This window comes from Hemitrygon akajei, chromosome 11 (genome assembly GCF_048418815.1).
Source record: "Hemitrygon akajei chromosome 11, sHemAka1.3, whole genome shotgun sequence".
Classification (NCBI taxonomy): Eukaryota; Metazoa; Chordata; class Chondrichthyes; order Myliobatiformes; family Dasyatidae; genus Hemitrygon; species Hemitrygon akajei.
Window position 1 is genome coordinate 123,708,181 of NC_133134.1, and position 72,089 is coordinate 123,780,269.

Genomic DNA, 72,089 nt, shown 5'->3' on the forward strand with positions numbered 1-72,089 from the left:
CCACGTTTGAGGTTAAATAACTGGGATTTCTGAAAATTAGTTAAAACAGAGGCAGTAGGACACAAATACAGCAATTTGATCCAAGAGATAAAACTTTGACCGAAGTCAAATTTTTCTAAAACTGCAAATGCTTTCTCTGCATCGAGAGAAATAACACGTTCAGGAATCCCAGTTGGAGGTGAATATAAAATGTTAAATAAACGCCGAATGTTAAAAAAAGGAAGACGGTTTTTAATAAAACCAGTCTGATCATCAGAAATAATAGAGGGAATAACAGTTTCTAATCTATAAGCCAAAACTTTGGCCAAGATTTTAACATCAACATTAAGCAAAGAAATCGGCCTATACGAGGAACACTCTGTTGGGTCTTTACCCTTTTTTAATAAAAGAATAATAGATGCCTCATTAAAAGAGGGTGGCAATTTGCCGTAGTTAAACGAGTCAGATAATACTGAGAGTAACTGAGGAGAAAGAAGTGAAGAGAATGATTTATAAAATTCTACGGGGAACACATCAGGTCCAGGAGATTTTCCTGAGGACAATGCAGAAATTGCAAAAGATATTTCTTCTGATGAAATAGGCGCATTAAGTTTGGCTTTAAAATCAGATGAAAGCGAAGGAATATTCAGATTATTTAAAAAATGATCAATAGAGATATTGTCATTCAAAAATTCAGAGGAATAAAGTCGAGAATAGAAATTTTTAAATGCGTCATTGATTTCTAAGTGATCCGATGTAAAGTCTCCATTCTCCTTCCGGATCTTTGTAATATGTTGTTTGGCTTTGGAACGCCTCAGCTGATTGGCTAGAAATTTACCAGATTTGTCACCATGAATATAAAAGCGACTCTTACTTTCAAGAAGTTGGCGTACGACAGGTTGAGTAGACAGAAGATTAAATTTAGTTTGAAGTTCTACACGTTTCTTGTATAGTTCAGGATTCTTAGTTTGAGCATACAGTTGATCCAATTCTTTAATCTGATTAATGAGGTCTAATCGATCTGCACAGGACTTTCTATTAAGATTTGCTGTATAGGAGATTATTTGACCCCTCAAATATGCTTTCATGGCATCCCAGACAATCTGGGATGACACTTCAGGTGATGTATTGGTGTTAAAATAAAAGGTTATCTGATCCTTGATAACTTTTAGAAAATCCTCATCCGATAATAAAGCTGAATCAAACCACCAGTGTTTATTCCTCTGAGGGAGACCAGGAAAATTTAAAGACAGAGTAATTGGGGCATGGTCAGAAATCAGTATACTCTGATAATCACAAGAATAGACAAATGGAATGAGTTGATTATCGAGTAAGAAGTAGTCAATTCTAGTAAAGATATGGTGAACATGTGAAAAAAAAGAATAATCTCTCTCAGTAGGATGAAGGAAACGCCATATATCAGAGATACCATAATTAGAGAGAAACGATTGAATAGCTAAGGCAGATTTAGTAGGTGGTCTAGTAACAGAGGACGATTGATCCAAACTAGGATCTAACCAACAATTGAAATCACCACCCAGTATAAGAGAGTATGAGTTTAAGTCTGGTAGTGAGGAGAAAAAACGTTCAAAAAAATTAACATCATCAAAATTGGGGGCATACAGGTTTGCTAGTACAACTTTAGTATTGTATAGTTTACCAGAAACAATAACAAAACGGCCATTTGTATCAGATATCTTATTATGGAGTTCAAAAGGAATATTTGAGTTAATAAGGATGGAGACCCCCCCCCCCTAGCTTTGGCGGCAAAGGATGAATGAAAATGCTGACCCGCCCACTTTGACAAAAGCCGGGAGTTATGAAAACAACAAATATGAGTTTCTTGAAGGAAGGCAATGTCCGCTTTGAGTTGTTTAATATGTGAGAAGACCTTCCTTCTTTTAACAGGGTGATTCAATCCCTTTACATTCCAGCTCACAAATTTAAGTGTATTAACCATTATCAATTGTTAGTGAGTAGAAGGCAGCAGGCATATAAAAAGTCAAGCAGTACAATAACAGTCTGGGAGCAAAAATGTAAACATAGATTCGTAGAATCAAAACAGAAACATGTCCTGAGTAACAAAGGAAAGCAAAAGAAACAGTGAGTAGTGTTGGAACTGGAGAACCCACCCCATCCTTGCAACCCAAAACTAGACGGCTACCAAAAAGCGCAGCTAGCTCTACCAAAAAAATTAACCCAAGTATGACTTCCAGTTCTGTGTTGTTAATAACAGTTCCATATAAATAGTATAGCAAATGGTAACTAGTTTATGCACTAGAAAACATAATTACAAATAGGAACAACTTCAACAGAAGTATTAAACTTAATACAAAGAAAATCAGAAGAAAACCAAAACGAACCTACCTGCGAAAGATTATAGAAGATTAAAAGAAAAAAAAGGAGGGAGAAAAGGGGGAAATTATAGATTCGAAGAGAGTACTTATCAACCATTTACAGAAAAAAAAGGCAAAACCTAAACCATGAATCAATCAACAGGGAGGCCTTCAATAAAAACTCCAAACCTCCAAAACAAGTTAGAGTCAATTGTAGATCTCTATAAATAAAGTTATACAAGAATAAAATAGATTACACAAGTACAGTCTAAACGTCCGCAGGGAAACATTAAACTCGGATTATCTATTTAGAAAAAACGCACCAAGTCCAGGGAGAGATTGTTTACAGTCCTTAGAGTTTCAATAGATAATGACTGAATTATTCAAGTAAAGTCTGAGTCCGGAAAAAATAGCTTTACTACGAGAGGTACTTATCCACCATTTTAGAAGGTCAGACCGGGTTCCGAAGGAGACGGAATGGCCAGAAGACTTCCAACAAATGCCTCAGCCTCCTTCACTGATTTAAACCACTTATATTCTCCAGTAGCAAGCGTAATTCGAAGGTTGGCTGGGTTTCGAAGGGAGGGTCTAAGTCCACGATCAAAAAGTACTTTCATTACACCTTTAAACTCAGCACGCATCTTCATAACCTGGGGGGCAAAATCCTCCACAAAACGAATGACTGTATTTTGAAAGGCAAAAGTACCTCTGCGGCGTGCCTCCATAATCAAACGGTTTTTCACCTGGTATTGATGAAAGCACAAAATTACCAGCCGTGGGCGGGAACCCAGAATTGCACAGGGAACGTAGATCCTGTGTGCCCTTTCAAGCTCAGGTGGAGTCGGAAGAAATTCTTTCCCAAAAATCTCACAGAGAAAATCGGAAAAAAAATTCTCAGGAGAGCCCTGTTCGGTGGCCTCTGGCAAACCAAGAATTCGTAGATTGCAACGTCTGCTCCGGTTTTCAAGATCCACCATTTTGGAAAAAAGTTTACAATTCTTCTCCTCTAGGCTGGAGCAGAGGGTTTCCAGATATTGGACACGGCTTTTTAAATCTTCAGAAGTTGAGTCGATGCGAGATAAATGTTCAGCATCTTCGTCCACTCTAGCGTTGATCCGATCCAATTTGACATCCAGCCAGTTGAAAGAAGTTCTAAATTCCTTTAAAATATCTTGTCGATGCTGTTCCAAAGCAGCGAGAATGTCAGCCGGCAGAGCCGTAGAAGTTTCCTTTTTCCTGGTTTTAGTACTTTTGTTAGACATTATAAGATAGATGTGTTCGCAGGCAAGTAAAAGAAACCTAATAAAATACCTAACTAAGGTTTAAGAATGGAGACATATAGTGCAAAGATAGGGAGAATGATGGAGCAAAAGTTCGGAGCAGCTAAACAGTCGCCATCTAACCAGAAGTCCGACCTACTTGTTAATGCAAATATCAAATATCAGGAACACAACACTAACTCAAATAACCATATGTTACAACAGAGGTGTGCAGGAGAATGTCTCTGAATGCACAACAAAGCTTGAAGTGGATGAGCTACAGACGTAGAAGATGACAAACATACGCTCAGTGATCACTTTATTAGATACAGACGATACCTAATAAAGTGGCCACTGAATGTATATCTATCTATTTGTTAGTGTATTTATTTATTTTTATTGTAACATAGCAATTAGTTATGCCTGCACTGTACTGCTGCCAGAAAAAAAACAAATTTCACGATTTATATCAGTGACAATAGACTTCAATCTGATTCTCTTGAAGTCTTCCATTTATGCTTTTTACATTGAATCATTACACCAGAAGTTACTTTTCTCTAACTTTGATCAGAATAGTAACTGTTCATCTGTATACCAGTCAAGCAACTCATTAGTTTTCTGTAGACATTATTCAGATTGTTATACATCCTAATTGGATAGTTACTCTGTTAGCAGATTCCAATTGCACAATATCCACATGAGGCATTCTCATGTTGCTTTTCAGCCTTATTAATGGGTGTTGCAGAATTTGATTCAGAAGATATGCCCGAAAAATAAAAATATAGAAGATTATTCTGCTGCCCCTATACTTTCACCTAAAGTGTGGTAAAGGGTTTATAATCATACAGTTAGTTACTTTATAGTTTCCTTAACACTTTCAAGAAATAATAATAAGTTGAAATGTTTCACTTCAATAGGGAGATTAATTCTGACAAGTTACTGTGAGCTATCATGAGATACTTAACTGGGATAAAAGTTGATAGAGGGTTTAAATAACTTCTTTAGCCCCTGATGAAAAAGTAATACAAAAGCAAAATATAGTGAATCCTGAATCAAAATCAGAAATTATTAGAAATACTCAGCAGGTTAAATTTCTGTAGAGAGAGAAGTGGAACTAACTTTTCAGGTCCATGCCCTTTAGTCAGAGGAGTTCTGATGAAAAATCATTAGCCGAAAATATAATAAGAATTAATAAAGTTACAAGAAATAACAGAATTTCTGCTTCTTTCTGTATAGATGCTGTTCAATTTGTCATGCATGTCCAATAATTTATAAACCCCAAGATGTTAATTCTGTTCCTCGGAAGATAGTTCTTGACTTGCTGAATGTAGGAGCAATTTCTGGTACAGTTTTTTTCCAAGCTTGACAGTGACCTGAGACCAAAAGTCAGAAAACCAAACAGTAAAGTGAGGAGGCAAGAAATTAAACTTTCAGATTCTGAACAAATATTTATATTTGGAATGGTTTAGTGACAAGACCTGGAATATCCATTCAGGCCAGTTTTCAGCTAAGACAATCACATTGGTTGATAGCAATATGGCCCATTGTGGTTAAATCCAGCTGGAACCTGCTTCAACAACACCATCAATATTTATGAAAAAAATTTTGCACTCAGCAACTCAAATTTAAAACTGGTGCCGGCCTATCAGAGCAATGCAGTGATGAATATTTATGTATATATTTTAATGCTAGCATTCCAATGCACAGTTAATACGGTCTATTGGCGCTGAAATTGGTGTTAAAATACAAGTTGGCTCTTACAAAACAGAAACAGCAATGCCTGAATTTAGAAGGAATAGCAATTTGATTACTTTTAAATGTGGAGGAACATTGCAAAGTGGACAGAAAGGCCAGAGAGAAGCAGGAAATAAATGTAAACTGTACTCGAGGTGAAGGTGAGAACATTGAAGGATAAAATCAACATGGTTTAATGGGTTGATTTTTCATATTTAGCTGGGAGATTGTGAGATTTAAAGCTGAATTGAGCTGGATTTGTTCCAGACTGATGATCACGGTCTGCATCCAGTCAGCCATGGAAGCTCAAACAAGTTGAACCCCTGCACCTAGAAGATGTCAATAATGCAAAGCAAGACCTCAAGAGCAGTTAGTCATTGGTCAGCCTATTGCTCAGGCACCATCTTCAGAATGCACTGGTGGCGTTGGACATGAAGAAATGAAGTGGGTAAAGCCTTAACTATGGACTTGATGAATATTCCCAGCACTCTTTCTTTTTATTTAATTAATTATTTCATATTAACATTTTAAATGTCTCAGATATTCAGAGCTTTAAAAACTATACATATTTTTCAAAATTAAAAAATTTTAAAAACATTAATATTAAAGAAAGTGAAATTAATAAAAATGCATTTAAATAGTAACCCATTATTAACTGTTCTAAAACCAAATAATTAAACAATATACATTTTACTGTTTTCTCCTAATCTCCATTTTGGAATTATAATATGTTTACCTGTAACAATCCTAGCATCCATTCTGCTAGACTCCTTTATGATGAATGGAATGACAAGTGCACTACCGTCTATAAGACTGCACTTCCTTGACCTGTGGCAGATCAATCAAAACTGAGTCTCACACTCAGTGGATAATTTATTAGATAGAGGAGGTGATGCACCATCAATAACTCACTCTGAGACGTAAAAGTGAGGTATCGGCTTTTATTGACTGGAAGAAGGAACGAGCAGTGAGTGACCGCCATACTACATCCTGGAGACTGAGAGGCCGGGCTCAGACCTCCATCACCTTTATACAGGGGTCTGTGGGAGGAGCCACAGGAGCAGTCATCAGGGGGCGTGTCCAGACAGGTATATGTAGTTCACCACAGGAGATACCAAATTAAGAGCCACTGAGTGTATGTTCATAGTCTTCTGCTGCTGTAGCTCATCCACTTCAAGGTTCGAGGTGTTGTGCATTCAGAGATGCTCTTTTGGGCACCACTGGTGTAATGCATGGTTATTTAAGTTACACTCACATTTCTGTCAGTTTGAACCAGTCTGGTCATTCTCTTCTGACCTTTCTCATTAACAAGGCATTCTCACCCACAGAATGGCTGCTCACGAGACTTTTTGTTTATCTTTTACTTTTCTCTGTAAACTGTTCTGCATGATAATCCCAAATCAACAGTTTCTGAACTACTCAAACCACCAATGTAGCACCAACAATCATTCTACAAAGTCATTTAGATCAATTTCTTTCTCATTCTGACATTTGATCTGAACGACAACTGAACATCTTGATCATGTCTGCAAGCTTTTATGCATTGAGTTACTCTCACTTGATTGGCTGATTAGATATTTGCATTAATGAGCAGGTGTACAGGTCTACCTAATACTGTGGCCACTGAGTGTAAATAGAAGGATGGATAAATATGGAGTGATGCAAGAATCATCACGGTCAAGACAATTTAGCAGGAAAACATTGATTGTCTATTTTACTCCACAGATGCCATCTAATCCTTGGCATCAGGTGAGGGATTGGAGTATTGGAGGATAGCTAGGGTTGTTTTGCTGTTTAAGAAAGGCTCCAAAAATAAACCAGGACATTATTGGCTGGTGAACCTGACATCAGTAGTGGACAAGTTATTGGAAAATGTTCTAAGGGACTGGATATATGAGTATTTGGATAGACAGGGACTGATTAGGGATAGTTAACATGGTAGGTCATGTCTAACCAATCTTATCGAGTTTTTTGAGAAAGTTAACAGGAAATTCACTGAAGGCAAGGTGGTGGATATTGTCTACATGGACTTCAGCAAGGTATTTGACAAAGTCCCACATGGGAGGTTGGTCAGGAAGGTTCAGTCACTTGGCATTCAAGATGAGTTAGAAAACTGGATTAGACATTTGCTTTGTGGAAGAAGCCAGAGACAAGAAGCCTGTGACTCGTGGTGTGGCTCAGGGTTTGGTGCTGGTCCATCTATATTAATTATCTAGATGATAATGTGGTTAATTGGATCAGTAAATTTCCAGATAATGCCAAGATTGGGGGTATAGTGCACAGTGCACAGGTAGATAGCATCATAAAGAAAGCTCTTCATGAAGTATTGATTATAGGAGACGGGATGTTACATTGAAGTTGTGTAAGTTACTTGTCGGACTTAATTTGGAGTATTTAGTGCCATTTTCATCATCCACCTACAGGAAAGATGTAACTAAGATTGAAAGAGTTCAAAGAAGATTTACAAGGATATTGCTGGGACTCAAGGACCTGAATTGTAAAGAACGACTGAATAGGTTAGAACTTTATTCCTGAAGGGCCTGTTTCTGGCTCTATGACTCTATGACTCTAATCTGCTGAGTTCTTCTCAGAAACAGTGTATTGCTCTCAGGAACTTTCATTTAAAATTTGGAATATTCAACAGATGCTGGGAAAGTGCAAGGAATCTACTCTGAACTCAGGTAAACTGGCGATAATTATAAGCATACCGTACATATGGAAGTTCCTTTGTCCCCATTAACAGTCAAAATAAACCATCACATTTTATTAAGATAGTTACTATTACCTAAGTGCAACATATAATGCATGTATGACTATTCCGAATGAGCAGTGTAGTATTCCAACCACCAATTATACAAGTGGGAAAGCAGAAATGAGAATCTAATGTATAGCATATACCATTTATTTGCAGATATTTGAAACATTACTGCCTGGGGAATTACACAGGACAACAATACTTTTTGGGTCTTTTATTCCTGTATTTGTTTCAGATGTTTCAATGCAGAAAGAGGCTATCAAAATAAAAACACAAAACAAATTAAAAAAAAGTTCCTGCTGTCAAAATCTGAGCTTAATTTTGGTCCACACCCTTGTTAGGTATGCAGTATGAAAATAAATAAAATAAAATATACAAAACCAATACGGTAGTGGCAATTGTAAAAAAAAATACTAACAACATTAGAATTCCACCAACTCTGTACCTTATACATAACATTGAAAATATGAATAAATACATCTCATCTTAACTGAGAGGTATACTCACTTTGGCACACACATGCTTAATGTCTAAACACATATAGGCTAGACCCTGAAATGAGTTCTTCTCGCACACACTATGTAAACAGAGATTAACACATTCACATTACTCTGTTACATTCACATTCAGTCATGAAACAATAAAGAAAGACAAAAATAAACTTTTACAAAAGCTTTTAAAATATATTGCCTTGGAGTTTAAATCACTAAAAAGACTAACTACTAGGTTGATAAGGAACTTTGCACAACCACGCTAACCAGTGCTGATACCTTACTCTCGAAAATGTAAAGAATCAACATGTAAAACATGTCAAATTACTGATATTCCAGGTTTACAAACGTGTAACCAAATTTACATGGGTAATATCAAATACTATTCACCATTCCTCACCATACAACTAGCATTCAATGTCCTTTCTAGAACTTTGCAACTCTTCTTTCTATACCACATGTGCATAATGACATAAACATGTTCTCTTAAAGGCACAGGCAGCTATTTTAGCATTACCAGAATGAATACTTAAGTGCACTTTAACGATAAAAAATTATATTCACTGGTCACCTGATTGCATATAATTTACATGTTGCTGTTTTCACTGCAAGAGGAATATAGGGAATCAATTTTGAAGCTGAAACTGGACACGGGCACAAAATTCAACACTTCAGTTTGATCACTTCAGTTATCAGTGACAGAAGGTCTTAAAGCTTACTTTTAAGAAACAGTGCAATGTGAAGGGAGGAGAACAAAAAGAAAAGGGGGGAAGACAAGGGAAAGCAAATAATCAATAGGAATAATAGCTAAAAAGTATGATAACAGGACAAGAGAAGAGAAATGCTTGGGTCAAGAGTGGCTTAAGTGGGTAGGGCAAAATGATTAGCAGAAGTTATGGGACTGGGGAATGAAACTGGAAGGCTCTTCTATTCCAAACTGAAAGATGATATTTGATTCCTTGAGGTTACAGTAAGCAACAATTCTTTTCATTATCTCATTTATTATTTAATATCTCCACTTGGGTTTCCAGCCGCATCCTAAAGATTCATGGAGATTCGTAGAGCATGGAAACATGCTAACAAAGATATCAAAATGTATAGGTTGATAGATCAATTGGCCTCTGTGAATTACCCCTAGTTTGTGAGTGAATGGTGGAATCTGAGAGCAGTAGATGGGAATATGGTGAGAATTAAAAAAATGTAGGCTTAGCATGAATGAAAGTCAGCACAGTTTTGATGGGCCAAAGGGCCTGCTACAATACTGTATCTCTCTATGATTCTGTTTTCTGCCATTCACTGCAGTACAAAATTACCTATTCATTCTTTTTTCCATTACTCCTTTCCTGGCATTTTACGACCAACCACATTTCTAATTATTCCCCATTATAATGAAAGGTTGATGACTAGAAACATCGACAAGCTTTCTCACTCCACAGAACTTGCCTGACTTGCAGCACCTTCTCAGAATTTGTTTTTTGTTTCATTTCAGATTCCTGGCATCTGTGCCATTTTACTTTGAAAATACTATACCTTTTTCTGCTTCTCACTAGTCCATGATTCTTGAAGTTTTTATACTATATCGCTATTGTTAATGTAACAAGTTATTCAAGAGAGGATGTTAACGTGTTACAAATCGTTTCAAAATTTCAAGACAAAGAGTGGATGAGAAAGCAATTTGCTATTCAATAGGAATTTGCATGTTGAATTTAATGAAGTAATTGTGCTTTTTACAATGCTTTTTAACAGAGTTGTTTAATCAGAATAAATCATCAGGAATACACTGGTTGAAATTTCTTTTGTAGACTTTTTTTACTTTAACTGATATGAATACCTATTTAATGAAATTCAAACTACTTTTCACATTAATAAATTTCTACTATTAATAATAATAGTAAAATAATATGCTAAAATAATATTTGACATAGGTAAATATGATATAGTATATATTACCTCTACTGTGAGATGTGGGAATTCAGGGTACAGAATGGTTTCCCCAATGACTGCATCTGCAGGAAGTACATTCAAGGTCAAGGAAATGGAGCTGAAGCTGGATGTACTCAAGACCATTTTGGAGGTTGAAAACCTCATAGATGAGACTTTTAAATAAGGCGGTCACACCAAAAATGTAGGCTACAGATAGTAGTTGAGTGACCACCAGGGGAAGTAAGTGGAGTACGCAGTTGATGAAGGACTCCCCATTGCCATTCCCCTCAGTAACAAATATACCCCTCTGGATACTGCTGAGGAGTATATGATCTATCAGGTCATTGAAACAGCAATCAGGCCTGTGGCACAGTGACTGGCTCTGAGGCACAGAAAGGATAGGTAAAGTTAGGCAGAACGATAGTGATAGGAAACTCAATAGTTAGAAGGATGGACAGGATATTCTGTGGCAATGAAAGCGAAACCAGGATGGTGTGTTGCTTCCCAGGTGCTGCAGTTGAGCATGTCTCAGAGTGGCTGAAGAAGATTCTCAAGATGGAGGGTGAGCAGCCAGAGGTCATGGTGAACAGACAAGCAAATGATAGGGGAAATTTTCAGTCAGTAGGATGATTTGGAAAGTATCATGGGGGAAACATCAAAAAGGGTGATGAATGAAGGTCTAAAAGGTGTTATATTGGATTTCACATAGTATATGGAATAAGGTAAATTATCATGTGTGCAGTTAGAGATGAACCAATTTGATGTTTTTTGCATCACTGAGTCATGGCTGAAAGAAAATCATAGTTGTGAGCTTAACATCCAAGGATACATCTTGTATTGAAAGGATAGGCAGGTAGGTAGAGGGAGTGGAGTGCTCTATTGATAAGAAATTAAATAAAATCCTTAGAAAGAGCTGATGTAAGATCGGAAGATATAGAATCCTTGTGGGTGGAGTTAAGAAACTGCAAGGGTGAAAAGACCCTGATGGGAGTTATATACAGGTCGCCATGATGTTGGATATAAAATTACAATGGAAGACAGAAAAGGCATGTAATAAAAAGGGTAATGTTATGATAGCCATAGGGAATTTGAATATGCAAATATATTGGGAATGTCAGGTTGGTGATGGGTTCCAAAAGAGAAAATTTGTAAAATGCCTATGAGATGGCTTTTCTGAGCAGCTTGCGGTTGAGCTCACTAAGAGAAAGGTAATTTTAGATTGGGTGTTGTGTAATGAACTAAATTTAATTAGATAGCTGAAGGTAGAGGAACCCTTAGGAGGCAGTGATCATAATATAATAAAAGTCACCCTTTGGTTTGACAGGGAGAAGATAAAGTCAGATGTATCAGTATTACAGTATAGCAAATGGAAATAAAGAGGAGTTGGGTAAAGTTGATTGGAAGGGGACACTAGCATGGATGATGTCCGAACAATATCTGGAGTTTCTGAGGGCAATTTAGAAGATGCAGGATAGATAGATCCCAATGATGAAGAAGTATTCTAAAGGGAGGGTGAGGCAAATGAGCTGACAAGGGAAGTCAATGACAGCATAAAAGCAAAAGAGAGGACATATAGCAACAATTAGTGGGAAGTTAGAGGATTGGAATGCTTTTAAAAACCAATGAGAAGGCAATTAAAAGTAACATGAAGAGAGAAGATATGAAATATTAAGGTAAGCTAGCTAATAATATAAAAGCGGATACCAAAAGTTTTTTTTCAGATATACAGTGTAAAGTGTAAAACAGAGGTGATAGTGGATATTGAATCACTGGAAGATGACATTGTAGAGGTAGTAATGGTCGACAAAGAAATGGAGGACACACTTACTGTGCACCAGTATCTAATGCAGAAGACAGAAATGCCAGAAATTTGGTCGGTCACTGGGCAGAAATGAGTGTAATTGCAATTACTAAGGAGAATGTGCTTGAGAAGCTTAATGGTTTGAAGGTAGATAAGTCACCTTGGCCAGATGGATTACACACCAGATTTCTGAAAGAGGGAGCTGAAGGAATTGTGGAGGAATTAATAGAGATATTTTAAGAGTCACAAGATTCTGGAATTGTTCCAGAGGACTGGAGATTTGAAAGTGTTACTCTACTCTTTAAGACAGGAGGGAGGTGGACGAAAGGAAATTGTGGGCCTGTTTGCCTTATTTCAGTGGTTGGGAATATGTTGTAATCTATTATTAAGGATAAGATTTTAGACTACTTGGAGTCACTTGCTAAGAAAGGCCAAACATCAGCATGGTTTCTTTAAAGGGAAATCTTGCCTGACAAATCTATTGGAATTCTCTGAGGAAATATCAAGCACAATAGACAAAGGAGAGTCTGTGAATGTTGTTTTCTTGCATTTTCAGAAGTCCTTCAGCAAAATGCCTTACATGAGACTCTTAACAAGCTAAGAGCCAATGGTATTGCAGGAAAGGTACCAGCATGGATAGAAGATTGGACAGGCAGGATGCAAAAAGAAAGAATAAAGGGGATCTTTTCTGGTTGGCTGCCAGTGACTAGTGCTGCTGTGCAGGGCCAGTACTGGGATCGCTTATTTTCACTTCACATATCAATGATTTGGATGACAGAAATGCTGGTTTTGTGGCTTGTTTTGTATACATTATAAAAGTAGCTTGAGGAAGCAGGGAGTCTGCAGAAGGACTTAGATATATTGGGAGAGCGGGTGAAGAAGTGGCAGGTGGAATATAGCGTAGGGAAGTATTTGGTCATACACTTTGAAAGAAGGAATAAAGGGAGAATTTTTTTTTAAATTAGACATGCAAAGGGACTTGGGATTCCTTATGCATGAATCCCTTCAGGTGAACTTGCAGCTTGAGTCAGTGGTAAGGAAGGCAAATGCATTGTTAGCATTTACTTCAAGAGGACTAGAATAGAAGTGCAAGTGTGTGATGTGAAGGCTTTATTATGCATATCTCAGACTGCATTTGGAGTATTGTGAGAAGTTTTAGGCACCATATCTAACAAAAGATGTGCTGTCATTGGAGAGGGTCCAGAGAACGGTCACAAGAATGAATCAGGGAAGGACAGAGTTAAAGAATGAGGGGTTTTTAATGACTCTGGGCCTATACTCACTGGAGTTTAGAAGAATGATGTGGGAGCTCATTGAATTCTATCAAAGATTAAAAAGCCTAAATAGAGTGGATGTGGAGAGGATGTTTCCTATAGAGGGTGATTCTTGCTCCATAAAACATACCCTCAGAAAAGAGATGAGAAGGAATTTATTTAACCATAGGGTGGTAAATCCATGGAATTCACTGACATGGATGGCTGTGGAAATCCAAGTTATTGAATAAATTTAATTATGTTCTTGGTTAATCAGGGTGTCAAAGATATGGGTGAAGTCAGGGGAATAGGGTTGAGAAGGATAACTTTTTTCATGACTGCATGATTGTCTGCTGTCTTCAATATGCTGTGTGTGCCTTGTGCTGTGTATATTTTTCACCTTGACCCCAGAGGAATGTTGTTTCATTCCGTTATATTCATGTATGGTTGGATGACAATTAAACCTGAATTTGGAATTTCCAGTAAGATGGCAGTACATGCGAATGCAGCGGCCTCTCAGGGGTCAACCTTTTTGACTTTGTAAAATATGATTTTTATGATCCAAAAACAATTCTACTCCAAGAACAGCAGGGCTACTTTATCAGTGAGCTGCTCTTTGATCGGAGTAGCTGGACTGGTGCTGGCTGTGATGTTGGAGAAGCAGCCACCAAGGTATTGAAGGAGCCGGTCCTGATATCAGGAAAGGAGACATTTGGGATATCAGAGGAACCCGCGGGATGCTGGAGGAGCTGGTTTGGATGTGGAGAAGCTGATCTTGCCACAGACCGGGTTGCTACCAGCGATTGTATATGGAAGTAACAAAGTTGGTGTAGTGTAACTGTGGGAGATTGTGTCAGACGTTTCACTTGCAATTAGAAGACTGTGTTGGTCAGTGATAATGTAAGTCAGCCGCAGACCTGTTACCCTTGTCTGGTGAAGGGACAGGTGACATTGGAGCTATGTAGCCTTAGGTGTAGTGAGAACTAGGCCTCAGGCCTTAGGCTTGCTTTCTGCTGCAGGCCAGGTGAGAGACATGGAAGTGTTTACCACATGGTGTCCACGTTCGGCTGGGGCATGGCCTCTCCTGTTGGTGCTGTGGAGTGACAGACCAGACTGTGAGCATCTGCACACTGTCGGGAGACTATAGCATCAATTGCTAGACACTGTCACTCCGGGTCTTGGACAATATGTATGCTTTTTTTTTGGGTGAATATGCTCCTTTGCTTGCTATTTTGAATTATATTACTCACTATTTTGAATGTCACTTGCTATTTTGAAGTTTGCTTTCTGTTTTGAATATTTGCTCATTTGTGCAAGAAGAATGCTGTCTCATTCAGTTGTATCTATATATGGTTTGAATGATAAATAAACTTGATTTGATTTGATTTTAAAACTTGAAATCATCCAAGATGGAATGATGGAACAGACTTATGGGCTGAGTAGTCTAATTATGCTCAGCCTTAAAATTCTGATAATCCAGGGATTGATAATTCCTGGTGGTTTAGCATTGGACTCATTCATGGTACCAATAAGCAGTCAAGCCCATTGTGTTCCAGTCTGCTATTTTCATCTCTGCCAATAGCAAAGCAAAATGTTGACAATTGTTTATTTTGTTCTATATCTTATGAATTCAAAGGTGAGTGGAATTATCTATATTTATTGCTTTTTGTTGCATTATTACCACATATCCATACAGTATTATGGCACTACAATTTTAATAATGTCCAAGTTAAATTAAGCACAATATATGTATTGCTGCACTTATATTATTACTGTATAATATGTAAAATAAATGAACTAATAGTGTGTTAGATTCTTAATAAGATTACTATCCAACAGACAGAAATTCTGTTCATATAGCACCATCAAATTCTGGCGCTGCAGGATTATTAGAGTTTTACGGTGCACACAAAACATAAGGAAATCAATGCATGTTTTCTTTATTCAAGAGATTATTGCAAACTCACTCTCTTTGGAACCTTCTAATGCAGAGAGCAGTAAGCTGCATATCACTGATTAAAGGAGTGACAGGCTTGAATCAGAAGTTATTGCTCACAGACAATATTCCATATATTACAATAATTTTCCACCGGATGTGTGCATGACATCATACCTCTAATATTTATGCTGTCACAAATCTCAATTGCGTTATATGACTGAAGTCACAGATGAAAGAAATTGAAAAGCCTTTTGAATGATAGCCAGCACAAAATAAACTACCAAAAATGTTTCAGTTTGTAACTAGGAACAATGAAATAAAATTTATTAAAGATATTTCCAGAAAATATTTTAATATCCAATCCAACATTAAATAATGTCAGTAATGCCACAAACTTATGCTCTAAAGCACTTATTTACGGGCACCAGTTTCTATAAAGCTTCATGCACAAATTACTGCTGTGCCTTATGCAGTACACAGAATTAGTTAAGGTGAAAATACTTCAGTTGATGGCACATGGTAAGCAACTAGGTAAGCTCAGTAGGAAGACTGTGATATCAATCCATAAGCAATGCTGTCTGTGACCCACACTGACAAATGACATTTCAATAATGTATGTGCCAGGCTTGCATGGGGAACTCATCCTCTTGCAAGAGGAAGAACCCCATCCTTGTATTAATTAGCAGGATAGTCAATGATTGGAATATATGATGAATCAGCTTTTAGCCAAAGTATAAAATGTTTCCAAAGTTTTCATGGATTGATATGGCTGAGGTATGGATACCACCTATTCCTATAATTCTTGCCCATGGCTCTTTTCCAATGGAAGTAGCAAGATGAAATTCCACAAGATTTTTATCAGTATTTACAAATGCGACAATATGTTAATAAGACCCTTAAAAATGTAACCAAGGCAAGTACGTGCTTGATAGAGCTCTTTGGAAAAGCATATAATTCAGATAATGGTAGTAGAATCATTTCAAGCATGTATAAGGGGTTGTCAAATCTTAAAACACATTCGACTTCATACATTAAAACAAAATGGGAGAAGGAAGCAGGGATAATTATATCTGAGGAAGAATGGACAACAATATGGAGATATCAATGGAAGTGTACCAGTTCACAGAAGTTGAGGGAGTTTGCATGGAAAAACTTGATAAGATATTTTACTACACCCTCTCAGAAATCCCATTATGATAGTAACCTCCCTGTTTGCTGGAGGAATTGTGGAAATCAAAATGCAAATTATTATCATATTTTTTGGGACTGCCCTGTTATCAAAAACTATTGGAGGGGGATACACAATGCCCTACAAGACACCTTTAAATGCGAAATACCCTTAGAGAGTAAGACCATATATTTTGGATATATACCTCAAGAATGGTTGAAAAGAGATAAATATTTAATGAATATACTGTTGGTGGCTGGTAAAAAGACTCTTACTAGGAAATGGTTATCACAGGAGAGCCCAACTTTAAATACATGGATGGAAATTACAATGGACATTTACAAAATGGAGAAGATAAAAGCATCTGTTAATCATAAGCTGGAACAATTTGATTTATACTGGGAAAAATGGTTTAACTACAAAATGCCTTATAGGCCTGATTTTATTCTCACAAATTAATGAATCTGTTGTAAAAAAAAAGATCACTCCCTACTTGTACATAGTTCTTTCCTTTTGCTTGTTTTTCCTTTCCACTCTTTTCTATAAGTGTATACCTCAGAGAAATACTTTGTGGAGATTTGTGATATATATGATTATATGATATATATGTGCAATGTCTGAAATACATCTTAAGGAAATGTTTGTTTGATGATGGACTTCAATAAAAAAAATAAATTACAAAAAAAGAAATTCCACAAATAATTGATAATTACAGAATGTCTTTGGTGCTTGCTGCTCCTCCCTTCACCTTTTCCCAAACATGATTCACCTCTCCCTGTACCCTTCCCAGTCTCAAACCACAATAGGGACCCATATCAGGATCAGGTTTATCATCACTCACATAAGAAAATAGTTTTTTGTAGCAGCAGCATTGTGGTGTTATACATAAAATTATTACAGTACTGTGCAAAAGTCTTGAGCTTCCTAGTTACTGTATGTTGTTGTTCGTCCTTCGGAGTCGAAGACGACCACGACTTCTGTCAGGTGGAAGGTTTGTGACTGTGGGTCCGGAGGTGACTGGTGAGGCCAATCTGGGCCCTGAAAGCTCGCCCACATGTGGGACACATGAGGGTAGGTGCTGCAGTGGAAGTGGAGGTAGCTCGAGCCTTGCACACGGCGCGTTTCCTCTGAGCCTCTGCGGTCCGTCTGATTTCTGCTGCATACGCTCCTTTAGTGGTCCTACTCCACCAGGTTGGGCGTCCAGAGCAAATGATTCCCAGCTACTGGGATTGATGTTGAGGTCTTTGAGGGACACTTTGAGGCAGTCTTTGAAACGTTTCTTCTGCCCTCCAACTGAGCGTTTGCCCTGGCTCAGCTCTCCACACAGCAGCTGTTTTGGTAGTCGACTGTCAGACATCCTGACAACATGGCCAGCCCATCTGGCTTGGTCTTTCTGTAGGAGGGTGTAGTTGCTGTGGGTGCTAGCCCGCTCCAGGACCTCCGTGTCTGGGACTTAGTCTTGTCATCATATGTGGAGAAGTCTGCGGAGGCAGCTCAAGTGGAAGTGGTTGAGCTGTTTAGTGTGTCTGCTGTAGACAGTCCGGGTCTCGCTGGCATAGAGGAGGGTGGTGAGAACCACTGCTCGGTAGACCTTCAGCTTGGTGGTAAGGCCAAGTCCTCTCTGCTCCCATACATTCTCACGGAGTCTCCCAAAGGCGGCACTGGTTTTAGCAATTCTGTTGCTGATCTCTGCATCTATGTTCACTGCTCGTGATAGAGTACTGCCCAGATAAATAAAGCTGTCGACTGCCAGTAGCTTCTGCCCCTTTACTGTGATGTGTGGTTCCTGATAGGGCTTTCCGGGTGTGGGCTGGTACATACCTTCGGTCTTTTTGGTGCTGATTGTAAGTCCAAAGTTGTCACAGGCTCGTGAGAAACAGTCCATTTCTCGCTGCATCTTCTGCTCTGTGCTGGTGTTGAGGGCGCAATCATCAGCGAATAAGAGGTCTCTGATGACGGTCTCCTTTACCTTTGTAACAGCCTGTAGACACCGGAGGTTGAATAGTCCACCACCAGTCCTGTACCTGACGTGTATACCATCCTGACAATCGCAGAAGGCATCATTCAGCATAGCAGAGAAGACCATGCTAAAGAGTGTAGGGGCGAGAACGCATCGTTGCTTCACACCGTTCGTCACTAGGAAGGCATTGAAGAGCAGTGGATCACTTTCAGAGATGCAGTCTAATCTACCGCTCTCGAACACCTCAGACCAGCAATCCGTAGACATCAAGACTGATTCAATGAGAACGACGAGGAGATACAGGCACTGTTGTCAGAGAAACACCAACTGTTCAGAGTGCACCAGAACGATCCCACATCACAAGCAAAGATAGATGCCTTCGCCAGTGCAAGACGGAAAGTGCAGAAGAAACTCCGTGAGATGCAGGATGTCTGGTTCAGCAATAAGGCCGATGAGATCCAGGGCTACACAGACAGTCACGACACCAAGCATTTCTACGATGCTTTAAAGGCTATGTATGGACCTCAGTCCTCTGGCTCCTCCCCCTCCTCAGTGCAGATGGGACTCGGCTGCTGACAGAGAAGAAGCTGATTTTGGAGAGATGGGCTGAATATTTTAACCAGGTCCTCAACAGCCCTGCCGCAATCAATGATGATGCCATTGCTCGCCTACCTCAGGTGGAGATCAACCTGGACCTTCACAACCTCCCCACAGAAGAAGAAGTCAGAAAAGCCATCAGGCAACTTTCTTGTAGCAAAGCACCAGGATCAGATGCAATCCCTGCTGAAGTCTACAAAGCAGGAGGCCCATTCATGATGTAGAAGCTGACTGAGCTCTTCCAGTCTATGTGGAACGAAGGAAAGGTCCCGCAACAGTTGAATGATGTCAGCATAGTCCACATCTACAAGAGGAAAGGCAACCACCAGTCTTGTGACAACCACCGAGGCATCTCCCTCCTGTCCATAGCTGGGAAGATCTTGGCTCGCGTCCTGCTTAATTGCCTTCTCCAACACCTTGAGCAAGGTCTCCTCCCAGAAAGCCAGTGTGGCTTCCGTGCAGAGCGTTGAACTGTCGACATGATATTTGCTGCACGCCAACTCCACGAAAAATGTCAAAAATGTCACGCTTTATGACCTTCGTCGATCTGACCAAGGCATTTGATATGGTCAGCAGAGATGGCTTATGGAAGATAATGGAGATAAGTTTGGCTGCCCTGGCAGGTTCATCATGATTGTTCAGCAGTTCCACGATGGTGAAAGTTTTGGATGATGGTGATGAGTCAGAAATCTTCCCAGTGACGAACAGTGTGAAGCAGCGATGCGTTCTCGCCCCTACACTCTTTAGCATGGTCTTCTCTGCTATGCTGAATGATACCTTTCGCGATTGTCAGGAAGTTATTGTAAAAATATGTGCCTATAGCCTTTGTATGGTACTGTAAGTTGCTGGCTTGCGATAGTGTTTTCCATTCAAATTTTCCTTTAGGGTTCTTCTGTGAGTTGTTGCTTTCATGTCTATTTAGGATTTTAGGAGATTTAGCTCATGAAATCTTCAATGTCTTTCTGAATGGTGAAGTTGTGGATACTGCTTTTTGATTTGCTTCCCTGTATATTGCTACATCCAATGTAAAGGAAGGATAAGCAATATTCAGAAGGAGCAGTACCCAGTCAATTGACTTTAAAATTCCAGAGATTATCCTCAGTTTTGAGGGGAGCTTAATGTTGATGGATTTGTGATCATATAGAAATACAATAGTCAGCTGTTAGGAAGGTCATGAATGTTCAGCAAAGCTCTTTTGACATCCAATTGTGCTAGCAAGCTACTGATGATGTGCACTTGCATCAACTTCTGAAACAGTCTTAATGTGGTGCTTATGGTAGGTCAGGGAACTGCCAAAGCTCTACTTTCGATAGGTGGGAAGCAGATCAGAATGCAAAAGATTATGTTAATGATTTGTAAGTCTGGTGGGTGCCAGGTTGGAAATTTGAAAGGGTGAATGAATTTCATTAGTTTGGCTGCAGTGTCCATTTGTGAAAATAGCCATGCATTGTAGAAAAGTTTAAGATCCATATGGCTTCAACATCCTGGAAGGATTTTGCTTGACTGGACAAGGCAATGGTGATGTTACAAAATGCACCCAACTATGCCTGCTTCCGGGGTTTAGATGCTCTAACTCTCTGGAGCAGGAATAGCTAGCATGGCCCCTTTAAGGGGTTAGGACCATTCCACTAATTAGCAATCATGTTCTGGCACCAAGAATTCAGTATTTAAAGAGTAACTTAATGGAACTTCAGCGCTTAATTGTAAACTCTATGAGGGTTATCATCTAGAATTTTGTTAAGTACTCAGTTCCCAGTTCAGTCTAGTATCAGGTCTCGATTCCAGCCTCGGATACTCCAGCACTTGACTCCTAACCATCCTCGTCAAGGTCTCTCATCGTAGGTGTTGGTGTAACTGTGTCTCCACGGTGATATGGTAGACATGTAACTTGTGTGGACGTTAATGAAGGTTGGAGCAAGGACAACATTCAGAGGGAGATAATCGATCAGTATTCTTTATGTGATGCCCTATCATACAGGGGAAAATACATCCTTCCTTTGTTCAATGTCCAGAGATGTCAAAGCTATTTGTCACATGATGGTGGAATGTAGATTCCTGTTCCACAAAGAATATAGTACCTAATCCTTCATCACTTCACACATTCAACAGTGTTAATCTAAGGCCTTTTCTCCCTTCTCTGATGGATGTAAAAAATCTCTTGACACCACTTCAAGAGGAGCAAAGGTGTTTCTTGGCCATTAAAAAAATCACTAAAGAATGATGATTACATGTTGAAATTCTTTTTGAACAAATTGGCTGCAAAAGGGAACACATTTCAAAGTACTTAATTAGTTCCTAAGAATTGTTGGACATATTGGTGCTATGAAAGTTACTAGAAAATGAAAGCCTTTTTGTCTATTTCCAATCTTGGTAGAGATGTCGTACATCTGGGAATTTTTGCAGGTGGTATATTTGGACAAGAAATTGTGAAGAACACTTTGATTTAAGTCTAGTCCTGTGATGAAAGGCTACACTTGTGATTTCTTTGGGTTCTTTCTTCATGCAGTGGTCTGTACAAAAACAATATCTCAGTGGAAGTCGTTAAAGATTGCCATTAACTTGGAGAGTATGAGCAACAGAAGGCCCAATTATCAATGGTAATAACGTACTTCAGTTGAATGCATTGATTCAACTGCCCTGATTCTAATTAATGACATGTTTATGCAGAATTTAAAATGAAACCAGATACTCTAGAAAAGAGTATTGTAAATGTTTACATTGTTTTCTTCCCTTGAACAGATGGAGATCAAAATATACCAGTAATGTTAAAGCTCCTATTTCAAAGAAATACTTTTTTTCTACATTTTTGATGAGGGTATTAAGATACATTTTCAGTTTATGAAGACCTTTTCTTTAAGTCAATTGCTTAAGATTGATGTGTTAATAAACTCAGATTCTGAATTGCTAGATATAATTTATATCTTTCACAAGTGTTCACAATGGAAGGAATAGATTGAGCATATTTTAATAGGTAATTCTATAAAGTGTTCTGCAGAATAGAAATCAAAATGCAATTGAGTAACATAGAACATAGAAATCTACAGCACATTACAGGCCCTTCAGCCCACAATGCTGTGCCGACTATGTAAACTGCTCTAGAAACTGTCTGGAATTACCCTACCACATAGCCCTCTATTTTTCTAAGCTCTATGTACCTATCTTAGAGTCTCTTAAAAGACCCTATTGTATCCATCAAAATTTGAAACAATGAAAAATCTTAGCAAATTTAACATATAGCTGCCTAGCTAAAATCATTAATTTGTACTGGATCTTGGAAAAGGTCCCTTACCAGCATACCAAGTTACCATATGTGTAAACGTCTGTGCACATATACTGTATGCAACTGTTTTATTGACTCCAAAAGGAAACTTTTGTTGGGTATGATTCAAAATCTGATTTTGGATCTGATTGCATTTTATTGTGTTTGTATTGTCTCTCTTAAAATATTGGATATATAATACATACTTGCTGGTTATAAATAATAGATTATCTCAACCTGACTGGGATTGATGCTGTTGCTAGTGCACCTCCTAAAAAACAATTCACCTTCAATCTTACTTTTTGGTCCTGTCTATGTAGAATTTGCACTTGCTCTCTGTGACTACATAAGATTCCCCCGGATGTGTCAGTTTCCACATCCAAAATACATACAGGTTGTTAGATTATTTGGCTACAATAAATTATCTTCAGTGCAGGTGAGAGAATCAGCAGGATAGGTGAGAAAATTGTTTTTTGGGATTACTCTGAGAGCTGGCATAAACTCACTGGGCCAAGTGGCCTCCTTGTATGTTTTATGAAATATATGGGGTAAAATTACAACTTGTGTATTTTTAAATTCTGAATGGAGCTTAATCAGGCGGAATTTAAAGCCATGGCAAGAATATGAAGTATACAGAGAGAATAAGCATCCAGAAATAAGCAAGTTACTACATATGGGAGAGATAAAAGTTTTATTTAAGAAGCAAGGAATAATTTGTAGATTATTTGGGGAAACTCACATAGCTTACAATGATACATACTATAACTGTTTCAAAACATATAAAAACAAAGGACAGGAACAGCTAGAAATTAACCCCTAATTGAATTGTAAACATCAGCTCCAAATTCTACTGATGTCAATCTGATGCTTTTTTCCATTCTGATTCAAACTGTCTGCAGGCCTTTAGTGACGTAATGCTCTCGTGTGGTCAGAAGGAATGGGGAGAAGTTATGCTGATGGAGTTTAGCTTCTCAATCTAGGCCTGAAAACTGCTGAAAAAACTTTCACAATTCCCTAAGCTTTTGTTTTACCATTGAGAAACATGTAACAACAATTAATATTCAATTTTAAAAATATATTTATGTTAATGTTATTAAAATATAATACATTTGGGCTACTTATACATGATTAAAATCATTGAAACAAATGCAATTTTTTCAAAAGTATATGCATTTCCAGATATATTTGGTCTGGTACATTACAGTCTTCCCATTCAAATGAATGGGTTCACGACCTATATACACAAGAGATTCTGTAGATGCTGGAATTACAGGGTAACACACACAGAATACAGAAGGAACTCAGCAGGCCAGGCAAGGGATAAACAGTCGAAGATTTGGGCCAAGGTCCTTCATCAGGACTGGAATGGAAGGGGGAAAAGCCAAAATAAGAAAGTGGGGAGAGTGCAAGGAGGACAAGCAAGAATGGGAAGGCTGAAGCCAAATAAATGAAGGAGTTGGGGGGAGGGAGAGGTGAAAAGCTGGGAGGTGATAGGTGGAAAATGTAAAGGGCTGAACAGAAGGAATCTGATAGGAGACGTGAGTGGGGGAAAGGGAAGGTGGGGGAGCATCATAGAGAGGGAATAGGCAGGTGAGGAGAAGAAAAGAGGTAAAATGGGAGTCAGAGTTGGGAATAAAAGAAGAAGGAAGAAAGAGGGGGAAAATTACTGAAAGTTAGAAAAATTGATGTTCATACGTTAGGTTGGAGGCTACCCAAACAGAGTTGCTCTTCCAAGTTGAGAGTAGCCTCTTTGTGGCAGTAATAGATGCCATAGACAGACATACTGCAATGGGAACGGGGATTGGAAGTAATATAGTGGGCCACCGGGAAATACTAATTGTTGCCAATGGAGCAAAAGTGCTCAATAAAATGCTCCCCAAATTTACTTTGGGTCACTATTTATATGCTGGAGTAGGCAGCTTAAATGGTTTTGGCATGAACTAGTTGGGCCCGAGGGCCTGTTTCTATGTGGGCTTGGTTACCTTTAGGGGAAATCTTACATGACAAACCATTGGAATTCTTTGAGAAAATAACAGGTAGGGTAGCCAACAAGAAGAAGTAATTGTAGACTTCAGGAATCCTGTTTTCATTGATGAAAATATATAAGTTTGATCTGGATGTTGTTTAAAATGTTTATCTCTGGTATTCCTCTTCTACCTTCTGTCCTAGGTAGTGTTAGCATAAGTGCATTTGAGAGTACATAGTGCTTTCTAAAACTTGTCATTTCATTTCTTATCTTTCTTTGTAAATTTTCCAGATCAGTTTTGGATAAAGATAATATGTCAAAAGAATACATTAATATGAGTATAGTTGTGCTGCCTTTATGGCAGTTATTTAGTTTATAATATTTTCGCTTAGTAATTCGTGTGTTAGCATTTTTTAGTTAAAGTTAGGTTTGTTTAAGTAAATTCGTTGTCTGTAATATATCGCGGCATGCAATGACGTCACATCCGGTTTCGCCGCGTCTTGTGGGAAAATACCGGTTTGGAAAAGACGGAACGGAGGGGGCTCACACACACGTGAGACCAGCGCAAGAAAATTGTCTCTGTATGCATTAGAAATCACAGTGAAAGCAACGCTGTAAGTCATGAGATAATCGATATGTTGAATTAAAATGTTAACGCTGATTCCGTTAAAAGTAACGACGGTCGATAAGGTTTATGTTTTCTTTAGTTAAAGAGTTGCGGATAGTTTGTGTTGAAGTGTATTTAAAGCAGTCAATGGCGTAGGTAAATTCTGACTGTATGCTGCACTTTAATGTAATGTAGTTGTTGTAGTTTTATCTTTGCAAGTATTCACGATGTAAATGTGATATCTAGAAGGAAACAAACACTGTACCAATCTTGTATTGTTTTATCAACAGTTTTCACCATACGTTAATGTGAAGAGTGAACAGTAAATGGTTAATCTTACTGCGACCTTGTTTCCATTGACTACGGTTTACCTCGATGTTTAGCTCGGCGTTCTGTTACACCCGAGCGAGAACATTACAATAGTAGAAGTGTTTATTGCCTTTGTTATATGTTTACTATGGAACTCTGGCAGATAAAGCTTTGAAGTAAAATCTGTTGAAAGTTTTTCCTTTATTGCACTATCATCTACTTTCTTTCCTTGTGATATCCAGATTCTTAATTGTTCCACATACATCCATCAATTGTATTATATCCTGCTGCTCTGTTTTATATTCTACTAGTTCTATTGCATCTTTCTTTAGAGTTTTAGAGAAGTCCACACAGAAACAGGCTCTTAGGCCTAACTAGTCCATGCCAAAACCACTTAGGCTGCTTACTCCCAACAACCAGCACTGGGATCAGAGCCCTCCATAGTCATACTATCCATGTTCCTATCCAAACTTCTCTTAAATGTTGAACTCAAACTTGCATGGACCACTTGTGCTGGCAGCTCCCTCCACACTCTCACAACCTTCTAAGTGAAGAAGCTTCCACTCACGTTCTCCTTAAATTTCTCACATTTCACCCAGGTTGTAGTCCCATCCAACCTCAATGGAAAATGCCTGCTTGCATTTACCCTATCTTCTTCTAAAAAAACTTTCATATCAGTCATCTACATTCTAAAGAATACAGTGCTATCCTACTCAATCCTTCCTTATAACTCAGATCTTCCAAACCTGGCAACATCCTCGTAAATTTTCTCTGCACTTTTTCAAACTTGTTTATTTCTTTCCTGCAAGTGGGTGACTAAAATGGCACACAATCCTCCAAAGCAGCCCTCACCGACATCTTATACAACTTTAACATAACATCCCATCTTCTGTACTCAGTACATTGATTTATGAAGGCCAGTGAAACAAAAGCTTTCTTTACAACCTTATCTACCTATGATGCCACTTTCAACAAATTATGTACCTGTATTCCCAGGTCCCTTTATTCTACCACACTCCTCAGTACATACCATTCACTGTGTAAGACCTACTTAGCTTGGTCCTACCAATGTGCAAAATCTCACACTTTTCTGCATTCAATTCTAGCTGCCATTTCTCAGCCCATTTTTCCAGCAGATGCAAGCCATGATAGCCTTCCTTACTGTCCACTACACAATCTTGATATCATCTGCAAATTTGCTAATCCAGTTAACCACATTATCATCCAGATCATTGATATAGATGACAAACAACAAAGGACCCAGCACCGATTCCTGTGACACACCACTAGTCACAGGCCTCCAGTCAGAGATGCAAACCTCTACAACCATTCTCTGGTGTCTCCCACAAAGCCAATGTCTAATCCAATTTACTACCTTATCTTGAATGCCGGCTGATTGAATCACCTTGATCAACCTTCCATGCGGGACACTGCCTTACTAACGTCCATGTTGACAATATCAGTTGCCTTGGCTTCATGCACTTTTCTGGTAACTTCCTCAAAAAACTCTATAAGATTGATCAGACATGATCAACTTTGCACAAGGCCATGCTGACAATCCTTAATCAGCCCATGTCTATCCAAATGTTTATATCTCCATTCCCTTAGAATACCTTCCAATCGCTTTCCCACAACTGATGTCAGACTCACCAGCCTGTAATTTTCTGGTTTCTGTTAAACTGCTGAACAACAACCAACCCTCCAGTACCTCGCCTGTCATTAAGGATGTTTTAAATATCTCTCCTAAAGCCCCTGCAATTCCTGCCTTTCATAGGGTTCAAGGGAACAACTTGTCAGGACCTGGAGATTTATCCACTCTGATTTGCCTCAGGGTAGCAAGCACCTCCTCCTCTGTAAACTCTATAGGCTCCATGAAATTTCTTTAAATGTTCTCTTGCATTTTTTGCATTCCATAAGCACCTTATTTGTTCCTATTTGCCTATACCTGCCATGCACCTCCTTTTTGCTCTTAACCAGGGTCTCAGTATCTCTTGAGAACCACGGTTTCCCACAGTTGTTATCCTTACCTTTTATTCTGACAGGGATGTAGAAGCTTTGTTCTCTCAAAATTTAATTTTTTAAGGCCTCTCACTTTCTAAGTACACCTTTACCAGAAAACAACCTGTCCCAATCAACACTTGCCAGATCATTTCTGATACCATTAACATTGGACTTTCTCCAACTTTGAATCTCAACATGTAGTCCAGACCTGTCTCTTTGCATAAGTACTTTGAAACTTAGGAAGGCGGGCTCTGTCGTGGGCAAAGTACTGGAGAGTTTAACATCGGTAGCTGAGCGAAGGGCGCTGAGTAGGCTACGGTCAATTATGGAAAACCCTGAACATCCTCTACATAGCACCATCCAGAGACAGAGAAGCAGTTTCAGCGACAGGTTACTATCGATGCAATGCTCCTCAGACAGGATGAAGAGGTCAATACTCCCCAATGCCATTAGGCTTTACAATTCAACTGCCAGGACTTAAGAACTTTTTTTTAAAGCTATTATTAATGCTTTTTGAGTTAGTGATTTAGATGCATTTCATATTATTACTGAGTTAAGTATTGTATGTAATTAGCTTTTGCTACAACAAGTGTATGGGACATTGGAAAAAATGTTGAATTTCCCCGTGGGGATGAATAAAGTATCTATCTATCTATCTATCTATCTATCTATCTATCTACCTAATGCCATTCTGGCCACAGGATGCAAAGTGTTCTCCTACACAAACTTCTATCACCTCCCTGTCTCATTTTCTAATAGTAGATCAAGTATTGCACTCTCTCTCAGTCTGGCTTCCATGTACCAATGAAGGAAACTTTGCTGAACATATTTGATAAACTCTATCCCATCTAGTCCTTTTACAGTATAGGATTCCCTGTCAATATGTGGAAAGTTAACAACACCCACAATTACAACCTGTTGTTTCTTGCAACGCCTGCAATCTCTTTACAAATTTGTTCCACTTAATCCCAAGGACTGTTGAGTGGTTTGTAATATCCTTAGTTTAGTTTTTTTTCATCTGGGCTGAACTGAAACTACAAATATGTCATGACTTGTCGTAACTTCCGGTTCCTCTTTAAACCTTTTTCCCTCTTCGTGATTCGTGAGTTTCCTATGCAGGAAGGTTAACCCTTTACATACCATATAGTTTACTCAAATAAAATGGATAATATTACTAACTTTGTCTTGTGGAATACGAATAGTTTGAATCATCCGATTAAACGGAAGAAGATTTTCAAAATATTTCATGGATTGAATGCTCAGATTGTCTTTGCCCAGGAAACTCAAGTGAGGAAGGAGGATAAACAGTGTTTTTTAGGTTTTGGAGAGCAACAATTTCACTCTAATTCACAGACTAAGGTGAAAGGTGTATCTATTTTTAAAGACTCCTCGAATTCATTTGTTCACTATGAAACAATCTCAGATCTGAATGGTAGATTTCTATTAATTACTGATTTACTTTATAACCAAAAAGTTGTTATAGTTAATATCTATGCACCAAATGCTGACTATCCTGAATTCTAGACCTCAACCTGGGCATTTATATCAAATACCGCCTGGACGAGTCACCTTTGACCTATGTCGCCTTGCAGCACACACAAAGACCCTCCAAAAGCTGTTCATAGAAGCGCTGTTTGCAGATGACTGCGCACTCATGGCGCACCAAGAGGACCACCTACAAACAATGGTCAGCAGATTCTCCGCCACATCTAAATTGTTCGGCTTGACAATCAGCCTCGGTAAAACAGAGGTCCTCCTGCAGCCTGCACCTCACAGCCATGCATCACCATCGATGACACACAACTACGGAACATTGACAACTTCAAATACCTGGGACGTACCATCTCCAGTGACGGTGCCCTTGATAAAGAAATCACGTCAAGGATCCAGAAAGCAAGCCAGGCACTCGGAAGGCTTGTGTGATCTCAAACACACTGCTGCTGATCGGTCCAAGTGGCGCAATCTATGCTCCAAGGCAGCAAACAACTTCCAAGCCAACTGGCACATGCAGTGCCTCAAGGCGAGTCAAGAAAGACACAGGAAGGCGTCCACTCTTGCCCCAACAGGCGGTGCTCCTTGCCCCATCTGCGACAGTATCTGTGCTTTGGACTTCGGCCTCAGAAGTCATATGCGTGCCCACAGACGTTGACTGCGCAACACATTTGTCTTCCTCGGACTTCAAGAGACTACTACTAGTCATTAGGGCTCTGGAGGTCTTGCTGCCACCCCACACCCCACAAGAGCAGATTTCCACTATCCTGCCTGGCATTTCTAATATCCTAGCTGAGCAGATATAAAGAAAGGAACAAAAAAAACACTTGACTTTGAGCTTTTCTTTTCTTTTGCTTTCTCTTCGCTGAAGCTTCGAAGAGGTGAAGCTTCAAAATTACCACTCTGACTATGTCCACTCACACGACAGCCACTGCAATGATGGCTGCTGCACTTGGCCTTGCCTTCCTTTAATTTGCTCTTGCAATTCAATCTCAGATGCAGATTTGTTGCTGGTAAAAGCTCTTTTTCACTGTAGTGAGTTGCTGATGCCTTTTCTACTTGGGCAGTGGATCTGATTGAAAATCCCCTACTCTCAAAATTTCTGATGTATGATTGGTTGCTGGTGAAAGCTCTATTAAGCTGCTGTGACATGCTACTCCCTTTTTCTACTCGGGCATTGAACCTGAGTGAAATCCCCTCCTTTAAAACTTCCAATATCCGGACTGGCCACTGGTCAAAGTTCTTATGAATAATGTTCTGCACTTATCTAATCCCAAATTCATGTTTGTATCTACTATTTGAATTTATTGCTTTGGCTTTACTGATGAAGGAGCATTTAATTTCAAATCGTCCATGTACAGAAGTGGTGCCAATGTATAACTCATGTGGTTGTTTCTGATATAATACCCTATTTTTGTCCAATTCAGTAAATTAGAGAGCAGGTTTAAAGCTAGGCAAACTACAGTTATCTTAGGGAGTCACCCTGAAAAATGATTTTGATAAATATGGTTGTCCCTTTTTGGTTTAATAGATAGATAGATACTTTATTCATCCCCATGGGGAAATTCAACATTTTTTCCAATGTCCCATACACTTGTTGTAGCAAAACTAATTACATACAATACTTAACTCAGTAAAAATATGATATGCATCTAAATCACTCTCTCAAAAAGCATTAATTATAGCTTTTAAAAAGTTCTTAAGTAGTTTACTTAAATACATTAAATACAATCAACCCCGGCACTTTAACATATTTTACTCCTGGCGGTTGAATTGTAAAGCCTAATGGCATTGGGGAGCATTGACCTCTTCATCCTGTCTGAGGAGCATTGCATCGATAGCAACCTGTCGCTGAAACTGCTTCTCTGTCTCTGGATGGTGCTGGATAGGAAATAATGGTATGCCATGAGATGTTATAGGAATTTCACAAGTATTGCATGTAGCTTATATGTACTAATAGTTTCCATTAACTATCAGTGTGTGACAGAATTAAAAGCTTGTTGGTAGACAATATAGCAACATCATATATTTCTGCTTTTCCATCAGGCTTGATTTAGAAGTACAAAATCTAGTAGCTGTTGTTCCTTACATCCTTTCATACTCTTACAGCATCCTGGTGCTAGAAATTTCCATCCTTGGGAAAAGACATTTTCTGTCAATTCTATCTATGCCTCTCATAATCTTGTAAATCTCTGTCAGATCTTCCTTCTGCTTCTGCTGCTCCAGATAAAACAACTCAAGTTTGTCCTACCTATGCATCCTAATCCACAAAACATCCTGGTAAGCCTCTTCTGCACCCTCTCCAAAGCCTCAACATCTTTTCTATAATGGAGTGACCAGATCTGTATGGAATACTCCAGATATGGCTCAACTAGCGTTTTATAAAGCTGCAACATAACTTTTGAATTCAATTCCTCGACTCATAAAGGCAAGCATGTGATATGCTTTCTTAACCACCTTATCAACCTGTGTGGCCAGTTTCAGGGAGCTACGATCTTGGACCTCAAGATTCCTATGCTCATCAACACTGTTAAGGGTTTAGTCTTTACCAGTGCACTATCTCTTCACATTGACCTACCAAGGTGCAAACTTTACATTTGGCTTTACATCTGCCATTTCTCCACCCATATCTGTAACTAATCTACTGTAAGCCCAATATGTTCTTTACCAGTTTTCCACAACACCACCAATCTTTGTATCATCTGCAAATGTACTACCCCGCCATCTACATTCCCATCCATGTCATTTATATATGTCACAAATAGCAGAGGTCCCAGGAGAGATCCATGTGGAACACCACCAATGACAGACCTCTAGCTAGAATAAGTACATGTTTGTACCTTCAACCACTACCTTCCGATTTCTATGGGCAAGCAATTTCTAAATATAAACAGCCAATTTTCTATGAGCCTCCAATGAGGGATCTTGTCAAATGCCTTACCAAAATTCTTGCAGACAACATTGACAGCTCTACCCTTGTCAATTACCTTCATCAACTCAGTCAAGTTAGCAAGATACAACTTGCCCAGCACAAAGCCATGCTGGCTCTCCCTGATTAGGCCATGGTTTTCCAAATGCTCATAAATCTTCTCTCTAAAAATTTTCTCCAGTATCATCCCGACTATTGATATGAGACTCACCAGTCTATAGTTTCCAGGATTATCTCTTGTTCCCTTTTGAATAATGGAACAACACTAGCTACTCACCAGTCCTCCGAGACCTCACCTGTGCCTAAAGTGGGCAAAAAGACATTGGTCAAGGTCCCAGCAATTTCTTCTCTTGCTTCTCTGAATAACCTGGGTAATATCCCATCGGGCCCTGAGCACTAATCCACCTTAATGCTCCTTAAACGACCTAACACTACCTCCTCTTTTACCCCAAAATGCCCTAGCATATCAATTCACGCAGCACTGATCTCACTATCCTCCATGTCCTTTTCCTCATTAAGGACCTCACCTACATCCTTCACATCCAAATAAATGTTCCTCCTTTTATCCTTGAGTGGCCTTACCCTCTCCCCAGTTATCCTCTAGCTCTTGATGTATGCAGAGAATGTCTTAGTATTCACCTTAATCCTACTTGCCTGTGTATTTTCATGGCCCCTCCTGACTTTCCTAATTCTAATCTTGAGCTCTTTACTGGATTCCTTAAATCTTCAAGGGCTTTCTTGGTTCCAGCTTCTTAAATTTTTACATACTTTTCTGTTTTTCTCCTTGAATAAATTCATCACTTCTGTCGATATCCAAGGTTCTCTTACCTTTCTATCCTTGTTCTTCTTCTGACTGGAACATACCTGTCTATACTCTGTGCTGTTGGTTTTCAAATACCCTCCACATGTCAGATGTGGACTTGCTCAAAAACAGCAATTCCCAATGAACACTCACTAGTTCCTGTTTAGCCTTCTTGTATTTTACAGTGCTCCAATTTAATACTCTCCCACAAGGTCCATATTTATCCTTGTCTATAGTTATCTTAAAACCTAAGGACTTGTGGTCATTCATCCCTAATTGCTCACACATTAAATGTTCAGTCATCTGAACAGGCTCATTTCTCAACACTAGGTCCAGTTCACCACCTCCTTTTCTTGGACTATCTATATACAATACTGATTTAAGAAACCCTCCTGGATGCACCTAACAATCTCTGCCCCATCTAAGACTCTTTTACACAAAGGTCCCAGTTTATATTAGGGAAGTTGAATTCCCCCCATGACAACAAACCTATTGATTTTACACCTCTCCTTAATCTGTATATCTTTTCCTCAATGTTCCAATGACCATTTGGGAGTCTGTACTACAATGCCCTAAAAACATTACTAATGCTTTCAAATTGTGATAATAATTTTGGATGCACTTAAAAACATTGCCAGTAAAAATACACAATAATTTGCAATGTTTTATGAACCTATAAATGTAATTATTGTATTGACATGTGCAAAAATTATACATTGTCAATGAACATCAACATCATAATGCAGTCTCATAGTGATTAAATGTGGAAACTAAATTTTTCAGCAAATTTTATACACTGTAAAGCAGAAAAAATTAAAAAAATTGAGGCACTCCTGATACGTTAGTATGATAGAAGCACATTGGTGAATAAGGAACCTGGATCAGAACATCAGTACTTATGGCAATAAGTAATTGAAAAGTACAGAAAACCCCAATCAGTATCAATAGAATTAAACAAGAATATAAATTATAAATTTGGGAGTATAATTTTAAGAAGAATTTATGAACAAGGTGATGCAATAATAGAAGGGAACTTTAATTTCAAACCACATTGTGATGCAGTTACAAATCAGTTTTTCATTGCAACTTTGCATACTTGAACTTGTGCATGACAATGAACTCAACTTTCAAAATTGGTAATAACAGCTCAGAGGATAAATCAATAACTACATTCAAGGTCATTTCCTGTAATTGAAGCCAACCGAGCAGCAACATATTTGAGGTGGTTGCATCAACAGTACTGTGCAAAAATCTTAGACACTTAAGTCAGGGTCCCTAGATTTAGACATTGGCACAATACTGTAGTAATCGTATGTATGGCACTGTAATGCTGCCACAAAAAAAACAATATTTTTTATATATGAGTGACATATGTGAGAGATGAGTGGGAAGGGGCAAGGAGAGGGGAATTAGTGCTGGGGAAAAGGGAAGGAAGAGGGGAAGGAGTGGGAAGCACCAGAGAGATATTCTGTGATGATCGGAATCAAATGGAATCAAACAATCTTGCCTTGTATCTCAGAACTGGGTGTGTGTGCTTCCTTGCAACCTCACTCAGCACTCCTTTTCTGCCACCAGATCTGAAACTGGCGGTGTGACTCCTGAGGCTCCTGGACCTTCTTTTTGATGGCAGCAGTGAAAAGAGAGGATATTCTGGGTGGTGGAGGTACCGAATGATAGAATGCCTTCCTGTGACAGCATTTCATGTTGATATACTCAATATAAAGTCTTACTCATGATAAAATGGGCTGTATCCACTATTTTTTGTAGGATTTTCCATTCAAAGGCATTGGTGTTTCCATACCAGGCTGTGATGCAGCCAGCCTGTATACTCTCCACTAGACATCTATAGAAGTTAGTCAAAGTTTTATATTAGTGGTCGCCAACCCATAGATTGCGATTGACTGGTCGATCTTTGAGACTATACCAATAGATCCTGAAAAAAATGAAAAATACTGTTGAGAGATTGTTTCCGGGTTGCGGGGTTTTAGTTCCGTTCTTTCTGCCCAGTCCGCATGTGTGTAGCTCCCCCGCCACGCACTACACAGTGTACTTCAGTGGTCCCCAACCACCGGGCCTCGAGAAGACGATACCATTTGGCGATATGAAATGATATGAGTCAACTGCACCTTTCCCCATTCCCTGTCACATCCATTGTTGAACTTGAACCCGTGCGACATCATCAGTCGCCTAAACGCAATGATACCCTCGCGCCAGGGATCACTGGTTGGTCTCAGGTAACCAGCCGCCTCATGTGCCCGGCGAGAAGTACTGTTGCTACTGGTCTGGAGCGTGGACAGATGGGCGCCGCCTCTAAACCTGTTTAGCACACTGTATGTCTGTGGGGAACCCGGTGCTAAAATTTTCGCAGACGACCTATTTCGGGCTCAGGGTTTCGTAAGTAGCAGAGCAGCTACCTCGCTGCGATCTATTGAAAGTCCTCCCTCCAGCCAAACTTTTGTCCGCCGATAGAACCTACAAGGGAGGCGGATGCGCGCCCTGTTGCAGTCCTCACTCGTTGCTCTCTCCGGACTGTGACCTCCGGCCCTTACCTTGCCCTCCCACCCCACCGATGACAAGCGGCACCTGGCCAAGGCGTCTGGCGGCGGGCAGGTGGGAGTTTGGGCCCAGAGTCTGTCTAATGAGGCAATGGAGCCCTCAAAACTGCTTCAGTACCCTAAGTCCAAGCACCCTACACTTAAAGACAAACTCGTTGAGTTTTTTCAGCAGAAAAAAACATGAACAAGCGGGACAGAAGCTAAGTGCTGAGAGCCACGCAAACTAAATTGCAGAATAAACTGGACATAAGGAACCTGCTTCGAGTATCGCTGTATTCTGGTCGTGATTAACACCCCCCCCCCCCACCCCCCACCACCACCCCAGTTGGCTGGTCTGCAAGAATATTGTCATTATTAAACTGGTCCATGATGCAAAAAAGGTTGGTGGTCCCTGGTGTACATACATTATTTCTACTTTTGGGTTGTGGGGTTTTACTACCAGTCTTTTCTGCCTAGTGTGCATGCATGTGACTAATCGATTTAGTAGGTCGATCTTGCCTTTCACTAAGGTCGAGGTAGGGGATCTTGGGCTTAAAAAGGTTGGTGACCACTATTTTAGATGGTACTGAATGTTGAGCTGTAGTTGATAAAGAGCATCCTGATATATGCCTCTTTGCAATCCAGATGTTTGAGTTGAGTGAAGAGCCAATGTGGTACTATCTGATCTGGATCTGATGCTCTGGGTGGCAAATTGGAGCAGATCTAAGTAATTTCTTAGGTCGGAGTTTATATGTTTCATCACTAATCTCTCAAAGCACTTCATTACTCTGGATATAAGTGCTACTGGATGATAAGTCATTGAGGCTGGCCTCTACCTTCTTAGGCACCGGTATAATTGAAGATTGCTTGAAGCAAGTGAGTAGCTCAGACTGCCAAAGTGAGAGATTAAAGAACTAGTGAATGCTCCAGCCAGTTGATCAACACAGCTATTTAGTACTTGGCCAGTTACCCCATCTGCACCAGATGCTTTTAGTGGGTTCACCCTCCTGAAGTCTGCTTGCACATCGACCATAGACATTGAAATCACAGGATCATGAGGAGCTGTGGGAATTCCTAATAGTTCCTTAATGGTTTGACAGTCAAAATGAGCATTGAAGGCATTGAGCTCATCTGGAAGCAAAGTTCTGCTGTCCCCTAAGTCACTTGTCTTGGCTTTATAGGATATGGTTTTATTCAAGCCCTGCCATAGCAGTTGAGCATGCTTCAACAATTCAAGTTTAGTCTGGAATTGCCACAAAATTGCTTTTGAGATGGCTTTCTGGAGATTATACCAAGAACTCTTGTAACTTTCTGGGTCACCAAATTTGCGTGCCTCTGAGCTGTCTCTCAGCAGATTGCAGATCTCATGTTTCATCCAGGGCTTCTGATTAAGGAAGACTCTGAATGATTTTCTAGGGATGCACTCAGCTACAACTGTTTTAATGAAGTCCATGACCACCATGGTGTATTCATTCAGATCCACAGATGAAAACTGGAACCTGGCCCAGTCCACTGACTTGAAGCAATCCCATAGTCACTCCCCTACCTTTCACAACCACTTATTTGTTGTCATAATCTCTGCAGCTTTGCAGTTTAGCCTCGGCCTATTTGCATGTAGGAGAGGAACAGCCAAGTGGTCCAACTTACGCAAATGGTGTCTAGGCGTGGAACGATAGGCATTAGTGTAGCAATGGTCTAGAGTTTTGGAATCTCTGGTGCTACAGGTTAAATGCTGATGAAAAGCGGGCAGGGTTTTCTTCAAAAAAGCCGGGTTAAAGTTTATAAATACAATTTGAAATGAGATGGATGGACTGTTTCTTGTTTGGAGACAGCGTCATGCAGTATTTCAACAACTTGGTTATAGTTGGTCACTGATATGTTGGTATGTAAACTGCAGTCTGGATTATAGAGGAAAACTCCCTTGGTAAATAGAACAGCACTTGACCATTAGGTGTTCAAGGTCAAGTGAACACGAGTTTGGAAAATTTGCCACATCACATCACCACCAAGAGTTTATCATGAGAAACAATTTCCAATCCTAGTTTCCCTTTAATGTTTGCTATATTCTATGTCCTCACTTTTGTATTTATGTGTCTTTTCCTGTTCTTGTCAACCATAGTTGTCTTATCCTCCCTTTATAATGCTTCTCTGTTTTAGGATGTTCAAAACCCTACATCTTCCAAATTACTCCCAGAAACTCTTATCACTGCTGGTCTGCATCATCCCTGCTCCTGTCCCCTTCTAATCAACTTTGGTCATTGCTTCCTTCATGCCTCAGTAGTTAATTTTACCCAAATGTAATACTGTTACATCAGATTTTAGCTTCTCCCTCTCAAACTGCAGTGTGAATTCTATCATATTTGATCCCTACCCTCTAAGGTTTCCTCTACCTTGAATTTGCTAAAAATCTTGTTAATTACACAACAGTCAATCCAAAATTTCCTTTTGCCTCATGAGCTCAATCACAGGCTGCTCTAAAAAGCTGTTTTACTGCCATATTACAAGTTACTTTTCTTGGAATACAGCAGAAATCTGATTTTCCCTATCGAACTGTATATTGAAATTCCCCATGACTATTATACATTAACCTTTGTACATGTCTTTTCTATCTCCTGTTCAATTTTTTACCCCACATCCTGGCCACTGTTCAGAAACCTATACTGTCGGTCCTCCTTATCCACGAATTCCACATGCGCAAATTCAGCCAACCACGAATCACGAAAACCCGGAAGTGCTGTTCCAGCACTTGTTCGAGCATGTACAGTCTTTTTTTTCTTGTCATTATTCCCTAAATAATGCAGTATAACAACCATTTTACATAGCATTTACATTGTATTAGGTATTATAAGTAATCTAGAGATGATTTAAAGTATATGGGAGGATGTGCGTGGGTTATTGTGGATCAGGATGGAAAAAAAGGAAGTTCTCTTACTAAGTAAGTCGGAAGAGGTACATCTGGTATTATTTAGCGTCAGTTAGTCAAACGTTTGCCTTAGTGTATAGTATATATTTTATCTTTCTGTGCACATAAAACACTTAAGAATGTATGTTTCAGCGCCAGGCTTGGGAACAGAAGTTCTCGGGACTCAGGACAGATTGTCGCCCAGTGCGCTCTCCACCGTGTCAGGTTGATGTGGAGGATCAAAAACCTGAAGCCCCAAAACGCAATAATTAAACCATTGTGTTGCTTAGTAATAATTGTAGCTTTCATCGGGGCAGACCCTTTCTCACTTTATCCTTTAAAATTGTTCCGATCGTTGACTGACGTAGCCTAACGCTTTTCCAATGAGCAATGGCGTTTCACCTCTTTCCGATCGCTTTATTATTTCCACTTTATTTTCAATCGTGTTCGTGATTATTTTCGCGAACAGAAACACTGCGGATTCGGATCTCTACCGTCAGGTCTTAATGTCCACCGCACTGAGACTGGTTAAATAAGGTCTGGGGTTCTGCTGGGTCCTAAGGTCCACCACATTGAAACAGGTTGAAAAAGGTACTTGAGCATCTGCGAATTTTGGTATCCGCGAGGGGTCCCAGAACCAATCCCCCGTGGATAAGGAGGGCTGACTGCATATAACTCCCATTAGAGTATTCTGACACATGATGTCAACTCAACTCATGACGATTTTATTTCCTCTGTTCTAACATCACTTTTTACAAAGGGTTTGATTTCTTTTTTTTTTGAAAAAGCCACCCCATCCCTTATCACACAGTGATATAGTGCCTAAAACCTTTGCAGAGTATTATATTAAAATTAAAACAGTTGTTAATTCAGACCAGGACCCTTCCTCAAGTCCTGGTGAAGGTCCTTGGCCCAAAATGTTGACTCTTTTCATTTCCAGAAATGTTGCCTGACCTGCTGAGTTCCTCGAGCATTTTGTATGTGTATTTTGAATTTCTACCATCTGCAGAATTTCTTGTGTTTAAAATTTTCTAGATTGTGTTTTGTGTAATGAAAGATCAATTTTAATCTCATAGCTAGAAATCCTCAAAGGAAGAATAATACTAATATGATGGCAACACGCAGAAACAAGAGATTTACACTTCAATACTTACATGGGCATAAGAGGTATGAAAGTTTAAAGATGCACTTGGCAAGGCAAATTTTGAAAACTGATTAAAATAGTTAATAAATTATCAACATTCCTCATTATTCATAAGAGATATGTATCACAATGACAGATAAAACCACACAAAACTGATCTATTCACAGCTAAGAAAACACTACTGATAGAAACACTATTATAATATTGTCAAAATGAAAAATAATGCAATGAAATGAATAAAAGTAACAAAATCATATGTGAAATTAAACTGTCAGATAAAACAGATTTCAAGAGAATTGGCCATAAAAGATAGAAGATCAGAAAAGCTGTGGGTCCTTGAGAGCAGACATACAGACCAGTTAATAGGAGGAAAAAGCAAAAACTATGATATTTACAGATACTTTATATCTGTTCTTAGAGCAGAAACTATTTATACCAAATGCTACCAATAAATGGGTTCAAACAAGAGAAAATCTGCAGATGCTGGAAATCCAAGCAACACACATAAAATGCTGGAGGAACTCAGCAGGCCAGGCAGCAGCTGTGGAAAAGACTACAGTCAATGTTTCGGGCCCAGACCATTTGGCAGGACCCAAATCTGAAAAATCAGAAAAGCTGTAGGTCCTTGAGAGCTACAATTATATTTACAGATATTTTATATCTGTCCTCAGAACAGAAACTACTTGCAGCAAATGCTTCAAATAAATGGTCTAACGTGTGTGCAGATTAGTAAAGGAAATGTACTGGATAGACTGACAGCTTGGTAGCTGGATGTACATTCTTGGCACCTAATAGAACTAACTGCAAATATTAAGAATGGAAAATCAGGTCAATTTAAAAATAATGAAATGGCTAGGCAAATCTAACCTCTCTTTGTAGAAGGGCAATTGCATTTACTAAATCTAATAGAGTGTTGTAAGAATGTATATAATAGAATTGATAAAGGGAAGCTGTGAACATAACATATTTAAATTATCAAAAGACATTTATTAAGTTACTGTATAATAGAAATTTCATGTTCCATGATTCTGAGAGTGAAAGGATTAACATATGAGAAGCTTTTGATGGCTCTGGGTCTGTAATCATTAGAGTTTAGAAGAATGAGGGGGGAATCTCATTGAAACCTACCGAATATTGAAATGCTTCTGTTCTAAGGCTGTGCACTCTGATCCTAGATTCAGGTGAATCTAGGACCAGAGAGCATAGCCTCAGAATAGAAGCATGTCCCTTTATAACAGAGATGAGGATGAATTTCTTTAGTCAGGGGTTTGGAATTCATTGCAACAGATGTATGTACAGGCCAAGCCATTGGGTATATTTAAGAGGAGGTTGATAGGTTCTTGAAGAGTCAAGGCATCAAAGAGGAATAGGTAGAAGAATGGATTTGAGAGCAGCTTAGATCAAATGGGCTGAATGGCCTACTTCTGCTCCTACAGTATATCTTATAGCCTTATGGCTTTAAACATATTCACATGGAAAGGATATGACTATTGGTTAAAGGAGGAAAATGAAAAATGAGGAAATAATCAGAGAGGATGCAGATAAGATTCACAAGGATGCTACTGTGATTGGAGAGCATAGGTTATAAGAACAAATGAGATAGGCTGAGATGATTTCCCTGGAGTGAAGGAAGCAAAAGGGTGGCTTTATATGGATTATAAAGCCTTGAAGGGCATAGTTAATGTAGATAGTCTTGGTCTTTCTCCCAGACCTTAAATTAGATGGCATAAGTTTGTAAATGTGGAAAGGTTTAAAGAAGACCTTTATCACACAGAGAGTGCTGTATATAATGGATAAGTTGACAAAAGAACTGGTAGAGGAAGGTAAAATTACAACATTTAAAAGATATTTGGACGTGCATGGATAGGAAAGGTTCAGAGGGATATGGGTCAAATGCAGGCAAATGAGACTAGTTCAGAAAGGTACATTGGTCAACATGGATGAGTGGGCTGAAGCATGTGTTCTGTATTGTATAACTCCATGGCTCTATGAATGACTCAATGATGAGCTCAAGTGTATGTCTGATGATACCAAGCTGATAGAAAGATGGCTACAAGAATGACTCATAAAAGTAGAAGTTTGATCCTGGACACATCTGCCAAATGTTTAATGAAATAACTTATATACATTGAAATCTGCTCCTTAGGCTTATTTCTATTGCAGTCAACAGAACTGAATCTGGGAAGAAACATTGTACAGTGATTGCTATCATTTTATGGACTCACTCCAAAAGGTCTGCAAAGAGATTGAAATTAATTCAGTGAGTGGGCAAAAAAGTGACAGATATGGTATAATATGGTGAAACATGAGTCTGCTCATTTTGGAAAAAGCATTGGAAATACGATATTTCTTTCAGTGAGACAAAGTGTTGGTGTCTAGAGAGATTTAAGTGCCCTTATACACCAAACCAAGGACATTAACATACTACTAAGGAAGTTTCTAGAAAGACAAATTATATGTTGACTTCTAATGTAACAAGGCTAGAATATAAAAGTAGGGAATTTATGCTGCAATAGACAGTGTTCTGAAATTGTACCTCTAATACTGGGTGTAATATTAGTCTCCGATCTTAAGAAATAAAATAATCATCTCAACAGATTGCAACTAAGGTTCACTAAATTGATTCCTGCAATGAAACAGTGACCTGTGAGGGCAGATTGAATGGAAAAGGTTTGTGCTTCAAAGAGTGAAATGGAATCTGATTAATACATATAGATTGAATGGAGTCAGTGGGGTTAACACTGTCAGCAAGTTTCCTTGAGTTGGGTAGCTTATAGCTAAGAAGAATGAAATCCAGGTTAAAGGGTTTGCTCTTTAGGGTAAGATGAACAGAAATGAATTTGCTCAGAATTCTCTCGAGGGCTGTAGGAACTCATTTGTTGAAAACATTTAAAAGCTTAGGTTGATATATTTTTGTATTCCAAGGGAATCAAAGAATATGTGAGTTATGCAGCAAAATGGATTTGAATTCAAAAAATCTAACGTTGTTATATTTGATAATGAAGCAGAGAGAAAGGCCCTCGGTTCCTATTTCTTTTATACTTAAAATAGTAATTTGCAACCCATTCATTTCTATCTCCAGAGATAAGCAACAAGAACTCAGCAGTGGGATGAGTGAAAAACAATTAAATGTTGAGAGGAAACAACACATGAACTATCTGAAGCCAAGCTCTAACCTTAGAAGGCAAAACCTAAAGCTCAGAAGTGCCATTAACTTAAAAGGTATCAGCTCTGAAGAGATATGAGCTCTCGGAAACCCTGCCTATCACTAACACAGAGATATTTTCCAAAGAAGAGCGATGAACATGCAAGACTATACTCGAACCAGTGTACTTGGTAATCCTCACTGACCTATTCCATTTCCAATATATCACTCTTGACATTTGTTTCCTTCATCTATGATCAGTTTTGCTGGCACTTGCAAAGATTTATTTCTTCAAGCTATAGCCTTATAATGAGCACATAATTTATCCAGCACAACTGAAGATTTAACTTAACCAATTCACCAACTACCATTAGGAAACAACTCTAGTTTCATAGCTAATGTGAAAAAAAATATATATTGCCTTATTAAAATGCAGCTGGCTAATTTATTATTCTGGATTAGTCTAGTTTTTTTTGTTGAATATGTCTGACTGAAAAGAATGGATGTAAAAAGCAAAACACTCTTAAGATCCAAATTATCTGAAGCCTGCTACGAAGAACATAGAATAGTACAGCACAGGAACAGGTCGTTCAGCCAACAATGCTGTGCTGAACAAATCACATTAGTAGTCAAAGAGCCAAGTAAACTGCCTTTACCCTGTAACATTTGTTGCCCTAAATAATCAAGCACCGATCAACCTCTATATTAAATATACCCAGTGACTTGGTCTCCACAACCATGTATGGCAATGAATTCCACATATTTACCATCCTTTGGTTAAAAAAGCTTCTCCTTATCTCTGTTCTGAAGGGCTGTCCTTTAATTCTAAGGCTCTGCATTCTGTTCCTAGACCATCTTACTGCCAGAAATACCTTCTGCATGTCCACTTTATTCAGGCCATTCTATATACAGTAGGTATTCAAGACAATAATTGAAAAAGCTATGGATGTTGAATATAATCAAAACAAATTGGTATTCATTTTTTGGACTTAATGAAAAGATATGGAGATCATGCAGGAAAGTGGCCATGAATATATTTAATAGCAGAACAGGTACTTGTAGTTTTCTAGCATCTCTTTGTATTCTTGTGTTAATTTTACAAAAATCCTCCTCAATTTGGTGCTTTTGTTTTTACCTTCTCATACTTGTCTAACCAGCTTCAATGCAAATTTCCTAGGCTGTGGGAATGAGTACTATGTGCTCTGCTTTTCTCCCCTAAGTGAGTTCAGTGGAACTTCACCACCCATTGTTATTAGTAGATATCTCCAGTTTGTGATAATGAATTTTGAAATTGTGCTTTCAATGTGATTTGCCACTCATTTGGTACAATTGTGTACTGGGAAAACTGCTAGCACTGTGATCCTTAACATTTACTTCAATTATTCGAAGATTAATCACAAAACAGCAAGCATTTTATTTTCCCTTTCTGAAGGTGACTGACTTACTGGGTATTTCTGAGATTCATTTGTCTAGAGTGTATGAGCTGTATCGATTGGTAAAGCAGAAATAAAGGTTAAAAAGTAAAATAAATAACTTCTGCATTTATTCCCTGTGCGGAATTCAATTATTTTAGCTATGGGTCTTTTATTTTTATAGAACATCCTTCTCTCTGATGCCACAGAGCTGCTAATTACTTTTGCTTAAATACAGTTTGCATTGAAACAGCATTGAGACTCTACTGGACAACGCGTTGATGTAATAAGAGCTAGAGATTCATTATGTTGTATATTAATAGATCAAACCATCTTACTTCAACATATTTAAACTGCAAAACTCCTGTTTTCTTGAAGTTAGAAATTCACAGATGGAAAGATTATCCTTCTAACAGATCAATCTTCCCAGAACAGAATTTCTTGTATCGCAACAGAGTCTGCAGATGCTGGAAACTTGGAACAATGTGCACAAAATGCTGGAGTAACTCAGCAGATCAGCCAGCATCAACAAAGGGAAACAGTCAACATTTCGGGCCAAGACCCTTCATCATTCCCAGAAGTTGCACGTGTTGCTCTTTGTGTCTTCCTGTTCATAAATGCCAAGATTAATTATTACATCTTTCTGATTAAACATTTTCAAAAGGAAACATGCTGCAAGGTTTTTTTTTGCAAACATGAGTTTGTTCTGTTTATTGCTGGTCAGAAGAAAATTCAACAATAACATTATATTAGTTGTAAATTGCATTGTGAGTAACTCTACTTGGACTATACGGTTGACATATAAATAAACATCCAGTGATAAGGAGAACAGATTACATACCATTGTAATGAGTACACTGATTTTCAGGTCAATAGAGAAGATTTTCATGTGTATCTGTAACTATAATGACATGAAAGGAGGTGTGATTGGGATTAATCCATGGTATGACAGTGTTAGGACATCTATCTGTTCGGACAATCTGTGCTTTCATGAGAGTTGATTGTAATTTTGGAAACACATCCTGAAGCTGTTCTTTATGTAAAATGCCAACCATCTATTGAGATAGTCCGGTGGGTCCAAAAAAACAATTGAACGGAGAGCAAATAATTCTACTAATGATCTATGTGACCTTGTTTAAAATTGTTTACAGCAGCCTTATTGGATATCCAACGAAGTAAAATGGTCTTCCTCGCACAAAAAGTCAGGATGTTAAAAAGTTTTTTTCTGATATGTATTAATAATACAACTGCTGGGTAGGCCTAAAAGAAAAGATACTGGGTCCAGTTCAAGCTCTATCTTCAGAATATTTTCCATTTCACCAAAAATATCACTCCAGTATGCCTGAAGTTTGGGACAAGTCCAAAAACAATGGGTGAAAGTTCCAATATTTCCTTTACATTTCAAACACATTGGAAAAAGCCCTCGTCTTAAATTTTGAGAGATGATCTGGAGTCAGATGGGCTCCATGCAGAGTTTTGAGTTGCAATGCTTTAGTTCTATTATAAACTGAAATTTTCTTTGAATTATCACAGATGTCTTCCCATGTTTCAGCTGTAATTTTTACTCCCAGCTCTTCCTCCCAGACCCTTCCCAGCTGCTCGGCCTCTCCACAAGAACATTCCCTCAGGATGCTGTAAAAAGTACTGATGGAGTCTTCACCCTTAGAAAAAAGCACCCTCTTTTCTATGTCAGAACTATAGAAATCAGTTAACAATGATGTTTTTTCCTGTATATAATCTCTTATCTGAAAGAAACAAAAAAAGATCCTTGCTGGGTATGTTGAATTTCTGTACTATTTGACTAAAAAATATCATCGTTCCTTCATCAAGCAAATCTCCTAGATGGAAAATACCCTTAGAAATCCAAAGGGATTAGGCCCCTGGTCTTTCTGGTTGGCGTAAATGAATCATGGAATTTATTCCTTTGGACTTTTTAACATGTGTGGTACACTCAAAAACAAATAGTTTTCATAAAACATGGCAACCTTTTCTACAATATGTAGATGTAAACCTGTCTGCTATACTAATAAGGGTTTTTGTATAGGATTTGGTGGTGATGTCTATACTTTGATGGAAGTGTTTTTATAGCTGATATCTGTGAGGGGAAGAAATGTAAATATATCTGGAAATTGAAAGTTTTGCTATGCTGAGCAAAAAAATTTAAAAAAAAATTAAAATGCTTACAGCAGCATATGAGAAAGATGTTTCTGCAGGTAGCGCAATGCTGTCACAGGCCCAGCAAATGTATGTTTGAACATCTGTGTTGAGTTTGCAAATTCCCTATTCTACCACCAGGTGTTCCATTTCCCTCTCACATTACAAAAACATGTAACCCCAAGTGTAATTGACCAGTTAGAGAATCAGAGCTGTGTTAATAGGCATTTATGAGAGAATATCTTACATTTTTGGGGGAATATCGTTTCCCTGAACACAAACATATTCTTGGTTGGCTGAATGGTCTCACTCTAAGGAATCACAAAATATAATCTCGATACCTCATGATCTTTAGTACTTCTACATAATCTCACAGAACACCGTGTTTAAAGAGATTTTTTGCAGTCTATTTCCATCCCTAAAGGTCTTCATATGAATAATCATACAGGTAGTTTTCTTCTGGGCTTTCCCAAGACCTTCACATCTTTCCTAAAATGCAGGACCCTGGATTTCACTTCTGATTGAACCAGGGAAATCATGAGTTCCTTGCTCCTGTATTCTATGTTTTTATTTTTAAAGCCCAGGTTCCTGTGTATTTTTAAAAATCATATTAACCTCTCCTTCAATGAACAATGCATGTGAACCCTGAAATCTCTGATCTTTTAAAAAAGTGTTTACTAAATTTCTCTAATGTTTTTTTACATTCTTCCTTCTTGAGTCATGACTCTTCACACTTAACAATATAAAATTTCATCTACCACATATCAAGCTAGTCCAGCAACCTATCAATATATCTTAAATGCCTTTTATTATTCTCCTTATGACTCACTGCACCAGCAAAATTTGTGTCTCTTCCGTGGAGGAGTTGAGTTTTAAGGTACAATAGATTATGATAATAAATTAAAAACAAAGTACAGTTACTGTATTCAAATGTACTACTCTACAAATGAAAGCTTTCAGTTAAATTGCATTCAATATTTTCAAACCTTTCATATCTAAAGTCAATTGTAACACAAAAGTTGCTATTCATTGGATGAGGAAAAACAAACTTATTTTTACCAGTGATTCAATAATTAAAACTATATCATATGTGATCACTGTGGTTCAGGGAGTTGTGACATTACAGATTTAGGGGATTTCTATACACAACAAATTGAGATTATATAAACAAGATGCAAATGAGATAGGATGCAATTTCCAAACCACTTATACTGAAAAACAATAACAGCTTTGTTTAATCAGGATCTCCAGTAACTAAAGACTATTTGATAATTACCCCACTCGGTCTTATGCACTAAAAAAATGTTGCCAACCATAAATAACACACACACACAAAATGCTGGAGGAACTTAACAGGCCGGGCAGCGTCAATGGAATAGAGTAAACAGCTGCCATTTTGAGCCGAGAAGGGTCTTGCCCCAAAATGTTGACTGTTTAGTCTTTTCTATAGGTGCTGCCTGACCTGTTGACTTTCTCCAGCGTCTTATGTGAGCTGCTTTGGATTCTCAGCATTGGCTGATCTGCTCATGTTTGTGGTGTTAACATTCCCACCACAGCACCACAGCATTCCAGAGATTCCCAGGGATTCCAATGGTTAAAATCAGAAAAATCACAGATGCTGGAATTCATAAACAGACAAAAAAAATAGAAAACACTGGAAGCACCCACTGCGGAGTGAGAAACAGATTTAACCTCTCAAGTTAAAGATAGAAGATCTTTGACATGAATCATTAATTTATTTTTTCTTTCCCTAAATACTGTCTGAACTATTGTATTTCTAATTTTCTTTTTTCCCACCAGGGCTTTGCTTGGAACATTTTGAAAGACACAAAGCGTATCTTTAGAGTTACAGAGTCATCCAGCTCAGAATTAGGCCCTTTGACCCAGCAAGTCTGTGAAAGTCCCTGCTGAGTATTTACAGGTTGTCCATAATGATTGCATATTTCCTGTGAAATTTCAAACCAATTAATTTATTATTATAGCTCAGTAATTTATGATACTACTCATCACCAAGGGGATAGACAACTGAGCTAAGCAAATGCAGCAGGTGCTTTATTTAATAACTTGAGCATCTCCTGTTCACCTGGGATTTGAGTCAACAGGATGAGCTACTCTTGAGACACAAGAGGCTGTAAATGCTGAATCTGGTGCAACAAGCAAGCTTGGAGGGACTCCATGGATCAATCAGTAAGTATCACTTTCCATTCCCAAGTACTGCACACAGTCTCTTTTCTTAGTCAAAATGAGGCCGTTTACTCATTCAAACCAAATGCATCTGATTAAATGTCACTTTGAATATTCAAGAACAATTTCAATGAAATGTGACAAATTACGCCTGCTAAACTGAATTCATCCATATTAAGTAAAGGATCTGTCCGGGAAAGATTGAATAAAGACATTTATCTTTAGTGGTTTCTGAAATATTTGGACAACTTGGCTTCTGAATGTCATTTGTTGCAAAATAAAGGATGTTTTAGTTTTTTTAAAATATTATTTATTTATTAAATTTTAGAGATTACAAAGAATAAATGTGGTGATAAAATAGTGAGAAAAATGATATTAACCCTCCCCCCCATAACCCTTATCTATAAAAAGAAAAAAAAAGAAAGAAAAGAAAGATTGCCTGGATATCGGAGGATCTCCACATGCTCCATGGAGTTCAAAATAATTTTGATATTTATTTTCACTTTCCCCAATTACTATAATTTTATCTTCAAAGGACCTATGTATCTAATCCTATCTTTTGTAAGTATGGGGACCAAATTTTCAAAAATATATCATATTCATTTCTTAGATTATACGTAATTTTTTCAAGTGAAATACAACTATGTATTTCATTATTCCAACGATCCAGAGTTAAATTTAAATCAGATTTCCAAATAACTGCGATAACTTTTTTAGCGACTGCCAAAGCAATTTTTATAAATTGCTGATGCAATGTTGATGCCAAAACCTAGTGAAATAGAAATATTAATTCAGAAAGGAAAAATTAAAAAAATTACATCTTGTATGTATAATTTGATTCAAAAGCAGACAATTAAATTAGGAATTCATAAATCAAGACAAAAATGGGAATCTGATCTGAATGTTAAAATTGATGGAAAAAATTGGTCAAGATTATGTTCTGATAGTATGAGAAATACAATAAATGTTCGACTTAGATTAATACAATATAATTTTTTACATCAATTATATATAACACCACAGAAAATAAATAGATTAAATTCAAATATGTCTGACCAATGTTTCCGATGTAAACAAGAAATTGGTACTTCTTTACATTCTACTTGGTCTTGTTTTAAAATTCAACCATTTTGGAATAATTTAAGACTTTTATTGGAACAAATTATTGGAGTACAACTCCCACATAGTCCATTATTATTTTTATTAGGAGACATTGAAGGGAAAATAACAAAATTTAAATTGAATAAGTATCAGAAAAAATTATAAAAATTGCTTTGGCAGTAGCCAAAAAAGTGATGTTTTAGTTCTTAAATTACACCTTGCATTCTTCCCCTTCTACTGATGCGTTCATTCCTTTACACTTAGTGAAGAGGTTTATGCAGTGCTCATCAAGTTAATAATATTTTTTTTCCAAGAAAACATGTTAACTTAGTTTTAAATTTTGCTTTTATTTTTTAGATCTGGCATGGAATTTCTGTACTCTTACTTGAGAGGTGGGTTATGTCACTGTCAATTTAAACCACAGTTCAAAAAGAAGACTAGAAATTGAACCAACAGTGACTGCAATTTGGAGATATACACAAACACTTCCACATACATAATTATGTATACCCTAACACACACATACACACACACACAAACCATATACATAGAAATACATACACAAACACAAAATCCCTGCACACAACACAATGAAACATGCATGCAGACACATAAACGTAAAAAATATACATACAAGGACAAAGTGTACATCAGGCTCAGACCCCCCCACACACACAAAAATTGATATATACAAGCACACACACATACAAACATTCACACAAACACAGACACATACCCACATAGATACACAAACATACTCAAACACATAGGTATCTTTGAAAGGCAAACATGAGGAAATCTGCAGATGCTGGAAATTCAAGCAACACACACAAAATGTTGGTGGAACGCAGCAGGCCAGGCAGCATCTATAGGCAGAAGCGCTGTCGACGTTTCGGACCGAGACCCTTCGTCAAGACTAACTGAAAGGAAAGATAGTAAGAGATTTGAAAGTAGGAGGGGGAGGGGAAAATGTGAAATGATAGGAGAAGACCGGAGGGGGTGGGATGAAGCTAAGAGCCAGACAGGTGATGGGCAAAAGGGATACAGAGCTAGAGAAGGGAAAGGATCATGGGACAGGAGGCCTAGAGAGAAAGAAAGGGGGAGGGGGACACCAGAGAGAGATGGAAAACAGGCAGAGTGATGGGCAGAGAGAGAAAATATAAATATATCAGGGATGGAGTAAGAAGGGGAGGGACATTAACGGAAGTTAGAGAAGTCAGTGTTCATGCCATCAGGTTGGAGGCTACCCAGCCGGTATTCTCCCTAGGCTTCCCGTCCCATGATCCTTTCCCTTCTCTAGCTCTGTATCCCTTTTGCCAATCACCTGTCTGGCTCTCAGCTTCACCGCACCCCCTCCGGTCTTCTCCTATCATTTCACATTTTCCCCTCCCCCTCCTATTTTCAAATCTCTTACTATCTTTCCTTTCAGTTAGTCCTGATGAAGGGTCTTGGCCCGAAACATTGACAGCGCTTCTCCCTATAGATGCTTCCTGGACTGCTGCGTTCCACCAGCATTTTGTGTATGTTACATAGGTATCTTGTTTGTTTCAGTCCTCTCCTTAACATGCCCCCACTCTGATCCCCTATTTTTCAGTCTGAATGCCTAACTGGTTCCCTCATTCTCCCCCTCCATTCATACACTTCCCTCTTAGCTCCCTCCCCTACATTCACTTCATATCTTTTTAGCCTCTTGCCTGTTCATTTCCCTCTGGATTATCCCACTTATACCTCAACACCATCCTTCCTCCACTCTCCAGCTCTCAGCTGTTCAGTCTCTCCAATGATGCAACTATCCATCGACTGCCACCACTCACCCTCTTCAGCACTGTTGATGGCCACTTGCACTACATGCACTCTCCAGCAGCTTTGCCTCTTGAAACATATGGCTGATCTCAGAGCCCAAAGATCTCACCCAGATAATCTTAGGAGCCAGATATCAACAAATCATGGTCTCTCCTGAAGCCCCTGATGCTCTATTGACTGGTGAGCCCTTCCACTCAGTTCCCCAGCCAATGAAGTTAATTTCCTACTCCTTAGGACAATATTTCCCTACTGGCTTACCCCAATCCTTAGCATTTACAGATGCTAAAATTGAGATATGTGCCTACTTGCTCTTTCTAAACACTGTCTTTCTGTCTCCAGCAATGTTCCTATATAGTTAACATGCGTGTTGCAAATATGTAATTACATCAACTGTACTGAAGTGCTTTGACAGACTGTTTTGGTGTGAATCAATTCCTGCCCTGGGAATACTTCCATCCATTCCAATTTGCCTATAGCCACAACAGGTCAACAGAAGATGAAATATATCTTGGTCTTCACTCTGACCTTTACCACCTGGAGAACAGAAGCTTGTAAATCAGGCTCTAGTTTATCAACTGCAGCTTGGCATTCAACTCAATAATCCCATCCGAATTTATCATCAAGCTTCAGGATTTGCACCTCTGTACCACCCTCTGCAACTGGATACTCAACTTCCTCATTGGCAGACCTCATGCTCTACTGTCTAATACACATGACTATACGGCTACGCACAGCTCCAATGCCACCTTTACATTCAGTGTTGTTGGATGAATCACTGGTGCTGATGTATCAGCTAGCTGGAGAGAATTAAGTCATCTGCTTGTGTGGAGCTGCAAAATCAATCTGTCAATCAAAATCAATAAAACTATAGAGCTGATTGTTGACTTCAGAAAGTACAGGGAGGGAAAACATGTGCCAGTCTATATTGAAGAGTCAGTGTTGGAGAGAGTTAGCAGCTTTAAATTCCTAGCTGTTAACATATTGGATAACCTGTCCTTGGCCAAGTACATACAGTCTAGTAGTTGTGTGCCAGTGCCTTTACCTTCTGGGAGGTTAAGAAGGTTTGGAATAGATATTCTCTGTCTTGGGCAGGAGATCTCATGTTTGCTAAACTTGCTTTCAAAACATAAGTAGGTGCCACTTGAAAAATCAGAAACAGATGCAAGTAAACTTCCAACAAACAGTTTATTTAGTTTCTACTCATAAAAGGAAGTCAGACTTCAGTTATTAAAACGTAAATGGAAATCAGTAATCAGCTTGAAGTTAAAAAACACTCTATAGAACAGCTTTTCTGTATACAGAAGATGTTTGATCTGTGACGCGTGGCCTAGTACATCTGCTTTACTACTGGTCAAGATGTACCACTGGACAATGCTTATTTCAAGCAGACAACCTGAATCTTAAGTTCTTAGTTCAAGGAAACTTGTAGACCAGGTTGATAATATCATTTAGCAAATCACTAACTGACATTTTTTAGAATTAGAAAGGTTATATATACTCAAGGAAGCTAGTTTCAAAGCACTACAGCCTTAGTCTCCAGAATGTTTTTAAACCATTTGTGTTAAAAGGATAGTTGAGGAAATATATATTTAAAGTTACCCGAGTGGAAAAAAAGGAGGTATAAATGTAGAGAGAAGTTCAGGCTTATTAGGAATGAGGTAAGAGACATTAAGAAAGAAGGGGTGAATTAGGATGCATTCCTCCAGCTTTGGTTTCTGGGACAAATGATTTGTTTGTTTGCATTGTGGTATGTATTTTAGTTTATGTGTTTTGGAAGGCCTTTATGCTTTATGAATCAGAATTGATTTGAGAGCTTAGGTTAAAAGAACCCTTAGGGAACATGATCATAATATGACCAAATTCAAGAGGGAGAATATAAAGTTAGATGTATCAATATTACAGTGGAGTAAAGGGAATTACAAAGGCATGAGGAAGTAGTTGGCCAGCACTGATTGGAAAGGAACACTGGCAGGGATGTCAGCAGAGCAGCAAAAGCTGGAATTTCTGGAAGCAATTTGGAAAGTACAGGATATATACTTTCCAAAGAGGAAGAAGTATTTTAAAGGAAGAATGACACAACCATCGCTAGCAAGAGAAGTCAAAACCGATGTAAAACCCAAAGAGAAGGCATATAATAGAGCAAAAAATATTGGGAAGTTAGTGGATTGGGAAGCTTTTAAAAACTGATAGAAGGCAATCAAAGAAGTTATTAAGAAGGTAAAGAAGGAATGAGAAAGGAAGCTAGCTAATAATATTAAAGAGGATACCAAAAGTTTCTTCAAATACATAAAGTGTAAAAGAGAGGTGAGAAAGGATATCAGACCACTGGAATACAGTGTTGGAGAGCTAGTAATGGGGGACGATGAAATGCTGGATGAACTGAATAAGTATTTTGCATCAGTCTTCACTATGACAGACACTAGCAGTATGGTCGGGGGGCATGAAGTGTGTGAATTTACCATTACTAGAGAGAAGGTTCTTAGGAAATGGAAACGTCTGAAGGTAGATAAGTCACCTGGACCAGATAGAATGCACCATGCATCCTGAAAGAGGTGGCTAAAGAGATTGTGGAGGCATTAGTAATGAACTTTCAAGAATCACTAGTTTCTGGAATGGTTCCAGAAGACTAGAAAATTGCAAATCTCACTCCACTCTTCAAGAAAGGAGAGAGGCTGAAGAAAGGAAATTATACGCCAGTTTGTCTGATCTCGGTAGTTGGGAAGATGTTGGAGTCGATTACCAAGGATGAGGTCTCAGAATACTTGAAGGCACATGATAAAGTTGGCCATAATCACCCTGGTTTCCTCAAGGGAAAATCTTGCCTGACAAATCTATTGGAACTCTTTGAAGAAACAACAATCAGGATAGACAAAAGAGAATTGGTTGATGTTGTGTACTGTTACTTTCAGAAGGCCTTTGATAAGGTGCCACACATCAGGCTGCTGAACAAGCAACGAGCCCATGTTATTACAAGAAATATTCTCGTATCAATTAAGCTGTGGCTGATTGGCAGGAGGCAAATTGTGGGAATAAATGAAGTCTTTTCTGGCTGACTGCCAGTGATGAGTGGTGTTCCATAGGGGTCTTTTCATGTTATATGTCAATGATGGAACTGATGGCTTTGTTGAAAAGTTTGCAGACAATGTGAAGATAGATGGAGGAGCAAGCAGTGTTGAGGAAGCAAAGAGGCTACAGAAGGGCTTAGACAGAATATAAGAATGGGCAAACAAATGGAAGATGGAATATAGTGTTGGTCATGTATTTAGACAGAAGAAATGAAAGGGTGGACTATTTTCTAAATGGAGAGAAAATACAAACAACTGAGGTGCAAAGGAGATTGCAAGTCCTCGTGCAGGATTCTCTAAAGGTTAATTTGCAGGTTGAGTCTGTGATGAGGAAGGCAATAACAATGTTACATTCATTTCAAGTGGACTAGAATATAACAACAAGAATGTTATGTTGAAATTTTATAACACACTGGTGAGGCCTCACTTGGAGTATTGTGACCAGGTTTGGGCCCCTTACCTTTGAAAGGATGTGCTGAAACTGGAGATGGTACAAAAGAGGTTCACGAAAATGATTCCAGAAGTAAATGGCTAGTCATGAAGAGAGTCTGATGGCTTTAGGCCTATATTCACAAGAATTCGGAAGAATGAGGGGTGACTTCCTTGAAACCTATCGAATGGCGAAAGGCCTTGATAGAGTGAATGTAAAGAGGCTGTTTCCTATTGTGTGAGAGTCTAAAACCAGAGAGCATAGCCTCAGAATAGAGGGGTGCCCTTTTAGAATGGAGATCAGGAGGAATTCCTTTAGCCAGAGACTGGTGAATCTGTGGAATTCTTTGCCACAGGCAGCTGTGGAGGCCAAGTCTTTATGTATATTTAAGGCAAAGGTTGATAGATTCTTGTCTGGTCAGTGCATGAAGGAATATATGGAGAAGGCAAGAGATTAGGGCTGAGAGGAAAATTGGATCAGCCATGATGAAATGTTGGAGCAACTCGTTAGTCTAAATGGCTTAATTCTGCTTCAATATCTTATGGTCTCATGGTCGAAATTTGTCTCCTGCTTCTGTTCAGCTTACAGCCCCCTCTCTGCACCTCGGTGAGTGTGTCCTCTGGACAAGCTCAGAATTCAAATGACAGCCAGACAGTCAGGCAGAAAGAAATAATCAGCATGGAAAATGCTTTGTAATGCTTCACTGCCTCTAACCCTTCCAGATGGAAGAGGAATCTGCTTTAGGCCACAATACCCCACAGTCTGCACACCTCTTCTGCTATAGATGTGTCGACATTTGAAGTGCTTCATTGTGACTAACGCCCATTGTTTTCAATGGAGGAGCCAACGGTGGAGGTCCTACTCCCTCCAGGCCAACAACCAGCAGTGCCCTGCCAGAGCATTCTGTCCTGGGGACTGTGTCTGGCTGTTCACCCAACTTCTGACTTTGCAAGCTCTTACCCTAATTCATCTGACCCTTTGAAATCACCCATCACATCAATCCAGTCACTTACTATCCCGAGGTGCCCCCGTCCTTCAGGATCACACATAGTTTTCACATATCCTGCCTCAAGCCAGTTGTCCGTGGACCCCTCAACCCACCTGAGCCTGCACCTCCAGGACACAGGACAGTGGAAGGAGGTCCAGTCTACATGGTTTTCTAGCTGATAGATTCACATTGTTGTGGATGGGAAGTGCAGAACCTGGTCGACAGGTAGGGGTGTGGAGAGAGAGTCATCATCCCTGATAAAGATACTGTAGCAGAGTTTGTCATCAAAAGGCCGATTATAATCGATACTTGTACTCAGCTGGAAGCTCGAGAAGAGTTTATCCATCATATATGCCGGAAAAGCATCAGATCCATTTTGGTTGTACCTGTCCAACTAAGCATTCATTCTGACAGCATTGCAGATAAAATGAAACAAGATACATGAGAAGGCAAAGAATCATTTGCAGAAATGATTAATAAACACCCTAACAAAACTGAAAGATTCCAGCCTAGATATTGAAGGTAATCTCATAGCGGAATCCTTTAACTTGGATCCCTCTACACTTGAAGTATAGACATTGATAGGTCATTGAATAATATCAACTCATGAGGATATAGACATTGAAACTATTAGACCAGAACATTGTGAAAACCCTATGTTTAAGTGAAGACTTCTTCATGAGACAGATAGATACCCAATTGCAATTTGCCTTTATGGCCAACAAGCATATGATCATACCTACTACAACTTCTTTAGACGTTTCCATTTCTCCAATTATGACCTCTAATCTACTACACTGATATATGTCAAGGTAACAAGCCAATTTTCTGCATTTCTGGGTTATGTCCTAAATAGTTCAGTGAAGCCCCAGATCTTGGTTTTATTGTCTTGGAAAATAAGATGGGAAGATGCACTGAAGCAGAGCTAAGATAAAATGAAAATGTTTTCCTTCCTGGTCAACTGAAATTGATAATTCCTGAAAAATATCTTACAGCAAAAATTAGTTCAGAACCAGCAGTGATTTTATGAACTCCGTTATATTTCAGATAGGTTTCGACTGCATGTTGAAAATGGGGAAACAAGTCTATGGCAAATTTTACTGTTGGAGAACAATTGATAATGCAGGGCGAAGGGTCTCGGCCCGAAATGTTGACTGCTCGCTTCCACAGATGGTGCCCAACCTGCTGAGTTCCTCCAGCTTGTTATCAGTGGAAAAAGCCTACTTGCATTTACCCTATCTACACCCCTCATAATTTTATATGCTTCTATCAAATCTCCTCCCAATCTTCTATGTTCCAAGGAATTAAGTCCTAACCTATTTAATCTTTTCTTATAACTCAAGTCTTCCAGTCCCAGCAACATTGTTGTTAATTTTCCCTGTACTCTTACAATCTTATTTACATCTTTCTTGTAGGTAGGTGACCAAAACTTCACACAATGCTCTAAATTAGGTCTCAACAACATCTCATACAACCTCAACATAGCAACCCATCTCCTATATTCAGTACTTTTGATTTATGAAGGCCAAGGTGCCAAAAGGTTTCTTAGCAACCTTATCTACCTGCTTACACTCTCAAAGTATTCCCAGATCCCTATGTTCTACTGCATTTCTCATTGTCCTGCCTTTCACAGTGTAAAACCTATCTTGGGTTGGTCCTACCAAAGTGCAACACCTCACACTTCCTGCATTAAATTCCAACTGCCATTTTTAGCCCACTTTTCCAGCAGGTCCAGATCCTGCTGTAAGTTCGGATAGTCTTCCTTGATGTCCAGTATATCCCCATTCAGTTAAACACATTATCCTACAGATCATTGATATAGATGGCAAGCAACAACAGATCAGGCACTGATCCCACTTGTCACAGACCTCCAGTCAGAGAGAAAACCATCTACTTCCACTCTCTGGCTTCTCCCACAAAGCTAACATCTTATCCAATTTACTACCTTATCTTAAATGCCAAGTGACTGAACCTTTTTTGCGAGACCTTGTCAAATGCCTTGCTAAATTCCATGTAATCATCCACTGCCTTGTCTTCATTAACTTTCCTCGTAACTTCCTTAAAAATCTCTCTAAGATTGGTTACCTGACCACTGTGACTTTCCTCTGCAAGGTCAATCCCACAGTATCCAAAGTGATAAATCTGTTGTTGAGGAGAATGACCACAGGGGTAGCCACCTACACTTGTTCTTTAACCCCTTTGCCCACCCTGACTTTCACCCAGTGTCCTGTACCTTGGGAGTACCAACCTCTCTATATGTCCTATCTATCACCCACTCTGCCTCCTGAATGATCTCGAGTTCTTCCCGTTCTAGCTCCAATTCCTTAATGCAGATTGCTAGAAGCTGCGGCTCGATTCACTTCTCGCAGGTATAGTCATAAAGTACACTAGAGGCTTCCCTGCCATCCCACATACTACAAGAGGAGCATTCAACTATACTGCCTGTGTAGCCAGTCACACGCTGTTATCATTAACAGGCGGAGAAAAAAAATGATTTGACCCTAAACAATTATGATAATTTAAAAATAAGTTAGAATAAACTGCCTGTCCAAGCATGTATGGGCAGTGATAACTCTCATATTAGCATTGAAGTGATCCTTTGGTTCACTCAGAAGATAGAAATTTCTGATGGCTGAGGTTGTTCAGACATACAGCTATCAGAGGGAATCTCACTTACTGATGTTTCTAAAGGAAATGTCTCTTGGAGTAATTTGATGCTTTAATCTGTGTTGTGTATCTCAAGACAAAAACACAAGTCCAGTTTTAAGGAATAATTTATGATAAATGCAAAGTATGTTCTAGAAGGACATGATATTCATCAACAATGGCTGGAGGAAACTAAATCATATCAAATGAATATTTCTTTATACATTTTGAGAGTCACTGAACTGACACAATCAGAAGAATGAGACACCTCCTTTCACAATTTTCCTTTGCAAACTCATACTAACCCTTTGACTAGCTTAACACTTTAGCTGAAACAATAGCTAAGACCTTTGCAGCTGATGCACATTTAGGTTCTGCAGCAGCAAACACAGCTTCTGGGTGAATTGGCACTACTTTAAATTGGGTTACAGATTCTTTTTCACAAACAAGAGAAAATCTGCAGATGCTGGAAATTCAAGCAACACACACAAAATGCTAGAGGAACTCAGCAGATCAGGCAGCATCTATGGAAAAGAATACAGTCAATGTTTCGGGTTTCGGGTTTCAGTCTGAAATGTCAACTCTACTCTTCTCCGTAGATGTTGCCTAGCTTGCTGTGTTCCTCCAGCATTTTGCATGTGTGTTGCTATAGATTTCTTTTTTTTTTAGTTTGCCAATGGACCTTCCCTTATCTATTTTTATATTGTTTCCTTTCCTAAGTTTTCGCTTACTCCCATACCAAACCTGCACTACTATGGGGAATCTCTCATTATGCTTGCTTTGCTGTACACTGCCTCATACTCAACCCTGGAACAATGAAGAACAGGCACTGCCCTGATAAAGTTGGGGTGGCATAGTAGCATAGTGTCACAAATAATTGCTTTAATAGCAATCCTACAGAAAGATGAGTCAACAAACATTATTCTTCAGTTACCTATCTGTATGTTGATTTTTACTTTTTATAATGGGTAAATGTTTATATATGAGGTTCGTAATATTCTATACAATGTACTTTGTTCATTGCAAAAGATGGCATCATACTCTCAAGGTTTACATCTATGATTGACTATACTTTGTGCATTATGTTATACAATTGGAAAGACTTGCCAGGAGAAGAAAGATAGCTACCCCTGAGGAATGCTATACTCCTGATAACCTTCTTTACTTATTCTGTTGTGATTTCTTTGGAAACGTTGGTGCAATCCTAGAACCTCTGAGGTCTACAAAGTGTGAAATTGTTACAAGGTAAATCTATTTGAATGTGTTTTACTTATTATTTGGGTATAAGCATATATTGTGCCTGTGGTTAAAACCAGTGCTTCGGGTAGATGGAGCTCGTCAGCCTGGGAAGGCAGTCCATCTAAGAGAGGGAAAGCTCTGATTTCAAACCACCACTGCCTTGCGGCCATACCCACTCATGGGAAAGGCTTCGGGAGTAAACCCTGAGGACAAATCCGGAGCTGGAGTCCCTAAGGCAGTCTGACGTTGCCTTCAACCTCATTCTGGGAACTCCTGCGACAGCATTGGTGCCAAGCTGTATCGGCCTTTGCCCTTCCCTTGGACAACATTGGTGTCATGGAGAGGGGAGACTTGAGGCATGGGCAACTGCTGGTCTTCCATACAACCTTGCCCAGACCTGTGCCCTGGAGAGGATACTCCAGTAGACTTTGCAGGCGCAGATCCATGGTCTTGCAAGATTAACGGATGCCACCACCGGTACCCCCTACAATGCATCAAGTAGGATCACTAAACCTATTAATATTGCTATTCATGATATATTTAATGTTAGGAGAATAGCTTGTAGATTTGGTTGATAAAATCCCATAGTTTGACAGGTGAGGCTGAGTAGCCTAGTTCCGTTTATATTTTCTAGGAAAACATAAACATTGGAAAGATGTGTTAATTCTTCTCATTTAAGCCCAATCCTTAATGAAATAAAGGGGGAAGACTTGAACAATTATTCCCAGAGTTCTGAATCATTAAAATGGTATGGTTGGTCTCAGAATGTTAAGTTACAGCAGACCAATGGCTGTTCATTCCCATGGGAGGAACATAACCAACCCCTGTATTGTGACATTCTTTTTTTTTTACTAGGAGCATAGAATTAAAGGTGTAGGTAGAATTCTCAATAGAGGAACTGTACTCTTCCTTACTTTCGTAAAAGTTTCATTTATATGAATTTTTTTGTGAAATAATATAACTCTTGGATATAACTTTCTACAGCTAAAATGTGAGTCTACTAATCCTTAGGCATAAGAAGACAGCAGTACACAATCAGTAACTTGTTTACAGGACATGTTTCTGGAAACCTGAGTAAAGTTGTGCACTGTATCTAAAGCAATGTGAACGCCCCTGTGAAAGAGATGAACTATCTTCAGCTCATTGAGAGACATTGCCAGCTGACCTGATTAACTAACAGCGAGAGAGACAGTGATTTGAACTTGCATCAAGGAAATGGCAAGAACAGTACGTGGGGAAAAAGATTTTAAAGATGGACCAATATGTACTTGTAACATGGACATTGAAATGTTGTCATATATTTATGGAAAACTATAATGGTGGCATTCATTTTAAGGTTTGGGACATATGTACAGATAAGATAGAGGAAGAGAACACTCTAAAGAGAAAATCACACAGAAACTATTGGGTCTGCTCTGCCATTTTATTATGGCTGAGCCATTTTCCTCTCAGTCCCAGTCTCCTGCCTTCTCCTGTATCCCTTCAAGCCCTAACTAATCAAAAATCTATCGAACTTTGCCTTAAATATACCCAAAGACTTGGTGTCCACAGTGAGCAGAGGCAAGATTTTCCATAGATTCACCACTTTCTGGCTAAAGAAATTCCTCCTCATCTTGGTTTTAAACGGACATCCCTCTATGTTGAGGCTGTGTCCTCTGGTCTTAGACTCCCCCACCATAGGGAACATCCTCTCCACATCCACTCTATTAAGGACTTTCAAAATTCAATATACTTCAATGAAATCCCCCCTCATTCTTCCGAATTCTATTGACGACAGGCCCAGACTGTCACCCGGTGCAGATACAGCGAAAGAGAGGAGTGAGAGACATTGAAGTGACTTGATGGTTCACAGACTTTAATTCAAACAGTGTTAAAGGGGAAAGCAAACAACAAACGCTAGGCCAAACAGGGCTGTTAACTAAAACTTGCAAATGGAAAACGAAGCCTACACTGCAGCTGAAAAGAACAACTAAGAATAAAATGAATACCACTGGACTTTAGTCAGTTGACTCGACAGTCCAATTTCTCAGGCGAGGAGGAATGCAAGCAAGCAGCGAAGCATTGCTATATCCAAGTCTCGACAAATACTATGACAGAATGAATGGAGTTAAATACTATCACAATGAAATAATTAGCTGACACCTGCATATTCACGAGAGCAATTGCCATATCTGCTGCGCAGTTGAATCTGTGGTCATGACAGGGCCCTCCTCTCTAGGCAGACGCAGCACCTGAGGCATCACAGACTTGTGTTTGCTGGAAGTCCCGGATGAGGGACTTGTTCAAGATGTCCCTCAGTGATGCTGCTAGATAAGCATTTGGCACGGACTAGAAGGGCCGAGATGGCCTGTTTCCATGCTGTAATTGTTATATGGTTATAAGTGCCATGGTGTGCACTGCCAATATCGGAGCCAAAGACATCCATGTAGAGACAGAAACAAAAGCTTTTACAGAGGTAGCTCGACCAAGTGACACTGTGAGATGGATCATTCTCAAAATGAGGACCCTCCAATTGGAGCTGAACAGGCATTTGCTTCAACAATAAAACTAACATAGAATCCCTAAACCTATCAAAATAAACTTAAACAGAAAGCACCAGGAAACTGCATTACAAAGAGCGAGTTGCTCGAGGAAAACAAAGAACTCTTAAACCATTAAGAACTGTTGTTAAGCAACAATTAACCAATTCAGGTGTTCTATAAACTGCAGAGCCCAATGATCTCTGATGTCCTGCTCAGGCCTGAAGAAGTCACTACAGGACCCCCCCTTCCTATAGATGGCCCAAGAAGACCTGAAAACGTGAGATCCAGGGATGACTTGAGAGACTTGGGGAACTTGAGAAGCAGGGAGACGTGGGAATCCAAAGAGACTAGAGACCTGGGAACTCCAATAGACTGAGAGACCAGGGGATCCTTAGAGACCTGGGAACCCCAACTAACTGAGATCAAGAAACCTCAGGCTACATAATTTGCTACATGAAAGTTCAATTTTCCCAGTCTGTACCATGACTTTCATCAAAAGGTTAAAAATATTCTTGATAGGGTTACTTGTGTATTTGCACACTCCAGCCAGGGATCAGCTTTTGGAGTAGAGCTCTGATGCACCATCAATAACTCTCGGAGACAGGAGGCCAACAATAGGCTTTTATTAGCTGCAAGAGACCACGATTAGCAGCAAGAGACCACCTCACAACATCCTGGAGACTGAGGGAGGAGCAGTGCCTCCAATCACCTTTATACAGGGGTCTGTGGGAGGAGCCACAGGAGCAGTCAGCAGAGGGGCGTGTCCAGACAAGTATATGTAGTTCACCACAAACTCTTTCAGAATTTACACTATTGACTTGAATGATGATTTGTTGTATCAATTGATAAGCTTGGTTGAATCGCTCATTTGTTATGTAGACCTGAGTCACAGGGCCACAAAGCTGAGAACCTGGATACTTGTGACTTGAAAAGCTTGGAATGGATACCAGAGAAACTCAATGTAGACTAGAGAAGACTCGGGACTCTCAGAATGTAGAGTCAGGACATGCACTGAGAATAAAGGCAACCTCTCCTCAAGCCACCAATGTCAAAATGTTGCTGTTCAAACTTTGCTGGGTCCATTACTTGGCAAGATCCTTCTGTCACGATGGAGAAAATAAACAATTTCTACATAGGAATTCTATCGGAACATATTGCCTCAACGAATCATTCTGTCCAATGAATCGCATGGCCAAGGTCAGCTGCCCTCTCTCTGCTGGGTCCCTCTTTGTGTGGTCAAGACATGCTGTCACCCAGTGCAGATTTGGCCCAAGTGCGGAGTGAGAGATACTGAAGCAGGTCGACAGTTCACAGACTTTAATGCAAACAGTGTTAAGGGGGGAAAGAAAACTATAAACGCTAGTTCCAAATAGGGCTGTTAACTAAAACTCTAAAATGGAAAGCGAAGCCAACACTGCAGCTGAAGAGAACAACTAAAAGTAAAATGAATACCACTAGACTTCAGTGAGTTGACTCAACAGTCCAATTTCTCAGGTAAGGAGGGAATGCAAGCAGGCAGCAAAGCGTTGCTGTGTCCAAGTCTCGACGAATGCTACGATGAAATGAATGGAGTCAAATACTAACACAATGAAATAATTAGCTGACACGTGCATATTCACGAGAGCAATTGCCGTATCTGCTGCACAGCTGAATCCGTGGTTGTGACACAGAGCCATCGAAAGCTTCTCATACGATATGCCTTTCAACCCCAGAATAATTTTCATGAACCTCCTTTTGAAACCTCTCCAACATCAATACATTCTTTCTTAGAGACACAAAACTCTTTATAATACTCCAAGTAACCTTCACCAGTGCCTTATAAAGCCTGAAGTTTACATCCTTACTTTTATATTACAGTCCTCTCAAAATGAATACTAGCATTACATTTACCTTCCTCACCACCGAATCAGCCTGCAAATTAACCTTTAGGGAATCTTGCATGAGCACTCCCAAGTCTAAATGCATCTCAGATTTTTGAATTTTGCCTTGAATAGTCTACACATTAATTTCTTCTACCAAAGTGCCTGACCATAAACTTCCTAACACTGTTATTCCATCTGCCCATTTTTCTAATCTAAATCATACTGTAGCCTCTCTGCTTCATCAACACTATCTGCGCCTCCACTTATTTTTGTATCATCTGCAAACTTAGCCACAAAACAATCAATTCCATCATCCAAATCATTGACATATAATGTAAAAGAAAGTGGTCCCAACATAGACACCTGTAGAACACAACTAGTCACTGGTAGCCAGCCAGAAAAGTCTCTCTTTATTTCCATCCTTTTCCTCTTTCTAATCAGCCAATGTATTAAGCAAGCTAGAATCTTTTCTGTAATACCATGAACTCTTAATTTGTTAAGCAGCCTCATGTGTGGCAACTTGTTAAAGACCTTCAGAAAATCCAAGTACACAATATCCACCATTTCTCTTTTGTCTATCTTGTTTGTTATTTTTCAGATAATTCCAACTGATTTGTCAGGCAAGATTTTTCCTTAAGGAAACCATAATGACTTTGGCCAATTTTATCATGTGCCTCTAAGTATCCTGGAATAACATCCTTAACAATTGATTCCATCTTCCCAACCTTGGAGGTCAGACTAAATGGCTTATAATTTCCTTTCTTCTGCCTCTCTCCCTTCTTGAAAAGTGGAGTGACATTTGCAATTTTCCTGTCTTACAGAACCAAGGTAGAATCAATTCATTCCTGAAAGATCATTACTAATGCCTCCACAATCTCTTTAGCCACCTCTTTTTGAACCCTGGAGTGTAGATAATTTGGTCTATGTGACTCATCAACCTTCAGACCTTTCAGTTTCAGAAGCACATTCTTCCTAGTAATGGCAATTTCTCTCACTTCTTCCCCCTGAAACTCTTGAACTTCTAGCATACTGTTAGTATCTTCTGCAATGAAGACTGATGCAAAATACATATTCAGTTCATTTGCTATTTCCTCTTCCCCCATTAGTGCCTTTCCATCATAATTTTCCAACAGTCCGACATCTATCCGTGCCTCTCTTTTACACTTTATATATCTGCAGAATCTGTTAGTATCCTCTTTAATATTATTGACTAGCTTACCTTTGTATTCCATCTTTTCCTCCTTAATGATTTATTTATTTGCTGCTGTTGGGTTTTAACAGGTTCCTAATCCTCTAACTTCCCTTTATTTTTTGCTCTATTCTGTGCCCTCTCTCTAGCTTTTAGGTTGACTTTGACTTCTATTTTCAGCCACAATTACATCATTTGCCTTTAGAATACTTCGTATTCTTTGGGATGTATCTATCATGTGCCTTCTGAATTTCCCCCGGAAATTCCAGCCAATAGCTGTTCTGCTGTCTTCCCTGCTAGTGTTCCCTTCTAATCAATTTTGGTCAGCTCCTCTCTCATACCTCTGTAATTCCTTTTACTCTACTGTACTACTGACTAGTTCTCCTTTTTAAATTGCAGGGTGAATTTAATCATATCATGATCACTTCACCCCTAAGGGTTCCTTTACCTTAAGCTCTCTAGCCAATTCTGGTTCATTGCCTAACACCCAATCCAGAATAACTGATCCCCAGGTAAGCTCATCCACATACTGATCTAAAAAGCCATCTCAGAAACAGTCTATAAATTTCCCCTCTTGGGGTGTAGTACCAACCTGATTTTCACAATCCACCTGCATATTGAAATCCCCCACGCCGACTGTAACTTTCCCTATTTCACATACATTTTCTTTCTCTCATTTTGATTTGTAGATCACAGCTTTGCTACACTCATCAGGGTCTTTTTACCCTTGCAGTTTTTTTAGTTCTACCCATGATGATCCTACATCTTCCAATCTTATGTCTCCTTTTCCATATGATTTAATTTCCTTCTTTTTACCTATAGAGTCAACTCACACCCTCTGCCTACCTGCCTGGCCTTTTGAAACAATGCATATCCTTGGATGCTAAGCTCCAACCTATAATCTTCTTCCAGCTATGATTCAGTGATGCCCACAACATCATACATGCCACTCTGTAACTGTGCTCCAAGTTCATCTGTCTTATTCTGAATACAGTGTGCATTCAAGTAATACACCTTCAGTCTGTATTCATCATCTTTATTGATTTTGTTCCCCTTTTACATTGCAACTCATCCTGTTAACTGTAATTTTTATTTTGAACTTTTGAAAGTATCTGGACCAATTGTGTTATGGTCTAGAACAGCAATTCACATGTGCAGGAATGTAAAATGCAACAGAGAGTAGTGAACTCTGTCCAATACATCTGCACACATCCCTCCCCACCTTTAATGATATCTACATGTGGTACAGCCTTGAGAAAGCTGTCACACGGTGGAGACAAGGGTGCTGGGAGAGGACCCACAAGCAGGACACAAACACGTCTTTTCAAGGTTCAATAAAAATAGCGTTTATTACTCGCTACACAGAGAACCGAGAAATCAAGGAGGACAAAGTGGAACACAAACCTCGGACTAGGAGACTAGGGACTTGGATCGCTGTGGACTTTGGACTTGGACATTGGGAACTTGGATCATCGCGTACCTTGGACTTGAAGACTAGGACCTTGATTCGCCACAGCCAGAACGTGGACACCATGGATCGCTGCAGCCAGAAACATGGACACCAAACACAGGACAGGAATGTCGAGCCAGGACGCAGCCTTCAACTCAGGCACCGAGCGGGGACTCTTCTTCGAGGGATAGACACGGACACTGGGCATGAACGTCAAGCCAGGACTCCGCCTTCAATTTAGGCACTGAGCCGGGACTCTTCTTCAAGGGATAGACACAGACACTGGGCATGAACATCGAGCCAGGACTCCGCCTTCAACTCAGGCACCGACCCGGGACTCTTCTTCGAGGGATAGACACAGACACTGGGCATGGACATCGAGCCAGGACTCCGCCTTCAACTCACCCCTGGCAGTTTGACCTTGCCTGGACCCACTCTGGCGAAGGAAGGCGAATTGCCGGCACTCCGATGCGGGCTAGATACACTGGCTTGTGGTAGTGACGGCGACTTGTTAATGCTTCCTAACACTCTCGCCCCGAACGGCTAAAGCCAGGGGCTTATAAACTGCCGGTTTGGGTCAAGAGTAGATTACCTTAATGGCCAAGCTCAAGGGAGACGTGAAACGGAACTAGAAGGGAACAAGGAGTCAATGGTCCGGATCATAACGCAACCTAACTAAATTTAAAGGGGAACCGATTCGGACCATGACAAAAGCATCACCTGTCACCAAAGATCTCCACTATCCAGGCCATGCCATCTTTTTGCTGCTTTCTGTTGGCAGGGGAAACAAAAGCTTATTGTCCCATGTCACTAGGTTCAAGAATAGCTTCTTCCCTTCAACCATTTGGTGCTTGAACCAACCAGCAAAACATTAATCATTACAGTTTAGCAACACCATGAATACCGACCATTTTACACTAAAATAGACATTGATTCTTCTGATCTAGTTGTGTTTTCTTGTAAAAATGTTACGTTTTTATATTTAATTTATGTTTTTTATGTGTAAGTTGCTAAATATGATGCTATGTGCCCATGATACTGTAGCATGTCAGTTTTTCATTGTAGATAGATAGATAGATACTTTATTCATCCCCATGGGGAAATTCAACTTTTTTTTCCAATGTCCCATACACTTGTTGTAGCAAAACTAATTACATACAATACTTAACTCAGTAAAAAAAATAAAAAAAAATATGATATGCATCTAAATCACTATCTCAAAAAGCATTAATAATAGCTTTTAAAAAGTTCTTAAGTCCTGGCGGTAGAATTGTAAAGCCTAATGGCATTGGGGAGTATTGACCTCTTCATCCTGTCTGAGGAGCATTGCATCGATAGTAACCTGTCACTGAAACTGCTTCTCTGTCTCTGGATGGTGCTATGTAGAGGATGTTCAGAGTTATCCATAATTGACCGTAGCCTACTCAGCGCCCTTCGCTCAGCTACCGATGTTAAACTCTCCAGTACTTTGCCCACGACAGAGCCCGCCTTCCTTACCAGCTTATTAAGACGTGAGGCGTCCCTCTTCTTAATGCTTCCTCCCCAACACGCCACCACAAAGAAGAGGGCGCTCTCCACAACTGACCTATAGAACATCTTCAGCATCTCACTACAGACATTGAATGACGCCAACCTTCTTAGGAAGTACATTCGACTCTGTGCCTTCCTGCACAAGGCATCTGTGTTGGCAGTCCAGTCAAGCTTCTCGTCTAACTGTACTCCCAGATACTTGTAGGTCTTAACCTGCTCCACACGTTCTCCATTAATGATCACTGGCTCCATATGGGGCCTAGATCTGTAATTGTGCATATGACAATAAGCTTGAGACAATTTTAACTTTGTTCAATTTTCAAATGCTGAAGCAATTATCATTTTCAGAAAGAACTCTGCTTAGCAGACACAGAACTAAAAGCAGACATACTGTTTCTTCAGCGACTTAACACAACTGAATTCTCACAGCCAATGACCGTATCATGAATGTTTCAAAAAATAGGTTATCCACCAGGAAAACTAATGTTAATGTAGTGATAAATTTGAATAATTAATCATAAACCTTGAAGCATAGCTGGGAATAGTCAGACAGCATCTGCTGAGCAAGGAACACTTTACTGATTCAGTCCTGTGATCTTCTGCAGACTATTTCATCTTTGGGCTATTATCCCTAATTCTAAAGCTTCCCCTCCTTTATGGTTTCCTCCTCCAAATACAAAAAAAACTCAAGTCCATTTCCTGATGTATTGAATCTTAAAATAGTATAATTCTTTCAGCAGAGAATGAGAACATTCAGCACATTGAAAAATGTTATGGAGACAGAGAGGAATAAAATACAGATATAGGACCTTTGGGTGAATAAGTCTGTTGATTATAAATTTGTTCCCTCATGTTTTCCTATGTATGGCCCTTGCAAATTTACTGTTCTTTTTACTTCACCTTCAACTTGGAGGACCAAGCATCTCTGTTGTCCTTCTCCCTGGAAACCTTTAAATTTCAAACCTGGTGTAAGTTCTACTTTGATGTTAATTTTAATTGAATTTACCTGCTAGTTATTTACCTGTCCAACTTTAATTTCTATTGACCAAGTAAAAATCAAAGAGCAGCTTCAAATTCTTAGATGTTAACATCTCAGAGAATCAATCTTGGGCCTGGCACATTGATGCAATCATGAAGAATGTACACTGGCATCTCTACTTTGGTAGGAGTTTGAGGAGTTTGGTATGTCACCAAAGACACTGGCAAATTTCAAGATTAATGGTGGAGATCATGCTGCTTGGTTGCTACAATTGGAGGCTACAATGTGCAGGATTAAAATGGGCTACAGAGAATGTAGATGCAGCCAGCTCCATCACAGGGGCAAGCTTCCCCACCATCAAGGACATCTTTAAAATGTGATATGTCAAGAAGCTGGCATCCATTATTAAGAACCCTGACCATCCAAGACATGCCCTCATTTCATTATGACCATCAGGGCAGAGATATAGGAACCTGAAAGTCCCACACCTAACATTTTAGAAACAGCATCTTTCCCACTGCTTTCAGATTCATGATCGGCCCATGAACCCATGAACAATATTATTCCTCTTTTGCACTATTTACTTATATTTTGCAGCTTATAGTAATTCTTACATCTTGCTTGTACTACGGCTGCAAAGCAACAAATTTCATGACAAATATTGGTGATAAAAATCTTGATTCAAACTCTGATTCTGGTTCTATTTTATCAGATGGAGGAGTCAAGAACTTTGCTATAATACTGATATTTAGAGAAGGCCCATGCAGCAGTGACACATTGAAACAGTCACACTATTGCCAGAAAAGCTTGTTAATTGGTGCTGTAACTTAGAATGAGCTACAAAGAGACCAGAGCTGCAAACATAAAAATATCTTTATTCAGTATGTGCAGGCATTCAGGAAGAGAATTGTTGGAAGAATCTCTCCTGTAATAATCTGTCAGCAGGATTTCCTGAAGTCAAAGTACATACTCTTTATGCACAAAGATGCAATGGGAGAATAAATGCCATCGCAACTTCACCATCTTTGTTGTAGGCAATGGCTCTACAGAATTAAATGCCATTGCACTGGATGTGGTAATTTCTTTTCAATTGGTTTTCCTTGTTTTTACTCATCACATTGTTGGTCTGTGACAATATGCACTGAGTATAGTATATGAAAGTAAAGATGGTAAAATATCTTACTGAAGGCAGAACAATTGATGATATAGTGGAGTTTTTGAAGGATGTGAAGGTGAACACAATGAAATAGTTTTTGAGATTGGTATTTCAGAGAAATGGTTAGATAAAAAATGGTTACATCAAATAATGAAGGTTATCAATGAACTGGTATTCGGTGGGTAGTTATTCATAACTAATATGTCAGAAAATATTGACCTGCATTATTAAAAATATCATTAAATGTAAAGAACAAAGTTTGATTACCCTGAAACCAGAAGTTCACAATATAACTTACAAAAGTAGATGAAGTACAATCAGCTAAATATCCTTCCTGATTGTTTTAAAAAGGATTAAATTATTTTGAACAGCAACAATGGAACAGCACAAATGGCACTTTAGAGTGGTGGTTATTCATGAGGAAATAGAAACCAGAATGTACATTTTCTTTCTGTTCTCCAGAGCTTAATTTTCAATTGAAATAGTCAAGGAGAAAGAATATTAGGAATTTAAAGTACTTGCTGCACAATTCCCAATTGAACTGTCTGTGCGTGTGTGTAATGTTAATAATATATATTCACATTGAGAAGGAACAACTTACTCCTTCTAACTGGAATACACATAATTTGCATCCCTCACAAACCATCATTTAACTTAATGGGAAAGTTATGAATATAGTACTGAGAAACTAGAACATAGTATTGGAAGACTTGATATTGTCCATGAACTATTTAATGTCCTGATGTTAACATCTATTCATTAAGGCAAAAATGCAAAATATTTTCCCACATGCAGTGCTTCAGAGATATAACTAATAAACAATGTTCACCATTTGGCTTATAATACACTATAAATTTACAGTGTAAATTTTCACCTACACTGACAGCAATACCTTCAGTGCAAAAGAATAATTCCAGCATTTCTTCCCCAAAATACTCTCTATCTCTCTTCTCTTCATTAAGACTCTCCTTTAAACTTACTGCTTTGAGTCATCTGCTGTAATATTTCCTTAAGTGTCTAGGTGCCAAATTTTGTATGATTCTCATGAAGTGACTTGAGATATTCATTGAAAGTACTACATAACTACAAGCTGTTTTGGGTTGGGCATGAATGTCCAAACAAGTAGAGTGATACAATTCCTTCCATGAGTTTTTCTCATTTTCATTTCTATTCTAACCATACTCTAATTCTAGATTTATTATATTTGTCCCATAACAATTGTTGAGGGGGAAATCAACTGTACAAATGAAGTGCAGAACCAAACAGGAAAACAGTGTGATGCATGGTTACAACCTGAAATATATTGTAATTGGAATTGGTTTATTACTGGAATTAGAATTGGTTATTGTCATATGTACTGAGGCAGACTGAAAAGTTTGAATGGATATTCCTCGTGCATTTCATTATATAGAGGATTGAAGTAATACAAATTAAATTAAAAAGAATACAGAACAAAGTGGAACAGCTACAGAGAAAATGCAGTGCAAATAGCTAAAAGGTGCAAGATCATAACAATGTAGATCGTGAGATGAAGAGTCCATTTTATCATTTGAGGGAACCTTTCAATAATTTTATAACAACAGGATAGAAGTTGTCCTTAAACTTGGTGGTACATATTTTCAAGGTTCTGTATCTTCTGCTCAGTGGGAGAGGAGAGAAGATAGAATATCTGGGGATGGTGATTATATTGGTTGATTTACTGATACAATGAGAGTCCATGGAGAGGAGGCTATTTTCATGATTTTCTCATCTGTGTCATAAACTATTTGGCTGTCTTTGTGGTTATGGGCAGAACAGTTATCATACCAAACTGTGATGCATCTAGATTGGATGCTTTCTATGGAGCATTAATAAAAATTGGTAAAGGTTGATGAGGAAATGCCAAATTTCTTTAGCTACCTGAGGGAGGTGAGATTTATTGGCCATGGTGAAGCATTTGTGAGCTTTCTTAGTCATGTTGTCTATATGATTGGATCAAGACAGGCTCTTGGTGATGCTTACTCCTAATAAACTTGAAGTTCTCAACCCTCTCGACCCTAGCCCTTTTAATGTAGACTGAAACATGTACAGAGCCCCCCTTCCAAAAGTCAATGAT